This window comes from Peromyscus leucopus, chromosome 2, assembly GCF_004664715.2.
Source record: "Peromyscus leucopus breed LL Stock chromosome 2, UCI_PerLeu_2.1, whole genome shotgun sequence".
NCBI classification, from domain to species: Eukaryota; Metazoa; Chordata; class Mammalia; order Rodentia; family Cricetidae; genus Peromyscus; species Peromyscus leucopus.
In genome coordinates this window covers 123,773,665-123,842,771 of record NC_051064.1, presented here as the reverse complement: position 1 = coordinate 123,842,771, position 69,107 = coordinate 123,773,665, and the positions used below count along the sequence as shown (strand labels likewise).

At 51.6% G+C, this 69,107-nt stretch overlaps 4 protein-coding genes and 2 non-coding genes across 9 annotated transcripts in view; 3 read left to right on the top strand and 3 right to left on the bottom strand.

Annotated features, from left to right (window-relative positions):
* The window catches only part of Macf1 (microtubule actin crosslinking factor 1), a 339,831-nt gene extending 336,531 nt beyond the window's left edge, over positions 1–3,300 (top strand). The window contains exons 98-99 of the mRNA XM_037203340.1: positions 797–926; positions 1,739–3,300. Coding sequence (XP_037059235.1) covers positions 797–926; positions 1,739–1,995 — 387 coding nt within the window. The 3' untranslated portion in view covers positions 1,996–3,300. The remainder of the gene's footprint in view (positions 1–796; positions 927–1,738) is intronic.
* Positions 3,301–8,588: 5,288 nt separating this feature from the next.
* Positions 8,589–38,388, top strand: LOC114681165 (bone morphogenetic protein 8A). Its single transcript, XM_037202916.1, has 7 exons — positions 8,589–9,132; positions 26,477–26,666; positions 27,067–27,215; positions 34,041–34,235; positions 34,684–34,760; positions 35,151–35,261; positions 37,769–38,388. Exons 1-7 carry the CDS (start codon positions 8,808–8,810, stop codon positions 37,916–37,918), a joined length of 1,197 nt encoding a protein of 398 aa, XP_037058811.1. The 5' UTR covers positions 8,589–8,807; the 3' UTR covers positions 37,919–38,388.
* LOC114681164 (succinyl-CoA:3-ketoacid coenzyme A transferase 2A, mitochondrial-like) lies at positions 28,033–29,836 on the top strand. Its single transcript, XM_028854497.2, has one exon. It carries the CDS (start codon positions 28,102–28,104, stop codon positions 29,662–29,664), a length of 1,563 nt encoding a protein of 520 aa, XP_028710330.1. The 5' UTR covers positions 28,033–28,101; the 3' UTR covers positions 29,665–29,836.
* Positions 38,389–50,039: 11,651 nt separating the features above from the next.
* Positions 50,040–67,208, bottom strand: Pabpc4 (poly(A) binding protein cytoplasmic 4). 4 transcript variants are annotated; one of them, XM_028854487.2, is made up of 16 exons: positions 66,095–67,208; positions 62,998–63,191; positions 60,218–60,333; positions 58,967–59,106; positions 58,544–58,638; positions 57,622–57,759; positions 56,474–56,569; positions 54,768–55,040; positions 54,453–54,540; positions 54,222–54,341; positions 53,688–53,774; positions 53,468–53,595; positions 51,568–51,661; positions 51,341–51,471; positions 50,966–51,069; positions 50,040–50,352 (listed from the first exon to the last, which is right to left on the bottom strand). In XM_028854487.2, exons 1-15 carry the CDS (start codon positions 66,285–66,287, stop codon positions 50,977–50,979), a joined length of 1,986 nt encoding a protein of 661 aa, XP_028710320.1. In that variant the 5' UTR covers positions 66,288–67,208; the 3' UTR covers positions 50,040–50,352; positions 50,966–50,976. The 4 variants fall into 4 exon arrangements, with proteins under 4 accessions (XP_028710320.1, XP_028710321.1, XP_028710322.1 ...); XM_028854488.2 differs by having other exon boundaries at positions 54,270–54,341; XM_028854489.2 differs by lacking the exon at positions 53,688–53,774 and having other exon boundaries at positions 66,095–67,207.
* LOC114681178 lies at positions 56,134–56,266 on the bottom strand. The gene has a single exon (XR_003732873.1). It is a non-coding gene; the product is annotated as a small nucleolar RNA SNORA55 (small nucleolar RNA).
* LOC114681177 lies at positions 58,017–58,149 on the bottom strand. Its single transcript, XR_003732872.1, has one exon. It is a non-coding gene; the product is annotated as a small nucleolar RNA SNORA55 (small nucleolar RNA).
* Positions 67,209–69,107: the final 1,899 nt, after the last annotated feature.

Genomic DNA, 69,107 nt, shown 5'->3' with positions numbered 1-69,107 from the left:
GTGAGACAAAGGCAATAAGCATATCTGTATGTCAAGCAGTGAAGAATGCTATCCTTAGAAATGGAGATGCAGAAGCAGAAGGAAGCTTCCATTGGTGTTGAGAGGTGAGGCCTCTCTGATGAGATGGCCCTCTCACCATAGCCCTGAAGTTCATGGTCTAAGCGTGTGTTTGGGGAGGAAGGTCACTGTGCAGGGACAGTGTGGGCTCAGTTCAGAACAAGGGGACAAGATTTCCCTAGGCCGTAGGGCCCACAGCAAGGAGGCCCAGACATCTGAGATGGCTGAACAGGAAGGGTGTGTGATAGAAATGGAGAGACAGGATCCGTCCCTTATCTCCCGAGGGAGAAGCAGAGACATAGAGGTGCTCATGAGAGATCTTGACTACAGCCGCTGTGTGTGCCTTAGAGTGCGGCCCAGCACACCGGTGCACAGGGCTCTTGGGTTTTTCTCCTATAACCCATCATTCATTTGTAACTGTAGTGTCTTACTACTTGAAGATCTTCTCATATTCCTAGGGAAGTTTATCAGCAGGATAACAGACATCGAAAGGTTGCCATTCCTAGGGAATAACAGGCACTAGAAGACACTCAGATTTTTAATTGGACCTTGAAACCTCTTGAGAATATTTTTAAAATCCATGATTAAAGCATTTTGTAAAAAAAAAAAAAATCTTTGTTTTCCTGGACTTTTAATTTGCTTTTTCAAATGATTGTCTACAAAGAGGCTTTTAAATCGACTATATAATTACATACTTAAAGATTTTATCAAGTAAATATGATTTTTTATTATTTTTAAGGTTATTCCAGCAGCAGGCAGCAAGCTAAAACGACCAACACCAACTTTTCATTCTAGCCGAACATCCCTCGCTGGCGACACCAGCAATAGTTCTTCTCCAGCTTCCACAGGTGCCAAAACTAACCGGGCAGGTAAGGACCCACCATGCACAGGACTGGGAGTGGGGGAACTGGGCAAGCATCGGCCTCTCAGGAGTCGGTGCTGGGAAGAGCACTCGGTGTCCTGCCCAGAAAGACACTTGCACTCTAGAGGCAGCCATTGCTCTTTTCTTGTCAGTGCAGCAAACTCTGACCTCCTGCACTGCACACTGGAGCCCTTGTGTGCATCAGCAATGGTGAGCTGGGAGAGGGAAAGGAAGAAGGGCCAGCCCAGAGCTGAAGCAAACTGTTAACAACTTTCCTAATGCACTGTGTTTTTTATGGCTGCTGGTGAACTGGGAAAGGGGAAGCTGGCTAACAGCAGCTCCTCCTGGGAACCTGAAAACTGGCCTCCTGGCTTCTCCCCTCCCACCTGCACCTCCATGTGCCATCTGCTCACATTTGCTACAACCTCATCAGTTCACCTACCTGAGCTGTGGTGTCTAAGCAGCTTTGAAAGGTGATCTGGGCCGGGAAGTGGTGGCGCACACCTTTAATCCCTGCACTCAGGAGGCAGAGGCAGGCTGATCTCTGTGAGTTCGAGGCCAGCCTGGTCTATAGAGCGAGATCCAGGGAAGGCACCAAAACTACACGGAGAAACCCTGTCTCTAAAAAACCAAAAAAAAAAAATATATATATATATATATATATATATATATATATATATATATATGGATCCAGAATGGCTGTGATTTCTCCTAAGGCCACTCAGCAAATCAAGAGCAGCAACCCCTTGGCCTCCAGTCATTTATGTTCCCATACCACGCCTTCTCCATCAAATCTCCTGCTTTACTCTTAAATTCCAGATCCTAAGAAGTCCGCCAGCCGTCCTGGGAGTCGGGCCGGGAGCCGGGCGGGGAGTCGAGCCAGCAGTCGGAGAGGAAGTGATGCCTCTGACTTTGACCTCCTAGAGACTCAGTCGGCTTGTTCAGACACTTCTGAGAGCAGCGCTGCAGGGGGCCAGGGCAGCTCCAGAAGAGGGCTCACCAAACCTTCCAAAATCCCAACCATGTCTAAGAAGACCACCACTGCCTCCCCCAGGACTCCGGGTCCCAAGCGATAACACTGTACAAGCACCTCACACCACTATCCACTTTGAATCCTGCTCCATACATTGGGTGTATATTTATTCTGAACGGGAGAAGTTATATTGTTAAAATTGTAAAAGAAGAATTGTGTTATGAAGCTGCCTTATTTTTTTTTCCTTTTTGTAAGTTACTATTTTCATGTGAATATTTATGTAGATAAAATTTGCCTCCTGGTAACCCTGTAATGGATGGGGCCCAGAGATGAAATATTTGAGGAAAACAAAAGGTCAAGACACAAATGTGTATTAAAAAGAAAAGCCTCTAAATAGGGTTTCATGTGGCGCAGGGTTGTAAACCTGCTTTATCTTTTAGGATTATTCCTAAATGCATCTTCTTTATAAACTTGACTTGCTATATCAGCAAGATAAATTATATTAAAAATAAGAATTCCGCAATGTTTAAGGAACTCTTCTTTTTAAATCACAGACACCTGGATTAGCAAGAACTAAGGAGAGGGCACCTAGGATTGCATTCCCATTGTTTTACTGTCATGGAATTCTCGCTGGAGAGACAGGACCTCCTCTAGATCCGTTTGCACAGGATCCAGCAAAGAAGTTCATTGAGTACTGTCTTACACTAATGTCTCTGTCCTGGGTGTTAAAGGCACATAGCTGCTAGGATTCAGGGGTGAAAGGACATTTCAGAACATTGGGGTTTGAAACTGATTTGTAACTAACTGTCCAGCCTAGCCATTAAGAACTCCTATGCTCACCAGGCCCCCGGCCCTGGTGAGGGAGACTCCTTGGTGGCACTGTGAATTACAGATCCGTTTATCTGCTTTTTTTCTTTTCTTTCTTTTTTTTTTTTTTTTTTTTTTTGCTATTTATTTAAATCAATCAACCTCCCACAAACTGAGGAATGAATTCCATAAGCCTATTTTGAAATGTGGACCTAAGACAAACACTTGCTCATCCTTTAACGGAGTTCACCAGCACACTTGTTCACCAGTCCCGTTTGCTTCCGTCTTTTTTGTGTGTGATAAAGCCAGCTGACCAAGTGACCACAAAGGGGGGCTGTCTGGGGCTCCTGTTTTTTAGCTGCTGTTCCTCGTCAGCTCCGACCATGTTGCTGTGTGATTATCTCAATTGGTTTTAATTGAGGCAGAAATTGAAGCTCTACCAATGAACTGTTTAAAAACAAGACACACTTTTGTATTAAAATTGCTTGCAGTAACAAATGTTTTGTAATTCCTGGCTTTATTCTGAACCACTACTTTATATTTAAATGTTACCCCAAAGGCATAAAAATGTTGTAGTACTTAAATACATCATTCAACAAGAGTTTTCTTGATGGAAAAATTATAGAACTCATTACTTTTTTTTCACCCTTGTTAATTTTAACGAGCTCCAAAGAAGCGGGATGTTTTCACACAGATGTGTAGGGATACTGTCCACCTATGTGATTCAATAGATAGTATGTGAGAAGTTGACCTTGGGGTGGGCAAACGTCCACAGTATGATGAAATTTCTGTTACTTGGTTGAACTTCACAAGCCAGAGTAGTTCTGTTAACTTTGAGACCACTGTATAGGATGGAAGCAAATGGACCTGCAAGCCTGTGGTACAGAAAGACACCTATTTGGCTGAACTAGCTGATCAGATGGCACGGTAAAGAGCTAATTTCAGGATGGCTTGTATGGGAGATGGGTGACCATAGACGGCCCCACCCCCCTCACAGTGGCCGGATGATACACATCACCTGGTGCATACCTTGACAGATGTCTTACAGCTGTGTAAACTTCAAGAGCCATTATTTCCTTCACTAGTGTTGAATTTACTGGTTTGCCCACGTGCCCTCCTGTCATAGTCCACAGTGGAAAAGGTGGAGGCCCTCTGGCTAGTGTCCAGACTCATGAAGGAAAACACTACCTAGTTACTGGGGAAGAAGTTGAGTGCACTGGACATCTGCTCTCAATTCTGGAAGGCAGACCATTCTGATTCCTTTGTTTTACAGATGGAGAGGCAGGTGTATTCAGATCACAGTGTGAGGCTACTAGTGAATGTTTCTGGGGTTGAACCTGGGACTTCTGTGCTAGTCTGATGCCTCGCCTTCCTCCAGTCCTTAGCTGCCCCTGACGTGACTAGTACAACCAGATACTGACTTGAATAATGAGACCGCAAGAAAGGACTCAAACTCACATCTGTGATCTTGCTCTTCAGGCCACATGCCCCTCTTAGAACTCTAGAATTTGGCAAGATGTAAATGCTTATTTACCAAAGCTCCATAAGGCCACCTGTTCAGATTGAAGGGAATATATAGCCTGGTGTGTTCCACACTTCCTGGGTGACCTTAAAGCTATCAACTTGGGATTGGAGAGTTGGCTCAGCCGTTAAGAGCACTTGCTGCCCTTGGAGAAGACTTGTTCAGTTCCCAGCATCCATACAGTGGCATTCAGCCACCTGTAAGTCCAGCTCCAGGGAATCTTCTGGCTTCCATGGATACCTGTGCACACATGCATGTACCTACATACTACACATACTCAATTAAAAATCTTTTGGGGCTGGAGAGATGCTAAGAGCATTTGCTGCTCTTCCAAAGAACCTGGGTTTTCTCCCAGAACCCTTAGCAGACTGCCTCTATAGGCATCTGCACTCACATGTATGTACTTACATGTGACAGACACACCTACTCGTGTTTGAGACAAGGTCTCACTATGTAGCCTTGGCTGTCCTGGAACTCACTAAGTAGACCAGGCTGGCCTTGCACTGCCTCTCCCTCTCAAGTGCTGGGATTAAAGTCATGTGCCACCACAACCAGCTTTATGTACACATAATTTAAATAGATTTGTTTTTTTTATTTCAAATCTTTTCCTTATTTCTATTCAAAAGGAAGCTGTGGAAGACATAGGAAAGAGGCAAGTAAAGGGCTTAAAATGCTACAGAGGTTGACAAGGTGGATCAGTCATAAAGGTGCTGGCCACACACACCTGGAGACCTCCCTTTAATCCCAGAACCCACAAAAAGGTTGGGAATGGATTCCACAAAATCATCATCTAACCTGTACATGAGCCTTTCTCTGCCATAATAACAGTTCTGAGACATGTTTAATGGCCAGGGAGATGGTTCAGCAAATAAAGGTGCTTGCCACCAAGGCTAATGACCTGAGCTCAATCCAGAGCCAGCCCACATGGTAAGAGAAAACCAACTACTCCCAGAAGTTGTTCTCTGACCTCCACACATGACATGCACATGCGTGTGCACACACATTCCAGATAAATGATACAAATTTAGTGTCTGCTGGGGCTTTAGCTGATAAATCAACAGCTAACATTCATAGAATGCTTACCAGCATTCCATACATTATGGAGAATTTGCACTCTAGATACATCTCAATACAGGTCCCAATTCTATGATCTAGTCCCTCCAAGGATAAAGTTCAGTAACTTAGCAAAGTGACAGTCAGCAGGTGAGCCAGAAAGCTCATGTTTGGACACTCTTCTTTAAGAAACTTTAGCCAGGCAGTGGTGGCGCACGCCTTTAATCCCAGCACTCGGGAGGCAGAGCCAGGCGGATCTCCATGAGTTCGAGGCCAGCCTGGGCTACCAAGTGAGACCCAGGAAAGGCGCAAAGCTACACAGAGAAACCCTGTCTCAAAAAACCAAAACAAAAAAAAAAGAAAAGAAAAAAAGAAACTTTAGACACCTTAATCTTTCTGCTGTTTCAGAGTTCCAACTCATGGGAACTCACCTCCTCTTCCCAGCACCCCTACTCACCCTTCCAGAAACCACTGGCTCCTCTGGGGGTACAGCTTTCATTCTGCCTTTGAAATGACCAAGTTCCCAGATGGTCAACCCTGTTAGAGCAGGAACTGCTCAAAGGTAGAGTCTTGGTTCAGGGCCCAGTAGTGAGCAGCCCACCATGGCCATTGACAAACTGCATCCTGGGTGGTGGTTCTTGGGTGGCTGGCTAAACCCTGCTTCTGTTTACAAGAATGTGAAGCACTGTGGTAAGTAGGTGGCTAGCTCCTAAACTGAGATGAATGACCTCCCCACCCCACCCCCCAAAACCAGTCCCATGTGGTAGCCTAGAATGCAACCTGAGAATTCCAGGTGGGGTGGAAGGTTCCTGGTGGTATGGTGTGGAGTCTGGTGCAGAGGGTACCCAGGGTCCAGAGGGGATAGGTGTGTGTGTGCAGGAGACTAAAGAGCTCCTAAACAAAAATTATATAGAAAACATCTTACTACCTTCTTCAGTCATCAAGCCCATCACGAGAATCATTATCAGTCTCCTCCCCTATCACTATATCTGTCTCCAGCTTCAGCCCCTGACTGGTCTCCCTCCCACCACAGTCTAGCTCTAACCTCAGTGTGGCAGTTTTAAAGGCTCCTTGGCAGCATCGTCCTGAGAAGTCCAGCATTTTCCCCCTTTTTTCTTTCCATCCTTGTCCTCCTCCTCCTTGCTCTGTTTGTTTTTGTTTGAGACGAGGTCTAACTAGGTAGCTATGAAGCCAGTCCTGGCCTTCTGGAACTATGTAAACTATTCTGGCCTTGAATTTGCAGCAATCTTCCTGCTCCTCCAGTCATTCATTGTCTTTAGGGGGGCTTTGAAACAGTATGGAGATCGACCTGTTGGATGAAAGACAGACTGTGGATGATTACTTGAAGAATTTTGTTGATGATACTTGAAACTTGAAACAAGGCTAGATGGATGGTTCGTCATTTAAGAGCACTTCACTGCTCTCACAGAGGACCTGGGTTCAGTTCCCAGAGCATCGGGTGGCTCACAACAGGCTAGAACTCCAGTTCCAGGGGATCCACCGCCCTCTTCTGACCTCAGAGGAGAAGACACTTGTACACAGGAAGTGCACACATTTAAGAAAAAGCAAACTTTTGAAAGATCACCTCACCATATTTTGGTGACCATTATACATTTATTTGGATTTTTATTTTGAATCCACACTGGAGAATCCATAACGGGCCCAAATGCATGGCCCTTTATGGTCTCCCTCCTGGAAGCCCCGCCAGCAGCCACCCTTCACTTCTAGCTCTTCAGTTAACCTCTGTATGCTTCAGTTTTCCCATCTGTTAAAAGAATAATATTTTTCGGGACACAATAGCACATGCTTTAATCTCAGAGGCAAGGGTAGGCAGGCATATCTCTATGAGTTTGAGGCCAGCCTGGTCTACATGGCAAGTTCCAGGTCAGCCAAGGATACATAGTAAGAATCTGCTGAAAGAAAGAAAGAAGGGAGGGAGGAAGGGAGGAAGGAAGAGAAAGGAAGGAAGAGAGAGAAAGAGAAAGAAAGAAAGAAAGAAAGAAAGAAAGAAAGAAAGAAAGAAAGAAAGAAAGAAAGAAAGAGAGAAAGAAAGAGAGAAAGAAAGAAAGAAAAAGAAGAAAAGACTGCTGGACAGTGGTGGCCCACGCCTTTAATCCCAGCACTCGGGAGGCAGAAGCAGGCGGATGGGTCTCTGTGAGTTCGAGGTCAGCCTGGTCTACAAAGTGAGTTCCAGGACAGTCAGAGCTGTTACACAGAGGAAACCCTGTCTCAAAAAACCAAGAAGAGAAAGAAGGAAGGAAGGAGGGAGGGAGGGAGGGAGGGAAGAAGGAAGGAAGGAAGGAAGGAAGGAAGGAAGGAAGGAAGGAAGGAAGGAAAGAAGAAAAGAAGGAAAATGGAAGGAAAGGAGAGAGAGAGAGAGAGAGAGAGAGAGAGAGAGAGAGAGAGAGAGAGAGAGAGAGAGAGAGAGAGAGAGAGAGAGCTGTGTGCCCCATAATGGTGTGTGAACAAACACTAAGAATAGGCTGGAAACGCTGCTACCGCTGACACTCCCAGCCTGACACAGTCATTCCATCTGCTGGGTACTTTCCTCCCACTGACTTCCGCCTTTCTTGGTCAATTCCTTTCAGCTTGGTCTAGGTGCTACTTGAGCCGCGCCGGAACCTTTACGACCGAGAGTCAATGTTGTGGCAGCAGCCATGGGAGGCGGGAATGCAGAAAGAGGTGTAAGTCAAGGAGTTTTCCCGGGGTCCCTTTCTTGCAAGCTGCTGGAGGTTGTCACAAATGAAGAGCTAAGCAAAGGTGGCCCCTCTTTCGGGGGGCTCCCAGAGTCCATCCCGTGTTGGGTTAGCAACGGGATCCACCCGGTGGAGAAGGCGCCTGGCACCCGAGGAGTGTGCAACGGAATGTGCCCCACCCTCGCGGCACGGCTGGCATCAGCCCAGCCCAGACGGCCGAACTATGTCTGGACTCCATCTATGTCGCTGTGTCGAGGAGAAGGGCGACGCTGCGGATCCCACCGTTCCCCGGGGACTCAGGAACCCACCCAGCCTAGGGCACAGGTGCATGCTTCAGAGACCCCGAGGTCTCCGCGCGGAGCCCAGCGTGCGCCCCGCCATCTGGATGGGGACCCAGGACACCCTTGAAGGCCTTTCCCCAGTCGGCCCGTTACTTACCTCAGGGTCGCACCAGGCGCTCCCACCGCTCGGTGCAGCCGTAGCTGCCTAGACACCGGAGCGGGAGTCGGTCCGCGCTCGGGCCCGCCCCCTAGCCCCCCATTGGTTGGCCCGGGCAGGGGCGGGGCCGAGAAGGCGCTCGCCCGTCTGCGAGGCCACAGGAGGTCCGGCTCCGGACACTGGCGGGTCCGCGCCGCGGGAGCCCAAGTTGCTCTGCGGGACCTAGGGACCCACGGGCTCAGCGACCGCCCGCCGATCGCGTGGTGCGCGGCCGCTGCGGAGCTGCCCGCGACAGGTGCGAACTCAGGGGATCCTCTGGGCCGTCCGGTCCTCGCTGTCGGGGCGTCGCGCCCGGGCCCGGCCGGCTGCCGGTGGATGCGCGTCCGCTGAGCGTCCGAGATGGCCGTGCGTCCTGGGCCGCTCTGGCTGCTGGGCCTGGCTCTGTGCGCTCTGGGCGGCGGCCACGGCCCGCGTCCCCCACACACCTGTCCCCAGCGTCGCCTGGGAGCGCGCGAGCGCCGAGACATGCAGCGAGAGATCCTGGCGGTGCTCGGGCTGCCTGGGCGGCCCCGACCCCGTGTGCCACCTGCTGCCTCCCGGCAGCCAGCGTCCGCGCCGCTCTTCATGCTGGACCTGTACCACGCCATGGCCGATGACGACGACGGCGGGCCCCCTCAGCCTCACTTGGGCCGCGCCGACCTGGTCATGAGCTTCGTCAATATGGGTGAGTGCGAGGGCCCCTGGGGGCAGCAGTCTCCATGCGGAGTGGGCATAGCCGCCTATCTGTGGATAATGTCCTCAGGTAGTGCCCCCTGGGAGCCAGGGTGCAGCAGCACCACGGGGAAGAGGCGATTATAGGGGTCAGGGCTGGAAGGTCTGAGGGCTAGCGCGAGTTCCCAGGGCCTTTGCCCGCCAAGGCACCCAGGAGTGCGAATCTGGCGATGCCCAGGTCTCCTAGGCCCAGGTCGAGGTTGGTCCTCGGAAGACTGATGAGTAAACAGAGACCGTGATGCTGTCATTGTGATAAACGCAGCCCAGAAGAGAGGGACAAAGTTCATCGTGGAAACCTGTGGTCATATCATCAAAGTGACCAGAGCTGACCCATACGCCCTGACAGCAGGTTCTTTCTGGGCAGCAGGAAGCGGGTGGGTGGGGTGCACTGTCAAGAGGTGGAGTGGACGGACCCAAGCCATGACTGTAGTTCTGTGGGACTGGGCCCCAATATCTGGACCTTGGTCTGGTGTGGAGTGAGTGTTCAGGGCAGTGAATGGTCCAAGGGGCAGCTGTGAGTCCATTCTCCCAAAGTGTGGCTCTTCCTTTTCCCATGTCTCTCTAGACCTCAGGGCCACCTTCTCCTACTAGTCTTTTATTTTTTAGCTTATGTGTATGGGTGTTTTGCTTACATATATGTCTGTGTACCACATTCGTGCCTGCTGCTGGAAGAGGCTAGAAGAGGGCATCAGATCCCCTGGAACTGGAGTTACAGTTGTGAGCAGCCACGTGGGTGCTGGAAAATCAAATCCCCGTCCTCTGGAAGAGCAGCCAGTGCTCTTAACTCCTGAGCCGTCTCTCCAGCTACCTCCCCCACCTTTAAAAAATATTTTCCTTTATGTATATAAGGTTTTACCTTCATATATGTATGTGTACCAAGTGCATGCAGTGCCTCATGGGGGCAGAAGAGGGCGTCAGATCCTTCTGGGCCTGGAGTCAAAGATATAGGAAGTCATGAGCAGCCGGTGCTCTTAACTGCTGAGCCATCTCTCCAGACCCAACCTCTAATAGTCTGAAAGGTACTTTTCCAGAATACCTTTTCATCGCAGTTGGTCAGGTCCTCACCTGTTTTGCTGACGCTTGTGCTGGATCGGGGCCTGAGTGGACACTAGGCTGGGTCGGTCTAAGTACCAGGCCTTGAGCTGAGAGCAGGGAGAGGACCTTGCCATGGTCATCAGCCCCTGCACAGCATAATTTGTCCTCCTTGCAGTCGGGTAAACAGCCATGGTCTCTACGCCCATTGCCCAGGGATGGGAGGGAGACACAGAGAGGCAGTGGCTGCCCTGAAATAGCTCTGCATCCAGAGCTCAGGCTGGTGGTATTCCCTCCAAGATGCTTTTGATAGGGCATGGGCAGAGGAACTCGGGGGACTGGACAGCAGGGGGGGTGTCCTCAGCCACTTGTCTTCCTCCCAGAAGGCAGGAAGAGAGGGCAGCCAAGCCTCTGTTTCCCATCCAGAGCTGGTGGTAGCTGAGGTAGAGTAGAGCAGAACCCAGCAGGAAGGCAGCTCTTTAGCTGATAGCCCAGCTCCAAGGAGGGATCTAGATACGGCCTTTCTGCTCAGAGGGCAGGGTGGGGATTTAGGACAGACCACATGTGGGGCTGTAACTGCCTCTCAGTCCTTAGGACAAGCTGACCCAGGGCTTAGGACTAAGAACTAAGGATAGAGTTGCCCAAGAATGTCCCCAGAGGAGCTGCCGATCAGAATGAATCACCAGCCCATGTTCTGCACCCCACCCCCCATCCTCGGTCAAAACCTGAAGAGCTCTGGTGAGAGCTGGTGCTGTACACAGAGGAGGGCCTGCTGCTGCTGCTGCTGCTGCTGCTGCTGCTGCTGCTGCTGCTGCTGCTGCTGTGCAGGTTTAGGGGAGTCCCTTGTGTCTGAACCTAACATATGTCCCTTTAAATGGGACTCCCTGGCCAGCACTCCAGAGGCAGAGGCTGGTGGATCTCTATGAGTTCCAGACAAGCCAGCCAGGGCTATAAAGTGAGACTCTGTCTGAAAATAGATGAATATATGGGACCCCTAGTGACCTGTCCTCAAGGTTATATGACTGACTGACCAATGAACAGGGGCAGAAAGAAAAGCAGCTTCCCTTCCCTTTGAGTGTGAACTGGGCCTGGCCACTGCCGTCCCCCCACCCCACCCCCAGTGTGAGCAGGAGCCAGGCCACGGCCACCCTCAGCCCTGCCGGCTGCAGCCCAGCTTTGCAAGTAAAGCAATACAATCAATGTGGCTGCATGTGGTGAATCACAGCTGTAAACCTAACACTCGGGAGGCTGAAGCAGGAGGATTGCCATGGTTTCAAGGCCAGCCTGGGCTCCACCATATATTTAAAGCCATCCAGACCATCAGAGTAACAGCAGACCTTATTGAAAGAAAGACGGCGGGAGAAGGAGAGATGGAAAGAAGGGAGGGAGGGAAATTAGCCCCATGTGCCTGTGTCCCGTGCACACTGAAACCTAGAAATAGATTCTAAAAGCCAGCCAATGGCGGTGCGTCCTGTGTTTAGAAGAAATGTTAGCCTTTGACCTTTACATCCTTCCAGTTCTCGGTTGATTGGGGCAACAGTACATGGACCTGTTTTTACCATCCCGTTTCATGGTCCCAGAGAAGATAAATATCAGGACCAGGACACAGCATTAGGCCACATCCATCTAAACCCTGTTTCCCCCACACTCACTGACCCCCTCTCCCGCCCCCCAACCACCCCGTGTAGGATTTGTGGAGTTAACAACAGGTCTATGTTGAACACAGATTCACTGTGGGTGACCCATGAGAGCATCATCGTTATTTTGATACACTGGCCACAGCAGTAAGCTCACCCAGCTAGAGTGGTTTTGTTGTTTATTTATTTATTTTTTTTCAAGACAGAGTTTCATTATGTAGCTCTGGCTATCCGGGAATTCACTATGTAGACCAGGCTGGCCTTGAACTCACATAGATCTGCCTACCTCTCCCTCTCTCTCTCTCTTGAGTGCTGGGATTAAAGGCGTGCGCCACTATACCCATCTTAGAATGATTGCTTACCTGGTGATTACCAGGCCCTGTGTGTCAGGCACGTACCCGGATACCTTCTGTTGGCAAGCCCTGGCCCGAGCCTGAAGGTCAGGGCCCGGGAACCAGCATGCCACCCACAGCAGCAGCGTCCCAGGGTGTCAATGACTGTGACCCCGTGGAGCAGTGTGACAGCAGACTCCTGTCCCTGGTGTCCCTGAGCTAAGTTGGTACTCTCAGCACCAGACCCTAATCTTGTCCCCCTCCCGCCCCACCCTCAGTCCCTGCTGGTCTCTATCATCGGGTGCTCCCCTCGGTGGTCTTCTGTTTCTTGTCTGCCGTGACAGTATCGGAAAAGCAAGATGCCTCCCAGCCCTGACCCTCAGCTCTGTTTCATTGGCACCTGCTGGCCTCACTGCCCCATCCCTGGGCTGGGCAAGACCTTCCCAAGGGTGGAAGGGGGCAGGAAGGACCAGCTCTGCTCATGTCAGGGGACAGGCAGGCAGCTGTGTTCTGGATGGGGAAACTGAGGCACAAATAGCACCAACAGTCAGAGTCCAGGCAGGACCACATGGAGCCGTCTGCACGTGCATGGGCCCCTTTCCCAGCCCAGGAGCTTTTCTTCTGGGACCTCAGATGGCGAGGCAGGGCAGCAATGAACTGAGGGAATGAGAGACCAGGCCTTGGTCCCGCTCTGTCCCTGCCAGCCATGTGACTTTGAGGGTGATGCTTTCTCACCACTGACCTCAGGGTCATGTCCTTTGACCCTTTACCAGGGAATTCGGTCATTTCTTTACTCACTTGCTCATCCATTCATCCATTTCTTCCACAAGTAGTCAGGCAGTACCTACTATGTGCCAGGAGGCCTGGCTCTGGTTTAGTTGCTGGGGAAGTCACACTGAACAGGCGCTGCCTGTGTCCTTTCAGAGACGACCTTCCAGTGGGAGAGACCACATGTGTCATGAAGGTGGCTGTCAGGGGTGACATAGAGCCACCCCACCCCCAATTTGGAAACAAGAGGACCTGAGAAGGGCTGGATCAAGGGGCTCTTGACCTGGGACTCACACGGAGAGAATTCCCCTCTTGACTACTCTCACTGTGGTTGGCCTTTCCCAGCTTCCCTCTCTGAGCCTCAGTTTCCCCCTCTGTGAAATGGAGCTGTTGGTCTTTAAGGGGCTTCCAGTGCTGACTGAGATGATAGCAGCGCTGACCACATGGCCAGACCTCCACACCCGTTCCTGCACTTGCATTCAAAGTACTGCCTCAGGAGAGTGAGGCTCGGAGGAGGCTGGTGATATTCCCAAGGCCACACAGCAATTCGTCTGCATCCTGTGCTTATGCCCTCCTTACAGCTACCATTCACAGAAGTTTCACAGGCTCATTACATAAAATTCAGACCATCCACAATCAGATAATGAGTTCCCCTGGGAATCCTGCTTCTACCAGCCAGTCCCCCTGGGCAACTGCCATGATTCCTATCACCAAAGTCTCCCCAAGCCTGTTTCTAAGCTTCATAGAAATAGGATCATGCAGTATGGCCACCCCAGTGTGTGGTCTATTAACCCACTCCATGAAGTTCCAGAATCACCTGCATTCTTGTTTCCATCATTCTTAACTTCTGAGTTGCATGAATGGTCCACAGATGATCCTTGTTCATTTTATTCTGATTAATGGAGATTTGGTTCTTTTGGGAGGGTTTTGAATAAAGCTGTTCTATGTCTGTAGTTCCAGGTAGTCAGGAGCCAGAGGCTGGAGCATTTCGAGTTCAAAGCCAGATAGGGAAACTTACTGAGGCCCTGTCTCAAAGGAAGGAAGGAGAGAGGGAGGGAGGGAGGGAGGCAGAAAACCAGGACTGGAGAGGTGGCTTAGGGTCCAGAGAGCTTGCTGCTGTCCCAGAAGACCTGGTTTGGTTCTCGGCACCCACATCAGACGGCTCACAACCCCGTTACTCCAGCTCTACTGGGATCTAATTCCCTCCGGCCTCTGTGAGCACCTGCACTCAAGTGCACGTACCCACAGACAGACAGACATGCATACGCGCAGTTACAAGAATAAAAGTAAATTGTTTTGAAAAGGAAAAGAAAAAGAGATGAGGGATACAGCTCAGAGGTGGAGCCCTTGCCTAGGGTGTGTTAGGTCCCGAGTCTACTTCCCTGTACCAAAAAAAGCATAGCCCCGTTCTCATCCACTGCCTGTTTGTGTGTGTGTGTGTGTGTGTGTGTGTGTGTGTGTGTGTGTGTGTGTGTGTGTGTGTGCTCACGCGCGTGTGAGCACAGCCTGGACCTCAGATTCAGGGCCTTTCCCTTCCTAAGCAAATGCCCTCACCACTGAGCTTCACCCACACCCACCCACCTCCATTTTTAGAGATTAGATAAGAAACTCCACTCCTGTTTTAAAAGAGGTGGGCAAGATTTCCATACACCTGACCTAGCTCAGCTCTTCCGTCCTTGACAGGCAAGCTCCCCGTGATCAGGTCCCAGCCTGCAAGCACATCTCCTGGGGTGCTTGGCTTTCTTTGCCTGAGTTGGGGTCACAGATAGCCCCCTTTTGTCCTTGTCCTTGGGAAAACAACCTGGAAATGACCTGAATGGGACTCTCCATGGCTCTCACCCCACCATGTGCCACAGCCCCCGTGGACAGGTGCTCAGGGCAGACTGGCAGAGGGGAGGGAGACAGCCCAGTAGGAGTCAGGGAACACTGAGAGCTGCATGGGATGGGATAGGAGCCCGCCATCCCCATGTCTGTGATGCCAGCAGTGAGCACATCTGAGCGTCTCCTCACACCCCCAGTGCCATGGGACCCAGCAGGACAAAGGTGGTTTCAACGGGCATTCCAGGGTCCTTGTGGACAAAACCTCCACCCCAGCCTGCCACCTGTTGAACTCCAGGGCCACTCATTTCATATGGCCGAGTCGTATCGTACGACCCTGAGCTCATCTATGACATCAATGGAGCGCTGCCTCAGTTTCCCTGCCTCTGAACCCCAACCCTGAAGACCTTCTCAGTTCTGACTCAAACTGTATCTACACACCCTGCCTAATGATGGGGGTCTCTCCAAAAGTGAGTCATGGGATAGGGAAATAAGCAAGCATGTGTCATCATGACCACATCTTTCTAGAACATTCCCACAGTTCAGTTCTTCTTTGAGTTTCTTCTGGAGGAATCGCACCCTTGCTCACATCTCCTGGGAATTATTTTTTACCTCGGCAGGCTTGATGTGGTGGCCTGTGCGGGTGTTCCCTTTTAATTTGGGGTCTGGAGCCAGCTGAGGACTGGACCAGTAATTATGTGTGCAGTGCCGTTTATGGAAACGACCTGTGAAAAAAGTCAGTGCGGAGACTCAGCTGAAAATACCCCAGGATCGAGCCTGGATCTCGCCACAGCACTGAGGCTCCTGGTGGGAGACATTCCTTCAGGTGCAGAATGCACAGGTCACCAGCCCCAGGGCCCCACCCTCTTTTGAGGTCCTGCATGAGCCCAGGGTCTTATAAGTCTGTTGTGGGGCCCTCAGCCTTTGGTACCAGCAGCATAGGGCAGTCGTGCCCAGCCCCGCCTCCTCAGGGCCTGGGAACCTCTCCCCACCCTCAAAGGCCCCCGCCAGGGAAGGAGGCAAATCTCACAGCAAGTGCAGATGCCGGTGGCCTCTGATGGAGACTCGCTGTGACGTGGCTGTCGCTCAGACCAGCAGTAGCACCCCAGCCCCAGGAGCTGTGAGTGATGGACACTGAGCCAGTGTCCTGGGGAAGAACAGAAGGTCACTCTCTGTCCCTGGAACACAATGGCTTGATGAACAGGCTGCTGCCGTCCATCCATCCACCAGCCATGTTCAGTTACTGCCCTAAAGAGCTCACCATCGAGAGGGGACGCACCCCACTGACACGAGGGAACAGAAGACAGCCTGGTGTGAAAGGAGTCGAGGAAGTTGAGGAGGCTCTTTGGCTGGGCTGAGGAAAAAGAAAATGTGTCAGGCAGGAGAGAGCAACCTAGGAAAACAAGCTCGAGGAGACTGGGATGCGGGGTGGGTCTCAGCCGGAAGGCACAAGGAGGCAGCTTTCGGGGGTAGGGGGTAGGGTGGGGGCCTAAGACAGAGAGGAGGCTAACTCTCCCGTGGGCCCTGAGGGACTAGTGAGAAGGCCCCATTCCCGGGCCAGCCACTCTGAGCAGAGGAGGAGGGGGTAGCTTCTGGGGTGTTTCTTCTGGTCAGGAGCAGGACAGATTTAGGTTGTCTGAGTGAATCTAACTTTGTCTAGGAGAAACATTTTGTGGGTGTCTTGCTGATCAACGCAAGGTTTGGCATGTGGAGGTCTAAGTCTGGCTGGATGGGCACAGGGCTCCAGATGCAGACGGGCAGGATGTGGACACTGCTGTGGCCAGAGAAGCCACCTCCTGCCCACAGTGGGCCTTCTCCCAAAGCATGGCATCTGGAGCTGGTTTTATCAGGGTCTGGAGAAGGAGGCCAAGGGTTCTAGGGTTGTTTTCTCAAAGCCTCAGGCAGCTCAGTAAACTCGGCTTCCCTGTTGACAGCTTTGCAGAGGGCAGCCTGTATGTCCCCATCCTGAGGGCCCCCCATCTCTCGGCTCTGTGGAGCTACCTGTCTAGAGTCCTTGCTGGAGACTCTATTTTCCTTTCGTGTGGAGTGTGTGTGTGTGTGTGCAGGTGTGTGAATGTGTGTGTGTGTGTGAATGTGTGTGTGTGTGTGAATGTGTGTGTGTGTGGGCAGGTGTGTGAATGTGTGTGTGTGTGTGTGTGTGTGTGTGTGTGGGTGGGGGGGGGTGTGTGTGTGTGTGTGTGGGCAGGTGTGTGAATGTGTGTGTGTGTGGGCAGGTGTGTGTGTGTGCATGTGTGAGGGCAGGTGTGTGTGACATATGTAGGTCTGAGGTGAACACTGAGAACCTTCTCTGACCACTCTTCTCCTTAGGTGTTGACAGGGTCTCTCCCTGAACCCAGAGCTTGCCAATTCCAGCTCGGCTAGCTGGCCACCTTGCCCTCAGCATCGACTGCAGGCGGCCATCGAGCTGCCTGGCTTTCATGTGGATTGTGGGGATCTGCACTCCAGGCTTCCTTTTGTAGTGAGAGTGGTTTCACACTGAGCCTCCTCTTCCTCCACCCCATGGCTGGAAACTCTAGACATACATTGCTGCCCACGTAGCAAGAGGCTTGCCTCTGAGTGTCATAGACCGTCACAGCAGCAGCAACAATTGAACCGGATAGAATTCTTCCCAGGTCACAGGGTGGCTGGGATCACTGTGCTGAGTTATTTGAGGTAAGGAACAGAGTGTCTTGTGAATGGCCCGGCCTTTCCTGTTATTCTGTGGTCCTCTTGTGTACCTCAGCCCCTGCTGCTGGATTCCAGCCACGCCGGCTTCTTTAGGGTTCATACACACCGACGCTGTGTTTTTCAGGGTTTCTCTGCTAGGACAGCTCTTCCTTCACCTCTCTGAATGCTGGTTCTTTCTTTTCTGGTTTTTTGTTTGTTTGTTTTGTTTGGAATTGGGGCTGGAGAGGTGGCTCAGCAGGTAAGAGCATGTGCTTCTCTTGTAGAGGACCTGAGTTCTATTCCCAGCACTCAAGTTGGGTTGATCAAAACCGCCCAGCTCCAGGGGATCGGACACCCTCTTGTCGCATCCAAGCATGCCTGCGTTCATGTGCACATACTCCTCCCCCCAACTAAAAAGAAAAACAGATCTTTTTTAAAAATCGAAAATATTTTATTTATTGTTGTGCGCATGTGTGCAGAGAAACCCTTGCCACGGTGCACATTTGGAGGCCGGAGGACAACTTCTGGTTGTTGATTCTCTTCTTCCACTGTGGGTCCTGGGATCAAACTGTGACTGTTAGATTTGTGGAGGAAGTCAAGCCATCTCTCTGGCCTAGTTCTTTCTCTTTCTACAGTCTTGGCCCACAGGTTTCTAAAATAGAACATGGGTGGCTAGAGTCATTTGTAGACCATGGTTCTCAGCAGGAATGATTTTGCCTCCCTAAGGATCTTAGGCAATGTCTAGTCTTTGTCTGTTATTGCAGCTAGGGAGGGGAGAGGGTCCATGTGGGCATCTGACAGATCAGGAATGCCGCTTCCAAGCCTACAGTACAGAGGATGGATGCACATAACAAAGAATATCTGCCCCAATGTCGGCAGTGCCGAGCGGAGGCGCCTGTGACAGGCAAGCAACGTCTCATGCTGTTTAGTTGCTGAGTGTTAACCTATGTGGTGTTTTGGGGGGGGGTGTGTATGAATGGTATGTACATTCCTACATGTGTGTTTAGAGGTCAGGGGATGGCCTTATGTATTGTTCCTCAGGTGCTCTCCTCGTTTTTTTTTGTTTGTTTGTTTGTTTGTTTGTTTTTGTTTTTTCGAGACAGGGTTTCTCTGTGTAGCTTTGGAGCCTTTCCTGGATCTCACTCTGTAGACCAGGCTGACCTCGAACTCACAGAGATCTGCCTGCCTCTGCCTCCCCAGTGCTGGGATTAAAGGCGGGCGCCACCATTGCCCGGCCGACTTGTTTGTTTTTTAAGACAGGATCTCTCCCTGGCCTGGAACTCACCCATTAGGCCAGGCTGGCTGGCCAGGTAAAGCCGGGAGATCCGCCTGCCTCTACCTCCCCAGTGCTGAGGTTAGAATCCCTTCTCACTGTGCCTGGCTTGCTTTTGTTGTTTGTTGATGTTGTTTCGAGACAGGGTTTCTCTGTGTAGCTCTGGCTGTCCTGGAACTCACTCTGTAGACCAGGCTAGCCTCGAACTCACAGAGATCCGCCTGCCTCTGCCTCCCCAGTGCTGGGGTGTGCACCTGGCTTTGGTTTTGTTTTAATGTGGAATTCAAACTCAGGGCCTCAGGCTTTTCTCGTTGTCCCTCTGGCCATTCTGAAGCCCTTTCAATGCTGGCTTCTGAGGACTCTTTAAAAAAAAAAAAAAATATTTGGGTTTTTTTTTTCCTTTTCTTCTTTTTCCCTCCCAAGACAGGGTTTCTTTGTGTATCCCCCTGGCAGTCCCGGAACTCACTCTGTAGACCAGGCTGGCCTTGAACTTACAGAGATCCATCTGCCTCTGCCTCCCGAGTGCTGGGATCACCTGAGGAGGCCAGAAGAGAGCATCAGACCTCCTAGACCTGGAGTAACAGTTATTAGTTGCCAGCTGGGTGCTGGGAACTGAACGTAGGCTCTCTGCAAAAGCAACCAGTGCACTAACTGCTGAGCCATCTCCAGTCCCTCTATTTTGTTCTTACTCTTTCACTAGGAATGGAGATTCAAACTGCTCTGGTTTAAAGTCATACCCCAATAATTTTCCTCATTATAGCTAAGCCACCAACTTAATATACAGTTAGTTCAATTACCATGCTTTGAATTTTGCTAGATTTGCTCTTTATTTTTGTATTTGAATTGGTGTTTGTTTCATGTTTTGTGACATCTTTACAAAATGTGCAAAGCAAGGAGCCTTGCAAGTGATCTGACTCCCTTTTCCATGCCCTGCACTCTGTCTCTGTCCCCTTTCACCACTCAAAAGTAGTAATTTTTTTGTCATTTGTGGCTTAGCTCCCTATTTAAAATATACAGTTACAGAGCTGGGGCAGTAACTCAGTGGTTAGGGTCATTTGCTGTGCCCATGGGGACCTGTGTTTGAATCCCTAACACCCATGTTAAGAGCTGAGCACAGCTGTATGTGCTGTAACCTCAGCACTGGGAGGTGGAGGCAGGCAGATCCTTGCAGCCTGCTGGCCAGCCAGCCTTGCTGCACTGGGAATCTTGCTGTTCAATGAGACACCCGTTCTTGAAGACAGGACATGGAGAGTGATAGCAGAAGACACCCAGTGTCTGCTCCTGCTTCCACATGTGTGCACACAGGCACACACACCCATACATTCGCATGCATATATCACACATGTGCAACAATTACATATGTGCCTGTATGCATGGTGTGTATATACATATATATATATATATTCATAGTATTTCTATTTTTATCTTTTTTTTAGATAAAGGATTATTATCTACATTGCGCCCCATGCTCTTTCTAAAGTGATATTTCTAGAGAACATGTCTTGACAGATGACAGATTACAGACTACATACTTCAGTGATTTTCCCAGCTGCGTGGCATCCCACTGAGAAGGTGTACTCAGTTCACAGCTTGTCTCCTACTGATGTTTGGATTGTTTCTGGTCAGCTAATGCTGCAATAACCTTGTCCACAGCTCTGTATGTATTTTTGTGACTGTCTGTGGGACATTTTTTTTTTTTTGAAAGTTGAATTTGGAAGTCAAGACATTTCTAATTTTTCTTGATTATTACTAGATGACCACGTAGAGATGGCACATCCTAAGCCGGCAAGGCTGAAGAGGGAGGTCTGGCATCATTCAAAGGAAGTGCTTTTCAACCAGAGTCAGTTTTGCCTCCTGGGGGGCTTGGACAATATCTCGAGTCAATTCTGGCCATTGCTAATGGGGAGGGGAAGTTGATCCCGCCAAAGACGGTGGACATCCAACACCCTACACTGTACAGGACAGTGCCTGTGACAGACCAGCCCAAACAAGACTGACTCGGGGGAGCTATGGATGAGGAGCACACCCAAACTGAGCAACTCTTGGAGGGTTTTAATCAAGGGACCTCACCACACCTAAAGTAACTCCACTCCAGACTGGGACTGGAGGTCAGAGTCTGAGCTCAGCTGATTGCAAGAGCTCTGTCATCATGAACACGTGGACACAGAAACACAGGTGTATGCTCAGGTGTGGGCTAGCTTGTTTCTTGACTCCAGCCACTGAGTCAATGTAAAAATGACACTCCAGCAGTCATGAGCAACCTGCTTTCCAAACATCCCTCCAGCAAAGGAAGCCGAGCTCTCCAGGGAGAGACGGAGCCTATGGCATTTGATGGAGACTATGATGCCGACATATTCTCAACAGAGAAAGAAGGACTCTCGTGTGACAGTGCACACTTGGTCTCAGAATTTCGGAAGACCATGAATTTGAGGCCAGCCTGGGCTACCATAGAGAGACCCTGTGCCAGGAAGGAAGGGAATGGGGGAGGAAGGGAGCAGTGGTATTGGAGTTAGCGTATGGGATTAAATAAACATCCATTAATCCATAATGATGCTAATATAACTAAGAGAAAGGACAACTCTTAATAAATGAGTAAAGGGCCGGGCGGTGGTGGCACACGCCTTTAATCCCAGCACTCAGGAGGCAGAGGCAGGTGGATCTCTGTGAGTTCAAGGCCAGCCTGGTCTACAGAGTGAGTTCCAGGACAGGCTCCAAAGCTACACAGAGAAACCCTGTTTCAAAAAAACCAAAAATAAATAAATAAATAAATAAGGAAGGAAGGAAGGAAGGAAGGAATGAAGGAAGGAAGGAAACACAATACTTTGCAGATACTGTGGAGTGATGCAGGCAAGATTTACTTGTGGATGCTAAAGTTATCACAAATTTAAGAAGAAACAAGTTATTCACATCCTGGAGCTGGAGAGAAGGCTCAGCAGTTAAGAGTACTTGCTGCTCTTCCAGAGGACTCAGGATTGATTCCCAGCACCTACATGGCAGCTCACAACCATCTGTAAATCCAATTCCAAGGGATCTGATGCTCTCTTCTGTCCTCCACAGGCACCAGGTACACATGTGGTGCATGGACATACAAGCAAGCAAAAAACAAACAAACAAAAAACCCACATACATTTAAAATAACAAGAAAAGCCTGAAAATACCTTCCCCGTATTACAAAAGGAAAAATGGTAACATCATAGATGAGGAACTCTGGCAGCCACCAAGGAATCAGTTACGGTCAAGGACACCATGTTGTCTAATCTGATGCCCTGAGGAAGGCATGGTCACTGGTGCCATTCCCCAAAGTGCATAATCATGGTTCTCACCAGAGCACAGGCAAGCTCAGATTGAGGCATGCCTCCAGCACCCTTCAAAGGTGCCAAGGTACTGAGAAATAAGGAAAGACTAGCAATTGTGACCGATCAGAGGAGCCCACAGAAAGAAGAGAAGGAAATGCAATGTGGATCCTGGACTACAGCCTGGAACAGAAGGCAGGCATTGGAGAGATAAGCCTGGTTCAGGTGCACTGGTGTTGACCTCATCTTCCTATGATAGTCTCGATGGGGTTCAGACAACATCAGTAGCAGAACTTACAGAAGGAATAAGAGATCTTTGCTGTTCTCATAACCTAAACAGTTAAATTTTTCAGAATAAAGTCAAGAACGTGAAGTGGCCCCACAATACTCCCTGCATTCTCCCCAATCCCACTTCTCCCACACCCCCAAGGACACACTGTAGTGCAGGCTGGCCCAGCTCACCCTATAACCCAGGCTAGCTTTGAACTCAGTAGCTTCTTTCCTCTGCCTCTAGACTGCTGTGACTATAGGAAAGTATACCATGCTTGTGGGTATGTATATCTAGATAGGTAGATAGATAGATACACACACACACACACACACACACACACACACACACACACACACACTGAGTGAATGATTGTAATTTTAAAATGTGATGAATAAATTAAGTAATCTTTGTAAATACTACCAGGGAAAACCAATGCAGAAACTGAATGATTATCTTGTGTAAGTATGTGTGTGCATATATGTGCACAATGTTTGTGTTGAAGCTCTCTGGGCAGAAGATGGTATCATATCTATCGGAGCTGGAGTTACAGGCGATTGTGAGCTGACAAGTGAGTGCCAGGAACTGAACCTGGGTCCTCTGCAAGAGCAGTCAATATGCTTAACCTCTGGGCCATTTTGCCAGCAAAATTGAAGGATTTTATGAAGCTGTCAGAACTGTGAGAAGAAAACACCCTGAACCTTCTCCCACATACCCCCAAGTGACATTCTGGGGACCCCCCCCCCTCCATTTATCCATTATTAACTGCACAGGGAGAGATACTTTACTCAGAGACCTCACTCCAAACATCACCACCTCTTCTGGAGTCGCCTCCAACAATTCCTGGCAAGGCATATCTCACATGGTCAGGATGCAGGACAGTGGCCAGGAAATGGGTAGTTTGTCCCCCAGTCTATCTGAATCTTCCAGGGACCGAGTTTTACCAGCATTACAGCCAGCAACAGGATTTTACTGGAAAAACCCAAGAAACCACCATGCCCTTTCTCAAATTTGCTCAGTGGACTCTACAAGCAGGGGCTTGTATGTATTTCCTCTGGTCACATGTCTTGCTTTCACTAATTCTAACTCATTGTGCACCACGGCTTTCATGAGCACATGGTGTCAGGCTGCTGTGATGGAAGGGACCCTGCTGAGAGCTAGGATTCCTGGGTTCTGCACCCACATGTATACGAAAGTCCCAGTGCTCCACAGTGCTCTTGTCCCAGCCGGAGCATGGTTGAGGGGCTGCCTCTTGGAGTCTCGGCATCTTTGGGAGATTCCAGAGCCTAACTTATGGGAAGGTGAGGGTTGGACATACATGGAAAGGGACATCTTTTCATGGTGCTCTTTTGACACCGTGTTGAAGCTTCTTGACATAGCAAGGACACAGATCCCAGGGAACTGCCAAAGGTCAGATGGGTGCAAAGGAGGCACCTTGAAACCTTCCGTGTGCCTTCGAGCTCACATTTTCATGACATGGTTTCTTGTTCATACTTTTGTTTAGAAAAATAAAATTGAGCGGGGAGTGGTGGCACACGCCTTTAATCCCAGCACTCAGGTGGCAGAGACAGGAGGATTTTTGTGAGCTCAAGGACGGCCAGGTCTACTACATAGCTAGTTCTGGGACAGCCAGGGCTGCATAGAGACCCTGTCTCAAAAAGAGAGGAGGAGGAGGAGCAGGAGGAGGAGAAGAAAGAGAAAAAGAGAAAGAGAAAACTGAATGTGTCGTCTCCTGCTCTTCTGTACCTCTGCCTTTCAGGCACACCCTTCTGATGGGGCTCTGTGAAGGCTATCACATTGATACATGGGGAAAGTGAGAAGTTAGAGCTCAGATGGCGATTGCTCATCCCTCAGCTCCTGCACTTCTGCAGCCCTGCATGGAAAGGGTCCCTGTGTGCTCACTTCACATAGACATGTTAAACTCATACAGGGGATGACCCTGGGAGCAGCCGCAGCAAACGAGCTACACTTTACAGTGCTGTTCTGTGACTAAAGCAGAGACAGCTGTTCAAGGAGTCCCATGGGGAGAACAAGGCCCCAGCAAATGCTCTGTGGTGCCCCCCAGCTTTCCAAACCCTAGTAAGCACAGAGGAGCTGCAGATCCACCATTCTGCAAAGAAACGGGGTGCTTCCCTTGAGCCAATTCCAGCAGTGTCTCTTTGTCTAAAAACTTCCCAGATCAGCCTGGTGGTGGTGGGCACGCCTTTAATCCCAGCACTGGGGAGGCAGAGGCAGGTGGATCTCTGTGAGTTTGAGGCCAGCTTGGTCTACAGAGTGAGTTCCAGGACAGCCAGGGCTGTTACACAGAGAAACCCTGTCTCAAAAAAAAAAAAAAAAAAAAAAAAAAAAAAAAAATCAAACCAAATAAACAGAAACATTCTCAGATCCACTGCTTGACTGGTACAACCAAGGCAGAGTTTTCTGTGCTGGAATCCCTGGCTCTTGATTTCACAAACCCATAGCACAGAAGTCTGGAAGTGACAGCCAGTTCAATCCAAGAGAATTTCAAGACACCCTGTGTAGGCCACACACGTCATTAAGGGAGGGTGACCACAGAGCTCTGGGTCAGTCCCCAGAGAAAGCTCCCAGGATGCACGTGTGCCCCACTTTGTTCTGAAAAAGGTGGGGAGGAGATGTGCCTGAGGGGCCCTATCTGACCACACCCTGTTCCAGGCAACAGCCTGGACCCACTTTATCCTGTACATCAGGGCCTGAGCACGGGCATGTGGCACAGGTGCCTGCATGCAGCTCCTGAACCCAAAGAAATTGTCACCAACATTGTGGGTGTGTAAGTAGCTAGGTATGGAGGAGGACACGTGAGGATAGGTGTTCACAGCAGGAAAAAAACTAGGCCAAGGTTCAGAACCCACCCTCAGTGAGGTCTGCCTACAAAAGGAGGGGCCAATGCCCTGTCACATTCTCTCTTGACTTTTGGGTGGGCATGTGCTGTGTCCCCATCATCTTTAGATGCTGCGGGACACTGTCCATTCCTTTCTCTCCCTTTCCACCTGCTTCTCCCCAGATGTGCCTGTTCCTTGGCTCTGCCCAGCACATCTGTATTCCATCCATCACTAGACCAGGACTCTAGGGAGAGGACAGGAAGTACTCCTCACATCCACTCATCCTGGTGCTTTTTAAAACCTGGCTTGTGGTCACTGAGCCCAGAGCCACAGAGAGGATTTTTTTTTTTAAAGACTAAAACATATAATTAAAATCTCTGTTGGGTTTTGGGGACAGTGCTGGGCGGCTCCCCACCCCTTCTTTCCGGAAACACAGATTTTTGGCATTTGAAAGTGACAAGCAGCTGAAGTGAGGCTACCCTAAATATACCATCCTGAGCACATCTGTGCAGCTGGGGCACATATCTTATTCTAAACCCTTGGCCTTTACCATGGGGAGCAAGGTCAGCTTCTAGCCGGAGCTCGTCCTCAGCTGTCAGCCTAGACTGCCATCACCTTCACCTCCAGCGGGTCCTGGAGGGAACCTCTCAGACCACACGACTCCCACTGGCACAGCCTTGCTCGCAGACCTGGATTCCAGCCAAACCTACTGCAACGCCAACAGCCATGGTCCACAGACAACTCCCCGCTGTCTAGAGCATGCTTGGCCACCGCCAAGACACCTTCTTGTCCATCACTTCAGATGTCACCATCTCCTCTTGCAGTCTGCCTGTCTCCTTCCCTTGATCCCCTGCTTGATGGCACTGGGTGTCCCTCCATTTCCTAAGGTCCTTCAGCGGCCGACTTTGTAATGTGGCCTGCACTCTGCACATCCCTCTCCCAGGACACAGAGGGAAATTCAAACAGAACTGACAGCTCAGCTCAGCTGTCACATCTGAGCTCCCCCACGCCACCCTCTCATCAAGGGCAGGCTCTGGGTGTCCTCTGTCCCACTGAAATTCAGCCAATGATGTCCCTGTAGACAGGCTTTTACCCTGGAACTGTGATAGTGTTCTGCCTTGGGACCAATGTCCATCTTGCCATTGGCTCAGGAGCTCTGAGAGAAGACATTTTGATTCACTGATGGGACCTGCTGAGCTCTTGCTGAGTTTCCCACTACACTGCCTCCTGGGGCCTGGTGTGCTCCCAGAGCAGACCACAGCCTGTGTGGAGAGCAGGAGCTGACCCCACTCAGGCTGCCTGGGGTCCTACTCTGAGCACAAGCCATCCTGACTCCCGGTGATGACCTCACTCCCATTTTGTCTTCCAGTGGAGCGAGACCGTACCCTGGACTACCAGGAGCCACACTGGAAGGAATTCCTCTTTGACCTAACCCAAATCCCTGCTGGGGAGGCTGTCACAGCGGCTGAGTTCCGGATATATAAAGAACCCAGCACCCACCCACTCAACACAACTCTCCATGTCAGCATGTTCGAGGTGGTCCAGGAGCACTCCAACAGGTACCTTCGCTCTGCCCAGATGCCCACCTCGCCTCATGGTCTCATGGTCTAGGCTCTGGCGGGTCTGTCCAGAGGGGGCATTTCCAAGAAAGGAAAAGGGCGCCTCCTAGAGAGGTGCCAGGAAGTGAGAAAAGGACTTGGCCTGGAACTCCCTGCCCTGCCACTGTGACTGTGGAGCCCTCAATAGGCCACCGTACTGAGCCACTGAGCCAGTGTCCCATCAGTGGCACACGGACACAGTAAAATGCCAGGGGTTGGTTATCAGTGGACTGTGGTACCAAAGGAGGCCAGTCCAGAGCCAAGCAGGGAAGCAGCTCTGAAAGAGGACCCCAGGCAGGCACAAGACACAGGCAGCCACGCCAACCTCAGCCCTTGGTTAATTCTTCTTTCATGTCCACAGGGAGTCTGACTTGTTCTTTTTGGATCTTCAGACGCTTCGATCTGGGGACGAAGGCTGGCTGGTGCTGGACATCACAGCAGCCAGTGACCGATGGTTGCTGAACCATAACAAGGACCTGGGACTCCGCCTCTATGTGGAAACTGAGGATGGTGAGGCTCCGGGGCTTAGCAGGAAGCTGCCCCAGGGGCGGGGGGAGGAGGTTCCAGCAGAGGCTGCCAGCCTAGTACACGGAGCCCTCTCACTGGACCATGCTTGGCCAACTTGAGGACTCAGTGGGTAGAGTGGCGAGGTCCTGGACAGGGGGAGGCCCCAGGCTCCTGCCTCCAGTCTGAGAGATTCTGCAGTAGGAAGGGGGGGTGGGGGATCTGTACCCCAGGTTCTGAGTGCAGAGGTCTGGGCTGTCCCTGCTCCGCGGTGTTGGAACTCAGCACCTGAGCCTCAGTCTCGTGTCTACACAGGTTAATTTCACTGCTTCACTCGCAGGGTTTTCCCGGGACTTTCCTTCTGTCAGCAGTGAGGACAGAAAGGACAGCAGGACAGCAGGACAGGAGACTGGCCGGTCCCACGTCCAACAAAAGGCAGGAGGGAAAACTGGAAGGAGAGCGCAGAGAGGTGGCAGGGATCACTCTGAGTTAGGGAAAACTGGCAAAGTGCTTGGAGAGTTTAGAGCGGTTTAAAGCAGTGGGTGACAGATGTGACTGTGGTTTTAAAAGACCAGGCTAACTTCAGCCCCTCCAGTAGGGGATCCTAACCACGCCCCCAGGTGAGTTCTTCTGGGTACCATGGGGCCCCAGAACTCACTGCCAGTTGTCAGCAGCATTTGCAAGGGTTTCCAGTGTCTGTCCAAGATCTTGCCAGACAGGCCGGAGGCAGGGATGGCCAAGGGTGTCCTCAGCCAGTGAGACCCATGGCGATCCCAGTCGGTGTCCTCCCTGCTCTATGACGCAGCGCAGAGGCGGCGTGGGGCAGGCTCACAGGGTGCATCTGGCCTTTCCCTCTCTGTCCCGGTCCTGGGAACCGCGTGGCCCGTGGACCATGGCGGCGCTGAGGCTTCTGGCGTGGGCGCTCCCGCGCGGGGTCTCCGCCCGCCGCCTACAGCCCGCGCTGTCCCACCGCCTTGTCCTCCGCTTTGCTAGCGACCGCTGCGGGCGGGTCCGCTTCTACAAGGACCCGGTGAAGGCGTTGGAGGGCGTCAAGGACGGCTCGACCGTCATGCTCGGGGGCTTCGGGCTCTGCGGCATCCCCGAGAACCTGATCGGCGCACTCAAGACCAAGGGCGTGAAGGACCTGAAGATCATCAGCAGCAACGTGGGCGTGGATGACTTCGGCCTGGGCATCCTGCTGGCCTCCAAGCAGGTCAGGCGCGTGGTGTGCTCGTACCTGGGGGAGAACGCTCTGTGCGAGCAGCTGTACCTGTCGGGCCAGGTGGACCTGGAGATGACGCCTCAGGGCACCCTGGCCGAGCGCATCCGCGCAGGTGGCGCCGGCGTGCCCGCCTTCTACACACCTACCGGCTACGGCACGCTGGTGCAGGAAGGGGGCGCCCCCATCCGGTACTCGCCCGACGGCCACCTGGTCACCCTGAGCCAGCCGCGGGAGGTGCGCGAGTTCAAAGGCCGCCACTACCTGCTGGAGCACGCCATCCGCGCCGACTTCGCCCTGGTCAAGGGCTGGAAGGCCGACCGCTCGGGCAACGTGATCTTCCGGGGCAGCGCGCGCAACTTCAACGTGCCCATGTGCAAGGCCGCGGACGTCGCGGTGGTGGAGGTGGAGGAGATCGTGGACGTGGGCTCTTTCGCCCCGGAGGACATCCACATCCCCAACATCTACGTGGACCGAGTGATCAAGGGGCCGAAGTACGAGAAGCGCATCGAGCGCCTGACCACGTGCGACAGCCCGCCCTCGACCATGAACAAGAAACAGGCCGAAGCCAGGACACGCATCATCAAGCGCGCGGCTCTCGAGTTCGAGGACGGCATGTATGCCAATCTGGGCATCGGGATCCCTGTCCTGGCCAGCAACTTCATCAGCCCCAAGATGACGGTCTACCTGCACAGTGAAAATGGGATCCTGGGCTTGGGCCCGTTCCCCTCGAAAAAAGACGTGGATCCCGACATCATTAACGCGGGCAAGCAGACAGTGACCGTGATTCCCGGGGGCTGTTTCTTCGCCAGCGATGACTCTTTTGCCATGATCCGCGGGGGACACATCCAACTGACCATGCTCGGTGCCATGCAGGTTTCCAAATACGGCGACCTGGCCAACTGGATGGTGCCAGGCAAGAAGGTGAAGGGCATGGGCGGGGCCATGGACTTGGTGTCCAGTGACAAGACCAAAGTGGTGGTCACCATGGAGCACTGCACCAAGACAAAGCAGCCCAAAATCATGGAGAAATGCACCATGCCGCTGACCGGCAAGCGCTGCGTGGACCTCATCATCACTGAGAAGGCTGTGTTTACTGTGGACCGGAAAAAGGGGCTGACGCTGACGGAGCTGTGGGAGGGCTCGTCCGTGGACGACGTCAAGGCCACCACAGCCTGCCCCTTTAGGGTGTCCCCCAACCTCAAGCCCATGGAGCAGATCAAACCTGATGCTTGAGGAGCCCTGACCGCCCCCACCCCTCTCCAGGGCTGATTTGCGAAGGAGTTAGCGACCACAGGGGACATGCTGAGCAGCACCTGGCCAGTGTGCCACCGGCTTCTCGGGCTTCCTGATGCCAGATGGTATCTTCTCAAGAGCCGAGTGATTTTAATTAAAATTCCTAAGCTGAGCCTGTGTGTCCTGTGCCTAACTAAAGCCCTCCGCTACAACCATGGAGAAGACTGGTCCCTGTCCCTCACTTTCTGTGACCGTCACATACAAGGCTCCATCCAGAGTGTCCCCTGACAGTCTCAACACCAATGCTGCTCCTCATAACTGAATCATGAAACCTAGAGAAAAGCATAAAGGCGGGAGGAAATCCAGAGTTCACCCGGTGACACTTTACCGCTGCGGCGGAACGCAGATCTGCCGCTCTGTGAGCAGGACCAACACTCTGGCTTCTCTTCCTGGGCCTTGGTTCTGCTCCTAATCTTGTTTCCCTGAATCTGTCCGCTCCCGACTTCCTCCTGGGAGCTGCTTAGGTGTCCACAGAAGAGAGGCAAGGCCTGTTTCCCGTGGGATGAAACTGAGGGAAGACGGTTGGTGCTGGTATTTGACCTGAAAAACCACTGTACATAAACAGTCCCAGTGTGTGTCTGAAGAGGCCTGGTCTTAGCACAAGTGGAGTCTAGAATGTAATCAGTGTCACGGATGAGTTCTTACCTAGTAAACTGCAGCGTCTCCTGGTGCCCATACCACACTGACATTCTGTTCCAGAAGTCCAGCAGGCCTCCCCTCCTAACCCCAATGTGGCAGCTCTGGGGTCTCTCCTTCTGAATTTGTAATCTCACAAGGGAAGTGAAGAGAGTTATAGAGGGTGTGTGTGTGTGTGTGTGTGTGTGTGTGTGTGCGTGCGTGCGTGCGTGCGTGCGTGCGTGCGTGCGCGCACGCCCTGAGATAGCATGCCTCCAGACATGCTTTTCTGTCCAGAGCTGGGAAGCCTGGTGGCCTTCTCCCCGAGGGGTCCTAGCTGGTGATGGGGTCAAGGAGCAGAGCTGTAGGGAAGGTGCGCTCTGCTTTGGGCAGTGAGCAGCTTCTCCAGGCCTATCGGATCCAGAACTCGGAGAAGAGCAGCGTCCGTCCCTCTGGGCTTCCGCTCCAGCTCACTCGGTCTCTGCCTTGTGCTGGGCAGGGTGGGATTTGCTTGACTCTGCAGCTGCTTGCTCCAGGCCTTGAACAGCTGATGCCGTCTCTGGTCTTAGTTTGTGTGCCTGTAAAATGGGAACCTTGACTTAGCTGCATCCATGGGTTCTGGTCCAGCTCCCCGTGCCTTGAGAGCCTCCAGAGGCCTCTAGCACACTTGCAGGCTAGCTTTGAGGAGTTCAGTCAAGGCCTGCTCTGTCCAGCCGAGCCTGGAAGACCAGCGACATCAAGGGAAAACCAGTGTGCCTGAGCCTGGAACACTGACGGCCTCTGGGTTCCAAAGAAGCCGGGCACTGGGACTCCACGGTAAGTGGCAGGGACACAGGGCCTGTCCTGGTCCCAGCCCGCCCCTTGTGTCATTCATAGGGCCTGACACTGCGGCTCTCACCACCCTTCCTGCTCACAGCTGCTCCATCCTCCCGTGCATGGCCCTGGGGCCTTCCCTGTCTTTCCCTCTGTGCCTGAGGATCTGCCTCCTCACAGCGCCTGCTTCCCAACGTCTTCATTCTGGGCCCCATCCTTCCTGCCTGCCCTCATCTGAGTCTCTTCTCAGGGCCAGCCTGCAGCCCCACAGCTCTGAGCCTCGGTCCTGGGATGGGGTCTCAGGAGCCTAGCACATTTGTTAGTGGCAGGTGAAGTCAGGTCAAAGGCTGTAATGAGGAGTTTTCTTTCAAGTGCCTGGTGGACATCTGTGGGAGTCCAGCTGCTTGAAGGGCTGACCTTTGAGTGGACTGTCCACCACGGGCAGACAGTGGCCTTGACTCCATGTGTAATAAGGGCCTGGTAAGAGTGCAAGCGGAGCAAACAGACCTGAGTGTGCACGTGAGTGTGTTCTGTTTCGTTACAGTTTTGTGTGGGGATTATATCTAAGGCTCCGGCTTACTAGACAGGCGCTCTGCTACTGAGCTGTGGCCTCACCTCAGCCCTTTGGGTTCTTTTACATTTCTTTCATCAGTGGGTGGAACCTGGGACAAGGAGCCATACTAGTGTCCGAGCCACATTAGTGTCTGAGGTTTTATATATGCACATAATGCATGTACATGTGTGCACACATCGGTGCTTGTAACATGTCAGCTGAACATCAGCGCTGTGTGTAATGATCTATAACGTGAGCGTTGTTGGGCTTTGGTGTAAGGAATCTCACACAGACACAAAGGGAAAGGGTTCTGAGTCCTGTCCTGACTCCAGAAAGGAACCTGACTGCCTGGTGGGAGGTGAGCCCTCCCAAAGCCAGCTGCTGCGTGTGCCTGGTTATTGTGGAGAACTATTCTAACAATGGGGAAGGTTTGCAGTGCTAAGGACTGCTACCACTTAAACCAACAGAACGGAAGAAGCCCAGATATGAAATGGGAGCTCTGGAGCTCTGGAATTAATGGTTACTCTTCCTTCTTGAACGTTTTTTACCCCTTTGTGGTTATTATACTGTTTACCCATTTTTATTTGGTTTGATTTGGTTTGTATTTTTAATTTTTAGTTGTTTGTAAGGTTGGTTGATTTTTTTTTTCCTTTGAGATAGCCTTGGTGGGTCTGGAACTTACCTATGTAGACCAGGCTAGCCTCAAATTCATAGAAATCTGCCTGCTTCTGCTTCCCGAGTGCTGGAATCAAATGCATATACCACCCTGCTGAACCTTATTTGTTTTTTGAAACAGGCTTTTATATGACAGCCTTTGACTGACCTCCAACTCAATATGTAGAGTGGAATGACCTTGAATTCCTCATCCGCCTGATCTCTGCCTGAATGCCGGGTTGCAGGAGTGTGCCACCACACCAGCTTAACACACTACTTGTGTAGTAGAAAGGACAGGGCGGGACTGAAGAGTTGGCTCAGGGGTTAAGAGCACTTGTTGCTGTTCCAGAGGACCTGGGTTCAATTCCCAGTACCCACATGATGGCCCACAACCATCTGTAACTCAAGTCACAGGGGGATCTAATCCCCTGCATGCATGTGGTTCACAGACATACATGTAGGCAAAACAACCATACACATAAAATAAAAAAGAAAGGGCAGGGGCCACTGACGGGGCCACTGACGGGGCCACCAGCAAAGCCGGAGCTGGTGGAGGAGGCTCTGCTCTCCCGGGTTGACTGTGCTGTAGAGGAATCTGCAGTCCTTAATGGATCAGGGGATCCCCCACCCCTTATAGGGTCCTGTAGCTGGAGTTTTCTCTAGTTCTGCCTGGCCCCCAGTCAGGACAAATCTCTCTCACCTGCCAGTCCTACAGCTGCTCAGACCCAACCAAGTAAGCGCACAGAGACTTATATTGCTTACAAACTGTATGGCCGTGGCAGGCTTCTTGTTATCTAGTTCTTATATCTTAAATCAACCCATATCTATTAGTCTATATGTTGCCACGTGGCTCGTGGCTTACCGGTACCTTACAACTCGCTTTTCATGGTGGCGGCTGGCAGCATCTCTCTGTCTCATCCTTCCACTTCCCAGGATTCTCCTCTCTGCCTGTTCCGTCTATACTTCCTGCCTGGCTACTGGTCAATCAGCATTTTATTTACACAGAGTGTTATCCACAGAAGGCTCCACTCTTCCTGTGGACAAGCTCCGGGCTGTCTCCCGGAAGCCCTTCCTTTCTTTAAAGCCATAGCTGCCCTGGTGAACACACACCCGGCACTGGAATGAGCCTGATGTGAACTGAACCCTGGACTTTGTTCTGACCTCTGACCCTGCTCAGCCTGAGGCCTTGGTAGTGGGCATCAGTGGGCATCAGGGCAGTGAATGCCCTGCCCATGGATATTCAAGCTCGTCGTGCTGGGAGAGTAAGCCCCAGCGATGTCCTTGCAGAGGCTGCCATGAGCTGGTGTGGCATGAACCACACACTCGAGTCCCCAGAAAGTGCAGGATGAAGATGGGACCTGGGTGTTAGATCACCGGACTAAGGAAGTCTGGGTCCTGAGCATCCCCAGCAATGGACTCTAAGTGACTGTGACTTGGGTTATAGCGAGGACCGACTGAGGACATTAATGGGGGAAATCCTGACACCTGTCAAATGTTTCCGTCTGTCAGGTTCTCCCCAGCAGGAATGCCTGTGGCTACTGAGGTCCCTGTCCCTGTCCCCTCAGACCTGCTGGCCAGAGTGCTTGGGTTGGTCCCCAGATGAGGAAACTGAGGGTCACAGGTGCCACACCACCCCCACAAGTCAGTCAGTCTGTCTAGTGTTTCTGTCTCTGTCTCCCAGGGCACAGCATAGATCCTGGCCTGGCCGGTCTGCTGGGACAACAAGCTCCACAATCCAGACAGCCTTTCCTGGTCACCTTCTTCAGGGCCAGCCCGAGTCCTGTGCGGGCCCCGCGGGCAGCGAGGCCACTGAAGAGGAGGCAGCCAAAGAAAACGAACGAGCTTCCACATCCCAACAAACTCCCGGGGATCTTTGGTGAGGGTGGGGTTGAGCCTCCCTCATCTGAGGAAAGTGGTGGCCTGCCAATGAAGCTCATTGGTGTGCCCGTCAGGGAGGGTGGGCTGTGCCCGTCAGGGAGGGTGGGCTGTGCCTGTCAGTCAGGGAGGGTGGGCTGTGCCATCAGGGAGGGTGGGCTGTGCCTGCAGGGAGGGTGGGCTGCAATCAAGAGTCTGCAGAGGAAAGCAGAAGCCGAGTGTGCCCAGAGCACAGCCACACCCTGTGGTGACGGGGAGCCACCGAGGACTGTGGAGCTGGGTCATGGCGTGAGCAGGGATCCAGAAGTGGAACTTGTGATCCCAATGGTTCAGTTTCCTGTTGTCCTTCATTTGTAAATGTGTCTGCCATGCCCCCCCCCCACGGGAGTACCATGGCAACTCCGTAGAGCAGGACCCCTGAGGAGACCTTGCACCTTTCTGTCCTGCAGATGGTCATGGCGCCCGAGGCAGAGATGTTTGCCGCAGGCACGAGCTCTACGTCAGCTTCCGGGACCTCGGCTGGCTGGTAATTTCTGCCTCTCCTCTCTGAATGCCACCTGCAGAGCCTGGGGTCTCCAGGGTGGAGGTGGAGCTACTACTGTGCCTTTAGTTGTGCATAAAAGCCGTGAAAACGGAGGCAACCTGAGCCCTCTGCCCAGTAAACTGTCAGCACAACAGGGAAACTGAGGCAGGGCCTTTGGGCTCTTCCTGCCACAGCTGCTGCAGGAGGCATGGGGGCAGCTGTGGAGGAGACAGCAGAGGAGGGTGAGGTGTGGAGGACAGAGCTGGGGTCCAGCCCTGCCTGCTGAGGGTCACTGAGGGGATGAGGGTTCACAGGCTCAGGTCATCCTGTGACAGGACCTATGATGATGGTCAATGGAAGGACACTGATGTGACTCACCTTTCCCACCCACAGGACTGGGTCATCGCCCCCCAGGGCTACTCAGCCTATTACTGCGAGGGGGAGTGTGCCTTCCCACTGGACTCCTGTATGAATGCCACCAACCATGCCATCTTACAGTCCTTGGTGAGTACCACAGTGGCCAGCTGGGACCCAGGGGGGCAGGGGCAGGGTGGGCCAGGGCAGGTGGTGGTAAGAATGGCAGCAAAGAGGGACTTTCTACAGACTCAGCTACAGAGTTTGATTCTGGAACCTCAGTAAGAGTTGATGTTCACGTGAGCATCTGTGGGCAGACACTTGAGCATACATGCACTGCACATGCCCAAGTGGGAGCCTGTGAACCTGTGTGGGGCCCACATTGACCTACCACAGACTCTGTGGTCACGCTGGGGTAAAGCAAGAAATCCACAGGAGTCTGCTTAAGGAGTATTAGGGAATTTATTAGGATATAAATTGAGGAAATACACTCACGAATACAGAACCGAGTAGACAGCTGAAGTCATCCTCTGATCTGACCAGGAGTGAATCTACCCAGCCGTTCCATCACACCAGGAAGCAGGAAGCAGGGAGACGGGCCCTCGTGACCCCCTCTCCCTTTTCTTTTAAGAGGTCACATACAAAGGCAAGAAGCACACCTCTTCAGGCCAGATAGCCCAAGGTCATGGGCGGAGCAAATACCACTACACTGGGCACACATACAAGAGATGGGCACCCATGGCACCTGCGTCACCTCAGTGCACAGGTCCCCAGTGGACAGGGTGGTGTACCCTCTCTGGTGTGCTCATCCATCCTGCCTCACCCGTGGATCTCCCCTTGGGCTCTCTGCTCTTCTGGACCTTGGCTCATTCCTGATGCCTTTCCCTCATATATCCAGGCTGGAGTCAGGCTCAGTATGTAACCAAGGATGACTATGAACTTCTGCTGCCCCCGCCTCCAGTCCCGGGTGCCGGGATTATATGTGTGCAGTGTTATGCCTAGTTTATATGATGAGGGTCAAATCCACGGCTTCCTGCATGCTAAACAGGCACACAGCCAACTGAGATCTGTCCAGAGCCCTGCCCCTGCCCGCTGGTTGTTGACCCCATTTCTTTCCTGACTCTTCCTCCAGCGGGTGGCACTGGTAGCCTTAGATTCTGGGCCATCCTCAGCGGTGGGAGCACGTTCTAGCAGGACAACACGGCAGCCTGTATTGACAGGCGTTTGTCCTTGCTGACTCTGATGTCAAGACCTTCTTCTGGAATGGTTCCCTTGGAATCCTGGTGTCCCACGGTTTTGTGTTTATCTAGGAAGAGACTAGGCCAAGGGATGCCCTGGAGTGAGCATGGCGGATTAAAGAGAGCTGTTTGAGCTGACCCTGAGGCATCCTTTCACCATGGCCACCGCATTTGCTGGGGCCTGAGAGGAGCCGCCCAGGGTGACAGTGAGACATGCAGTCAGTAGTGCCCTGGTGGGCCGGGGAGCCCTGCTCCTCCCAGGCCTTGTTTCCTCCCCCACTTTGCTCTGGCCTCTGTTTCCCCCATTGACAATGGCTTGGCGACTAAGTGTTCATGGCCTGCCCAGTGGCAGACAGGACAATCTCTGTCCCCTGGGGAGGCTGGAGTGAGAACACAAGCAAAGCCACAGGGAGCGAGAGGGGGACCACGGGTTCCAGGTTAACGGGGCTCATTGCTGGCAGAGAGAACCTAGTGTGGGCTTCCGCATCAGGAGCATCCGGGGCAGCAACAGAAAGAGGCAAGTCAAGCCCGGCTGTGTGGTGGTGTAATCCCAGGACTCAGGAGGCAGAGGCAGGTGGATCTCTGTGAGTTCGAGGCCAATCAGGTCTACATAGCAAGTTCCAGGACAGCCAGCACTACACAGTAAGACCCTGTCTCAAAAAAGAAAAAAGAGAGAGAGAGAGAGAGAGAGAGAGAGAGAGAGAGAGAGAGAGAGAGAGAGAGATGGCTATATGGATGAATACCTGTCTCAAAGCTAGCCAGGCACCATCAGCCAGCCAATGGGAACCCCATGCAGGCTCTATGTATCACCTACAAAGACAGCCTTGCCTCAGAAGTTCTGAGGCTGGGTCACATCAAATGGGACAGAATTCTAGAACTTATGCATTGGTCCCATGAGAGTTTCTAACTCAGTTTGCAGAGTCTCTCTCTCTCTCTCTCTCTCTCTCTCTCTCTCTCTCTCTCTCTCTCTCTCACACACACACACACACACACACACACACACACACACACACACACAGCTCTACATCTGTTGGGGATGTAGTAAAGTGCAGAGAAGCTGTGAGGCAGTGAGGTTCCAGAAGAGGCACCTCAGAGGGCACACACCCCTGGGTACCCAGTGCTGGGGACAAGCCAAGTTGTCTTCTGTGTCTGGGCAGAAGCGAATGTGACCGTGGGCCAGGGGCTGAGAGTGCCGATGGGTTTGTGAATCAGTCCCTCCAAGCCAGGTGCCTGGGCTGTGCTCTGAGGTCAGTGGGCAGGGCACACGCACAGGGAAGGGGCTGCTCTAGCCGAAGGTGGAGAAGGACCTTTGCCTGGTCAGAGGGGCTGAGACCTGGAAAGGAAGCAAGGGGGAGCGGGGCTTTGCTGGGCAGGCCTTTATGCTCTTGCCTGCGTCCCCTCTCCCTCCCTCCCTGTCAGGTGCACCTGATGAAGCCAGACATCGTCCCCAAGGCGTGCTGCGCGCCCACCAAACTGAGTGCCACCTCTGTGCTCTACTACGACAGCAGCAACAACGTCATCCTGCGCAAGCACCGCAACATGGTGGTCAAGGCCTGTGGCTGCCACTGAGACCCAGCTCAGGCGCCTGCTTCTGCTACCTTACCCGGCTGGTGTGGTCAGGCCCCTTTCCAGAGGCAGGAAACTCTCTTATGCTATCATAGCTCAGACAGGGGCAGCAGGAGGCCCTTACTTCCCCTGGCCACTTCCTGCTAAAATTTTGGTCCTTTCCCAGCTCCTCTATCCCCGTCTTGGGGTTTGTGGCCTATGGCCCTCCCTCTCCCGGTCCCCCTACCCCAAGCACAGACTGAATGCACACGGCATCCCAGAGCTGTGCCGACTGAGGATCTGGGGTCAGCACTGAAGACCTACGTGAGAGGAAGACTGTTCCTCGACCATCCCCAGCCCAGAATGGCCGATTCCGGATGGTCTGAGGTGGCCCTGGAGTCTGAAACTGGCTGATCTGGGCTCCGCACCATTCCCTGTGGCAGTGGGGGCGTGTCTGGGTATAACAGAAGCACACTTAGACCAAGGCCTAGCTCTGCTTCCAGAGTTAGCTTGTTAGAAAAAGAGTAGGCAGAGGCAGGCGTGGTAACGCAGGCCATTAATGCCAGCTCTGGAGAGACAGGGAGGACCTCTGTGAGTTCAAGGCCACACAGGGAGACCCTTTCTGAAAAAGAAAAAAGGAACCATCTGGCTGGGCTTCATGGCTTTCAGTAAAAGTGAGAGGGACATTTCATGACACGTGTCCTGGGCCTGCCCTTCTGCCTAGAAGCAAAGGACCCTGGGAACTTGCAGTTCCCTCTCCTACCGCTGCCATGCTGACCAGTTTGGGGATTTGGGCACCGTGACAAAGTTTGTAAACTCTGAACACAGCTGAAGTGGCTGCCCCAGGCTGGCTCACAGTCCATGCCCCTGCTTCTTCTCCTAGCTGATGGCCTGCGTCAGTGATCTCCCTCCCAGCGTCTCGCGCTGCCCCTGGACAGCCCCCCCACATCCTCAGCACAGACCTGCAGATGGCCACCAGCAGCTCCTGAGAGGAAAGGACTTGGCTTTCCTTTTCCTCCAGGAAGACCCGTCCATTCCACCCAGGGCACAGTAACTAGACAGCCCTCCAGCCAGGCGTGGGGCAAAGGGGAGGCGTGTCAGCCTTTGCTTGTGTCTGGGAACTAAGAACAGGTTGGTCACCAAGCTGGCGTCACCCTGGGGGCCCAGCAGCCCCATCCTGTTTCTGGGACCTGTGAGTCAAAGAAAAGGCCCTGTCCCAGGGGACTGACAGGTGGTAATTAGGCAGAGTTGGGTGGGGAGGCTCAGAAACCACTGCTGCCCCTGGAGCAGCCGCTGGGAGCTGGAGTGTTTATTTGATTTCTGACTTGCTAAAGCCTGTAATTTACCTGCGGGAACAGAGGCCAGCTGCCCAAACTGTGTCATTAAGAGCAGGTCCTGGGCCCATCCCCATCTAGAGACACACCCAGCGGAGGTGGACCCACCCAGGTGCCCAGGGATGCACTCCGTGGAGTTCACACTGCACCCCTGAACGGGCCTCCCTCCCGGAGGGTGGGACCAGCGGCCAGAAGGAGGCTGGAGGGATGAGACTGGGGCCATGCTGCGGGACAGCAGCCTCTCCCTCCCCTTCGACCTGGGAGGGTGTCCTGTGTGACACCCAGGCCAGAGGAGGGGACCCTTCCATGTATACAAAGAATGAGCCCAGAAGATGTGCAAGATGGTAACTTCCCCAAGAGCTTCAACTGGCTGATCTTCCAGAGGATTCAATTCCCAGCACCCACAGGGCAGCTTACAGTGGTCTGTAACTCCAGTTTCAGAGGATCCAATGCCCTCTTCTGACTTCCAATGGCTCCTGCACACATGTGGTGCACAGACATACATGCAGGCCAAACACTCATGTACATAAGAATAAAAGTAAATAAATCTTTAAAAAACAAAACAAAAAAATAAATAAAATAAAAGCTTCGGGGCTTCGAACAAAGGCTGGCTGGGATTGCACAAGGCCTTAGCCTGAATGTCAGGACACTGACTTGCTTAGTGTCTGGACAAACGACCTTTCTTACCCAAGCTTAAATCTCCCATCTGTAACGCGAAGCTGGCTTTCTGTTATTGTAACAAAATGCCGGAGACAATCAGTTTGAAGCAGGAAAAGGTTTCTCTTGACTCACAGCTTCAGCGGTCTGTGGTTAGCTGGCCCCACCGCTTTTGGCTGGTGGGGAGGCCACAAACTGTGGCAAAGAGCAGGGCGGGACGAAGCCACTCATCTCATGGTGGACAGGAAGCTGAAGAAAGGAAAACGTAGATTGAGTCCCAGACGCTCCTACAATGACACATGCCCCGTGACCAGAAAAACCTCCTCCTTAGACACAGCTGCCTCCAGCTCCTGAGCCTGGGACTAAGCCTCGGGTCCCCAGGCTGTTGGGGATATCCCAGATCTAAATTGGAGCAGTTTTTTTTTGTTTTTGTTTTTTTCATTCCATGGGTTCTTCCCGCCAGGGGACCTGTCTGCTTCCTTGGCCATTTCCTCTCAAAGGCTTGGCCATGGGTCTCACAACCTTATCCGGCAAACCTCCCTGCACCGAGTAGGAGGTAGAGCCATCAATGTTTAGCTCGTCAGTACCAGCATTAGCCTGGCTTGGTCAGGAGCACCCGTGTTTGTGAAATGAATGGAAGATGCCACCTCTCTACTGTCACAATGCAGAGCAGGAGCATGGGGCCACTGTGTGACTTCGTCCCACAGCAAAGTAAACCGCCTGGCGATCACAGCCTCTCAGTGCCCCGACAGCTGACACCATCAGCCAACCAGGCAGTCGTGGATGGCACCAAATGGAAAGAACTTAGAGAAGAGAGAGACAAAGCACCTGGGACATCAGCATTGTCACCAAGACCATCTGGTTTAATGGTGATCTCTGACCACCCAGGTCACACGTTAGAAGCAAAATAGACCTTCACTGAAGGCCCCTAGGGGCAAAAATAAGACAACACCACAGGACACAAAAGCAGGGCCACCTGTGTGGGGGACAGACCCTCATGACATCGTCACGGCTGCAGCCCAGCACATCTGGATGCCGGCTGGGTACAGTGCTGTGCCCGTGTCCAGATGCAGAAAAGTAGGAGGTGCACTGTGGAGAAACCCCCTACAGTTTCCAGGAGAGGCAGAGGGCTCAGGTTTGGAGTGGAGCAGAACAGAGCTGCCATCAAGCCTTGGCCCTGGCTCTGTGACAATGACCCCTGCCCAGGCCTCAGTGCTAACCCAGGCCCTTTGGGTGCTGGGTTAGACCTGCCCTTGTGAGCCCCCTCACCCAAGGCTCAGATGTGCTCAGAGCCCTCAGCACCGGCCACTTGCGGAGGTGTGTGTAGTCTCTCTCTCTTTCTCTCTCTCTCTCTCTCTCTCTCTCTCTCTCTCTCTCTCTCTCTCTCTCTCTCCTCCCTCTCTCCCTCCCTCCCTCCTTACTCTCTCACTCGGTTTTTTGAGACAGGGTTTCTCTGTGTAGCCCTGGCTGTTCTGGAACTCACTCTGTAACCCAGGCTGATCTCAAACTCACAGAGATCTGCCTGCCTCTGCCTCCTGGATTAAAGGTGTGTGCCAGGGGGGGTGGCGCACGCTTCCGCACTGGGCGAGCAGGTGATCTCTGTGTTCGGCCGCTGGCACCAATGAGTCCAGAATGCGCAAAAAAGAAACCCGTCTCGAAAAACCAAAAAAAAAAAAAAAAGGTGTGTGCCTCCACTGCCGACTGATAGTATCTCATTTTAAATGGACTTGGCAGTGCGGCCCAGGCCAGCCTGCCTAGCAATGCCATCTTCTTCTCCCAGAATGTACCCCTGCTGCTGTATTGAACAACAAATACAAATACAAACTCTGTGAGTTCGAGGCCAGCCTGGGTTACAGAGTAAGTTCCAGGACAGCCAGGGCTACATGGCTTTGTTATACTTACCCCAAACCATCTCCGAGTGAGATGTGAAAAGGGCCAAGCTGTAGCACTAGGGTTCCTAGGGAGGAGACATGATAGGTGTGGCCCTAACCTGTGGCACCAACTCTGTCCTCGTGGGCGAAGTCTTTCTTCTTACTGGGGGGGGAGCTCATTTAAAAAAATTCTTCCCAGCCAGGCAGTGTGGCACACACCTTTAATCCCAGAACTTGGGAGGCAGAGGCAGGAGGATCTCTGTGTTGGAGGCCAGCCTGGTCTACAGAGCGAGTTCTAGTACAGTCAAGGCCTTTACACAGAGAAACCCTGTCTCAAAAAAAAAAAAAAAAACTTCTTTATGTAGGAAACTTACATATATACTGGGGAATGTTTTTTAAATTAATTTTAAATTTAAAACTTAAAGAATAGACTATAAGTCCCGCAATTCCACCGTCTAGCTAACCAGGTTAATAGTCCTCTGGTTTCTTCTTGGAGCCTGGGTATACATGTCCTCACGGGCTATGTGGGTAACTTAGAAAGTTAGAGTTGTACTGTACACTGCTGGTGAACCAATTCAGTATATAATGGACTTTAAAATTTTGTGATAGTAAATATTTTTAAAACAAATTTGAACAGTAGTCTGTCTATGCCTTGATTTCTGCCTCCTCTCCACAGGACAGGCTCCCCAGCAGGCAGCGGGTGCCTCATTGAGCATGGTCTCAAGATTGGCCCACAGCCAGGCAGTGGTGGCGCATGCCTTTAATCCCAGCACTCTGGAGGCAGAGGCAGGAGGACCTCTGTGAGTTTGAGGCGATCTGGTCTACAGAGTGAGTTCCAGGACAGGCAAGGCTACATACACAGAGAAGAGAAACCCTGTCTCAAAAAAAAAAAAGACCAAACAAAACAAAACCAAAAGCCAGGTCCTGCTGGGCTCTAAATCAATGAACACGGCCCAAGTCAACCTAATGTGTGAAAGCCCAGTGTACCAACCTGGGCTGCTCCAGAGCCACCAAGGCCAGGGCAGCAGGCTTCTCTCCTCCCCTCCAGGTTTACCCTGGGACCCTAGATGAGAACACATCCTGAGAGCAACAGCCCCACCCGCAGGCTCTTGATTTCAAAACAGACACTGGATCAGGTGGCCGCGGGTGGGGACGAGGTTCCCTGGTGACTGGGGGGGCTCAGCCCGTCCACACGAGATACCACAGGGCATGGCGAGAAGGGAGCAAGGCCAGCCTCCTGCAGGCTGCCGTTTCCGGGCAGGACTCGGGAGGGGTGGCGGAGAAACAACTCTGGCTTGTGTGTGTTTGACGGTTCCGAAGGGGACGTGTATATCCCATGGGAGAAACATTCTGTCGTGGCGTCAGGGGGTGAATGAGGAGAGGACATGTTGTGAGACTGACCAGAGACAGCCGTTAGCTACAGCACCAGTATGTGCGAGCAGAAACCGGCCTGGCCAACCTGGTTCCCTGTCTGGCCAGTAGGAAACAGAGAGCATTTCTCCCAGTTTTGATTTCAACCTTCCAGCACTGAGCACGTAGGGGAGGGGTCTCCCCAAAGTCTCAGCCTCAGGAAGGTTAGGTCTGTCCCAGCTGCCACCTCGGGGACCTAGCTGGAGGTCACTACAAAACCCAGGGTTATCAAAAACAAATGACAAACACTGCTCAGGAGCCACAGATGGCCAAGACAGGTTGTGACAGGCCACGCCTGGGAAAGCCGATGGCTAGGCACAGCGGCCCGTGGCAAGGAGGGGGACTCTTGTATTGGCTCCAGGCCCCAGCTACCCCTGGGAAAGTGCCCAGAGCGTGACAGGCCAGGCTGTACTTTGCAGGAACTGTTCCCAAGGAAGCCAAAGGGTTCAGGCCCACGCCAGCTTGCTTCACAGGACACCCCCAGCACCAGCGCTCACGAGGCTACCTCCTCCTTCCCGAACTCAGGGTCAAAAGCAGAGACTAGAGAGCACCTGTGCCAGGCAGCTGTGACCACCTGCTTTGGCTTCTTATGTTTGTGGCTCTGGGCCTTGACGGCAGAGCAGAAAAATCAGGAATCAAAGAGAAGGAAAGCGTGAGGGCCTGAAAACCTCAGGGATCCTCATCCGCACTCGGAATCTGACTACAGAGAACCCTCTCTAGACCTTGCACAAGGCTTCTAGCCAGAGCAGGGGCAGGGTGACCTACTTCAACCTGCTTCAAGATAGTGGGGCCTTTGGGCCTCCCCAGACACGCAGAGCTCACTACCCAGTCGGTCTGCTTTGCGTAAGTCAGGAAGAACTGGAAGCCACTGGCGTTTGGGCCCAGCTGGCCTCGGAGAGGCTTGGGAGGAATAAGCACGGTCTCCCTGCACTCTGCTCCCGGTCCTTAAAGCGTGTCTGCACAGCCCTCTGGCGGCTGGCTCAGGCTCTGGGGGTGCGTTAGCCTCACCTGGTCCTTCCTTCACTCAGCGGTGAGGCAGGCTAAAGAGGGTGGTTCTGATCGTTTAACACTGGTTTCTCTTCTTATTTATTCAGCAAATACTAGCTATGTGGACCTCCTTGTGGAGGTCCCCACCATGGGGAAACGTAACCTAGTGGGGAAGGGTCACCCCAAAGATGACTGTAGAGAGCCTGGGGTACAGGGCCCTCACTGCAAGCAGGGGGTGTGGAGTCTGAATCTCCAGTGCCTGTGTACGAAGTCGGACACATGTCTGCAACCTCAGCCCTGGGGTAGGGGTGGAGATGGGCAGCCCGAGAGCTAGATGAAATGGAGAGCTGTGGATTCAGTGAGAGGCACTGCCTAGAGGGACACCAAACACCGTTCTCTGGCCTTGGGAAGCTAAAGGATCGGCTGTTACAAGACCATTCTCAGCTACAAGGCGAGTTTGAAGCCAGTCCAGGGTTCACGAAACTTCCTCCAAACAAAATGCCGAGGTCTGACAGGACAGCTCAAAGGCTGAAACACTCTCTGAGTCTGATGACGAGTTCTCTCCCCGGCACCCACATGAAGGTGCCAGGAACGAACCGACTCCAGAGTTATCGGCTGACATCCACACGGACATCATGACATGTGTGCCCCACATCACACACACAATAGTTAACAAGTGAAAATATTTTTATTTTTTGTTTTTTCAAGGCAGGGTTTCTCTGTGTAGCTCTGGCTGTCCTAGAACTCACTCTGTAGACCAGGCTGGCCTCGATGCACCTGCTTCTGCCTCCTGAGTGCTGGGATTAAAGGTGTGCGCCACCACCACCTGACTGTAAATATGTTATTTTTTTATTATTAAAATTAAAATTGAGGGGAAAAATTATCTGTCCAGGCATGATAGCACTTGCCTTTAATCCCAGGACTTGGGAAGTAGAGGCAGGTTGGCAAACTCATGGCCAGCCTGGGCTATGGAGTAAGTCTCAGGCTATCCAGGGCTACCTAGTAGGAGCCTGTCTAAGCCACAACAAAAAGAAGGCTCCGACCAAACTAGCAGGAGACAGAGGCCATCCTGGAGACAAAAGAGCACCTTGGGGAACTGTGTGGTAGGGGTGGAGGGTAGGGGGGCAGCTGGGCCCAGATGAATGCCAAGAATGAGCCCCAAGACAATGAGCCCCAAGCAAGCTGGGTGGTAGTGTCTGCTAAAACGGGAAGTGTGGAGAAGGGGAACAGGTGGCTTTCATCTGAGAAGTCTAAGGGGTCCATGTCGAAGTCTAGGGGAGCCACTGAAGACCACAGGCAGACAGCAGCCAAGAGCAGGAAGCCATAAAGCCATGAGGTGGGGAAGACTCACATAGAGGCAGAAGTCAACATTGCAAAGTCCTGGGGCAGGATGTGCTTGCCCAGGACCAGACTCTCAGTGGGGTGGTACTGCCCTCTAGAGGCTACTTGGAAACTGCAAGGTACATCAGTAATCTTTGGCCTAACTACAAAGTCAGACCCTGTCTTACAAACAGCAGCCCAGCGGTGGCACCCGCCTTTTTATCTCAGCCGAGGCAGGTGGATCTCTGTGAGTTCGAGGCCAGAACGGTCAATGGAGTGAGTTCCAGGATAGCTAGGGCTACACAGAGAAACCCTGCCTCAAAAAACCATACAGAGATAAAGCCGGCCTCAAAAAATAAACAACAAAACAACAAAAAAGAAAACAGGCATGGAGGCACCTACTTGTAACTCCAGCAGTTAGGAGATGGAGGTGAGAGAATCAGCAGTTCAAGGTCATTCTCCACTACATAGTGAGTTTCAGACCAGCCTGGGTTAGATGAGGTCCTGTCTTAAAAAGAAAAGAAAACAAAACAAAACCCAAACCAGCTAGTGATGGTGTTACACACCTTTAATTCCAGGACTTTGGAGACAGAGGCAGGCGGACTTCTGTGAATCCCAGGTCAGCCTGGTCTACATAGATAAAAGTTTAATTACGTAAAAGCAAGTTTTCACACAGCAAAAATGCATTATAAACAAAGTAAAATAATAAAAACAACAGCCTGATAAACCAAGAGAAACGTTTGTGTGCCTCGGATATCACACAATGTCTAATACCCAAAGACACGCAGGATCTTGGATTAAGTCTTCGGCTCAGCTAGTGGCGAATCTGTGTACGCAGCATGCCTGGGGCTCCCATGCCCAGCTCCGACAAGGGGACGACGAATGTGACATTGGAAAGGTGAAGGGCTGGAGAGATGGTTCAGCCCTAAGAGCACATAATGCTCTTCCAGAGGGCCGAGTTCAGAACCACCTGTCACCCCAGCTCCAGTGGGATTAGACACTAGTGGCTTCCACATTCATGTGTTTGCACAAACACACAATTAAAAATAAAGTTTAAAAAAGTTTGAAAGGATGCCGGGCGGTTGTGGCGCACGCCTTTAATCCCAGCACTCGGGAGGCAGAGCCAGGTGGATCTCTGTGAGTTCGAGGCCAGCCTGGGCTACCAAGTGAGTTCCAGGAAAGGTGCAAAGCTACACAGAGAAACCCTGTCTCAAAAAAAAAAAAAAAAGTTTGAAAGGTGGTAGTGGCACACCTGTATACTTGAAAGGCTAAGGCAGGAGAATTTCAGCTAGCTTGAGGCTACACAATAAAACCGTCTCAAAGGTAAAATAAGACAGTTGCTTGGAACTCCAGCTCCAGAGGATCCAACACCCTCTTCTGGCCTGCTCAGGCACCCATACTTGGTGTGCACACACAGCACATAAAATTTAAAACAAATCTTTTTTTGAGACAGATTCTGTGTAGCCCTGGCCATCCTGGAACTCACTCTGTAGACCAGGTTGGTCTCAAAATCAGAGATCCACCTGCCTCTGCCTCCAAAGTGGTGGGATTAAAATCACGTGCTACCACAGCCTGCTTCTTTCCAGTAATTTGACCCTTTGACCCAGTAATTCTAATTCTAGGAATTTACCCTGTAGACTTTGTAGAACACATTTCCTCTGAGCGAAACAGCCGCCTTCTTCATCCGATCAGCTGTAAGACTTAATCACCTTCAATCTGGAGGGGACCTGGAAAATCACATACACACACACACACACACACACACACACACACACACACACACACACACAAATGCCATCTGTATGCAATTCTGCAATTGCATGTGACCTTGTGGGCTCAGATTCTCAGGAGGTACTAGATAGACAGATTGGGGAAGGTTGAAGGGAGGGTGTCCATCTCTGTGACTGTAGGGAAGCCATCCATGCTTGGTAAACTCTCCATTGCAGCTGTTTGGAGACGCCCACCCTCCTGTCAATAATCCCTCACCCAGGCTCTGTAAGGAAGCCCGGGGTGAATTGGTAGAATCCTACTTCCACTTGATAATGGGGACCTCATAAGGAGAGAACAGACATTGTTTACACCTCAGGGGAGGAACTCTGGCTAAATCCTCACACCGAGCTCTCAATGTGCATATTGTGTATTATTCTAACAGAAACTGCCCACAAAAACCATGCACAGGGCCCCGGCCGAACCAATGACGGCCAGTCTACCTGTGGACTAGGAAAAGGGAAGACACCTAGTGTGGTGGTAATCTAATTGTACTGAAATATTATTTTGATTGTATGTTAATAAATAAAGTTGTCTGGGGGTCAGAGCTATTAGAGCCATAGCAAGAGTGTGGCGGTGGTGGCACACGCCTTTAATCCCATAAGATCTCTGTGTGTTCAGGGATACAGTCAGCATTGGAGACATATGCCTTTAAGACCTAGGGGGCTGTACATTCAGACAGTGACGAGGCAGTCATGTGTTGGGTTTACAACCAATGAGAAGGCAGAACAACATACTTTAAAAAAACGAACCGACAGGAGGTAGGTCTCTTTTCGCGAAGCTGGGACAGCAGAAGGAAGGGTGAGATTTAGCTCTGAGCTCTGACCTCTCGGCTTTCTCTTTTACATTGTTTTGTGTTTCTTATTTAATAAGACGGTTGTTACATCAACAACTAGACCTGCTGTGGACTGAATTCCAGAGGCTGCTACACAGATAAGGCAAGTGAGAAAAGAATATTTTTCATAATGTTTTAGGTTTTAAGCAAGAATAGAGGAGAAATAAGGACATGTTTCTATTTGTATCTGGGGAAAAAAAAATAAAAGCAGAAAACCCCAAGGATTTTCCAGAATTGGTTGTTATGGTTTGGACTGGAAGTTTTCCCAGTTCTGAAAGTGTGTTCCTCAGCTAAGGGCACTGTTCTGGGAAGGGGGGGGGGGTCTTTGTGGTACAGGGACTCAGCCACACCTGAGTCACTAGAGTGGGCTTTGAAGGTGATGTCTGCCCCAGTGCTGGCTCAGGGCTCTGACCGTCGGCTGCTGCTCCGCCATGTCCTCCCTGGAGATGCTCCTGTTGGGCATTTTGTCCCGGTGATGGGAAAATCAACCAGTTTTAACACAAGCGAGAGGGAGAAGGGGCAGCAGTTTCATGTACGATTCTTAGCATGGCTTTCATCTTTAAAGTATGTGTACCCGTGTTCCGCCTGCACGGATGTCTGCCTGTCACGTGTGTTCCTGGTGTCCTGAGGCCAGATGATGGATCTCCAGAACCAGAATTACACAAGGTTGTGAGGCCCCATGTGGGTGCTGGGACTCAAATCCAGGTCCTCAAGTGCAACAAGTGATCTTAACCACCCAGGCAACTCTCTACCCTGGTTTTCACCAGCAGATGCATTTTTTTTTTTTTTTTTTTTTTTTTTAAAGACAGGCATGGCGGCTCACACCTCTGATCCCAGCATTCAAGGACAGTGAATTCCAGTCCAGGCTGTTCTATAGATAGTTTAGTTCCATGTCAACCAGGGCTACCCAATGAGACCCTGTCTCAAAATTATTAATAACAAAAAGCCAAGCATGGCATAGGCCTTGTGATCTCAGTATTCAGACAAGCCGAGACTAGAATTCAAGTATTACAACATGAATTTGAGAAAAAAAAAAAAAAACCCTCAAAAATGAAAGCTGACTTTGCCTTCCCCGAGTGATGGCAGGTGTCTGAGTCCACTCCCTGTGCTTCCTCACAGGCCACACTGTCCGCAGTGTTCCTGCCAGAACGGGGACTTGGCTGTCATCAGGAGGGAGCACCTGTCTGCAGCGCTCAGGACAGCTTAAGCCCCGGCCCGTTTCCTTCAAAAGGACAACAGAAACCTGGGAACTGGCTTCAAATGAAGGGGACTCCGACCATTATCAGCTGGAACCCTCAGCCCAGCAGGAAAACCACCCAAGTCACTGTCCCAGGAGTCTCAACATGGCCAGAGACAGTGTGGTTCCTGAGTTTTGTACTGTTTTCTAGAAAACAGTAAAGCTGGGCATCATTACCCACACCTTTCATCCTATCATTCAGAAGAAAGAGGCAGTGAGTTGAGGTCAGCCAGGCCGACAAAAGGAAAACTAAAACTTTAAAATTAAAATTAAGTAGCTGGGTGGTGGTGCACACCTTTGATCCCAGCACTAAGGAGGCAGAACCAGGAGGATCTCTGTGAGTTCGAGGCCAGCCTGGGCTACAGAGGGAGATCCAGGACAGGTACCAAAACTACACAGAGAAAAATAAATTAAGTATTGAGGAATAAGTGGGGCATAATGTTGTTTCCTCAACTAGTGCAAAGAAACATCTGTGTTTACCTCCTTTATGTACATATATACATAAAACCTGATTATATTCATGTACAGAAAAAAAGACTGAGTCCAGAGATTGGTACGTGTCAGGAAAGCTCCATCCCAGCCAACATTTAACTTACTCTATCCTTGCTATAACCCTAAACTATTATCCTAAAAAATAATGAAAAGTAAATGCACTTGCTCCATTCAGAACCTAATAGTACTTCCAGCAAAAGCCCCAAATTATGGAATAAAGCACACAAATATAACAGCCAGTTTTATATTTTCCTTTCTTTATTGAGAAACTTAAGTCTTGGGTACATCAAAACCAATTTCTGGGAGGGGAAAAATAATCAGAACCCCCCAATAGAAAAAAAAAAAAAAGTTACCACCTGGGCCATAGCAGAACCCAGAGAATATATTTTTATAATTGAAAAATTCTAGGTGCCTCATAATTGACCTTTTGATACAAAATGACCTATTGAATTTGCAACTTGTAGTTCTTGTTGTGGAGGTCCACAGACAAACTAGGAAGTCTTCAGACCTTAGCTGAATGCCAGGAGGGGTTATTTGGCTTTTGACTCCTAAAAGAGAAGCACCAACAGAAATAAGCAAGCATGTGAAAGACCCAGTTCCGCAGTTAGCATCAGCTGCCCCCCCACAGCCCTGACCTCCACCCTCTGCCTTTGCCCATCGCTCCTTTCTGTGTAAGGAGCCCACTAGTCCTGGCCACTCTTATAAACTCTTGCAGGCCAAGGCTGCAGCTCTCAGAAGTCAGGGGTGCCCCTTCTCCCCTAGACCCGATGCACTCCCAGAGAAGAGAACACACCCCAACCTCAGGTCAGGCTACAAGATGTGACCAGACAGCAGGCAGCTCTAATGATGTAATTATGAGCATGAGAACTGTTTCTTTCTGTCACTATTTCAGGCCAGTAAGGTTATTCATCTTTATGAGGTGGGAGGCCTGATCAGCCACGTGTGATCAGGAGCTCTTAAAGGAGACTACTTATTACGGGTGCATAGCCAAGGACCTTCTGTGTTGCTAACATGAGCACTGGGACTACAGGCAGATGCTAAGTTCTGCCTCGAACGTCAACTAGCATTCTGGAGGCGGAGTGAATTTAGGGGCATCCTGGGGCATATGGTGAGACCCTATCTGGAAAACCAAACCAACAAAAAAACGACTGTCCAACATACTTTTTCCTTGTCTAAGAGGTAGCAGCAGCAGCAACAGTGCCCACCTTCTGGGCGGCTTCTTTCTTGGCATGATGAGCCTGCAGAACTGCCACAGCTTCATCCACCTGTCAAAGACCCCAGTGCCCAGTGACGGGGGAGAGCGCCTGTCTCTCCCCGGCACCCAGACCCAGTGGATGAATGAGTAGAGGGTCCCTGGCTTCCCCTGGTGCTGGACAGCTGACGCCTTCGGCAGGAGCCCACATCCCACAAGAGGCACTGAGAGGGGCAGCAGACCTTTGCCTCAACAGACAGAAGGCAGCATTCTCTCTAAGGGCCCACCCACCCCCATTCCCTGAAGCTGAGCCCTGATGCCACAGGGCCTGAAAAGCAGCTCACCTTGGACCGGAGAGACTCGGGTGACTCCAGCATGTGGAGCAGCTCCGAGTTGTCGATTTCCAGCAGCATCCCTGTGATCTTTCCAGCCAGATTTGAATGCATTGTTTGGATGAGTGGGAACAAACGCTCCCCTGTGGGCAGAACGGTCATCATCACCACCAACCCCAGTGAACACAGCTGGCACCAACCAGGCTCACCGCCCTCTTCTACAAGCCCGGGACACTCACCCAGCATCTGCTTCTGTTCCTGGGGGGGTGCTGCAGCCAGCATCGAGGCAGTCAGCGGCTCCTGCCCCTGGACATGAACTGCAGGCTGTGGCGCCTGTGAACCAGGACAAGCAGCGGGGTCAGCACTCCGGAAGACAAGCAAGCTAAACAGCTCAACATGTCCCCGAGTAGAAAAAGGAGGAATGAACGGAGATGGCTGTCTTGTGCTTAGAGAACCCTGTCCTTGGGGGAACTGAAGGACAGACAGCAAGGGACAGAACATGGAGCATAGAAACTAGCCTGGAATGGCAAGCTATCAGAAGTCGGCCCTCTGACCAAATAAACCTGCCATATACGCTGGGTGAACATTCGCTGGGCTCCACTTGCCTTTCAGTACAAGTCAGGCCACAGGGAACATAATTTTATGTCTTTCATGTGGTCCTGGATGGTCCTGAATTCTTCATCTCCCACCCCCAACTCCCAAGGGCCGGAATTATAAGCATATGCCAGTTTCACAGTGGTGTTCACGGCTTCTTCTCCTCTAAGTTCCCTCCACGTTAGTTAATTCCAGTACAAATGGAGACAGGAGAGAGAGTCAAAACATCCCTCAATACACCTCACTCTCCTTACTGGAGTTTTGGTTTTCCATTTAGTCCCTAACCTAGGCTGGCCTTGAACTCATGTATGTAGCTAAGTGCTGACCTTCAACTCCTTCCTCTTGCCTCTCTCTACCGCCCCAGCACCAGGAATACAGGCCATGCCAACATCCTGGCTAGGTTTTTTTCCCCCCTACAGCACTGTGGCCTGGACCAGATTTTATTCTCTCTCTCTCTCTCTCTCTCTCTCTCTCTCTCTCTCTCTCTCTCACACACACACACACGCACACGCACACAAGAATCCACAAAGCAGATCACACTCCTGAAGCTGTCTGTGCAAGCAAGGCCCAGGCCCAGCAAACCACTGCCAAGCACGGAAACAAACTGGCTGTACCTGGCTTACACTCAGTGCAAATAAACAGCTTAGGCAGCAGAAGTTCCCAACACTCTGAAGCCTTTTATTTTGTGTGTGTGTGTGTGTATGTGTGTGTGTGTGTGTGTGCGCGTGTGTGTATAGAGGCCAAGGTCAACCTAGGGCCTTGTTCCTCAGGCACCACTCACCCCACTAAGCTTTCTGAGATGGTCTGGAATCTTTTTCTACCCAGTAGGCTGGCTGGCCTCATGGACCCTGCTTTTGCCTCCCCGATACCAACAAAGATGAATGACCCGGCCAGCCTTCTCTCTGTATACATGGCATGTGCCAGGGGTGAAAGTAGGAGGTCTCCTAACGCTTGCTACCTTATTTTAAGACACGGTCTTTCTCATGGCCTAGCTCACTACTACGTTATACCAGCTAGCCTACAAGTCCAACGGTTTGTCTGTCACCTGTCCCCCAGCACTGGGGACACCATAGTGCCCAGCCTTTACACATGTGCTTGGGATCTGAACTCAGCAAAGTCTGGTCTTGTAAAGCCTTGTAAAGACTGCTAACTGAGCCATGTCCCTAGGCCCTGAAGCTGAGTTTTACTTCTAAGTTAGAGGTTACTAACTGCCTTTATATTCCGCATTAACTTGCAAAACAGCAAGGACCCATTAGGTCACTGGGCGTGAAAGGGACGCCAGGGCTCACAGAGCTGAGACAGGCAGGAGAATAAACATCAAGGGACTGGAAGCACCAGCTGCTGCTTGGTATTTCTGGACTGTTACTAATCAGAAGGCTTAAGCCTGTTGCCCTCAGGGCCAGTGCCTGAGAGCCATCACCACGCGGGAGAGACAGAGCAGGCGTGCCACACCTGGTGAGGAAGGAATCAAGTCACAGCACCGTTAAAACTGAGCACAGACAGGACGCAGGCGGCCGCCACCGCCCCGGCTGTGCCGGGCCTCACCTGCAGAGGCTGAATGGCCGGGTGAGGGCTGCGGACACCCGAGGCGTATTTGTAGGGAGCCACAGCCCTGGGAGCAGCAGCAACCGCAGCGGCGCGGGGTGCAAGGCTTGGCACAGCGGCGGGAACACCTTGTGGGAAGAACACGCAGAAGTGAAGCGTCAGCCTGGGCAGAGGCCCGTCAAATCCCAGCTTTCCCCCTTCTGTGTGCAGCCAATACCACCTCCAGACTGGCAGCTGTCAGTCAGCCCTTGCTGGGCGGCACCAGCCCCACCAAAGTCCATAGCCAAGCGGTCCGGGCACTCAGACCCTACAACAGACCAGCAAACGCACATCAGTGTTGGCAGCAGATGCCCAGCTGGCCACGCCCCACGGAAGAAGGATTCCAACACACGTCTCTCACAGGGCCAAAGGGCCATTCAAGTCTTCGCACATTCAGAACATGACATACTCTATCTAAACGGCTCCTTCTCCCCCACCCCTCAACAGCAGGTTGTCTGTACAGTGATCCAAATGGAATCTCTGGTTAACCCTTCACATGCCACCGATGAGGAAAGGATGTTCAAAGGAACCAACACACCCAGGACTCACTCCGTCGCTGCTCCTGTATGAAGAATCTGCCTAAGCACACAGCCTGAGACAGAACCGGAACTTAGGAAAACGAGCCCCAGACTGACCAAGCCAGGGCAGAGCTAGTCCAGAGCTAGTCATCCTGACCCTCCTCCCCAGCCACGCTCCTACAGGCTAGTTTGCTCACCGACTCTCTGAGTGGAAGTAGGAAGGCCACGAGAGGCCGGAGCATTACCAGTTGGAGCCAGGTGGCGAAGAGCTGGACGAGGCCCAGACTGCCGTATAGCACTTGGCATTCCTTGGAAGCCTGGCGAAGAGAGAGCAAGTCGCTGACACCCAGAGGTTGGGCCCTGAGGCAGGAACTGGACAGGCGGACCCCGGAGAGCGAAGCCCTGCTCCCTTCCTTCCCGCTACCTACCTTGAGGTCTCCCGCCCTGCTGCCAGCGTGGATTAGGCCTCATCTGTGCTAGCTGGTTAGGTGTGTAATATGGAGGTCTGCCCTGAGCCTGGAGAGGAGAAGAGCACCCAAATCCTGAGAACCTGAGCCCGCACCGGTCCTGACTCCCTGGCCTTACTAAGCCCCAGGCCGATGATTTGACTGAAAGCCCGAGGATCGGTTAGCGGGCAGTTTTACTCTCTGAGGTCATGTATGGAGTGACCACAGGTTAATCCTTGTACCCGAACACCAGCATCCCCCCTCCCCCCACAGCCGTGGGTCTCCCAGCAGACACACCTGCGGAACCGCTGGCACGAAGTAGCCGCCGGCCGCAGGCTGGAACTGATTTAAGATGGCACTGGCAGGGAGTGCCCTCATGCCAGCCACCCGCTGCATGTACTGGTTGGTCAGGTGAGCCTTCCGCTCCTCCTTCCTCTGGGCCAGGGCAACGTACAGCGGCTTGGAGCCCACAATCCGCCCGTTCATCTCCGTGACTGCTTTGGTGGCCTCTTCAGGAGAGGAGAAGCAGACGAAGCCAAATCCTTTGCTCCTCCCATCTTCTAGCATCACCTACGAAGAGAGCAGCCGACGTTGGGGGCAGCACAGCCAGGAGCCAACCCCTCCCCGCCCTGGGCCCTGCGGACGTCCACACTCAGGAGAGGCAGGAAGCTGGGAAACCCTTTCCCAACTCCAGCGGCCGTTTTCAGTTTTCCCAGGTCACCAATGGCTGCCACCATGGTTCAGTGGGAGGCAGCCACCCGGGAAGAGGGAGCCTAGTCTGACATGCCCTCAGCCTGGCTCTCCACAAGTAAGACACACATCTCTGAGCACAGACAGCATGCAGCGCTGCTCCGTGCAGTCTGTCTGTCTGTCTGAGCCACCACTCTGGTGGTCTCTCCCTTTCCTGAGAGGATGCTCAGCGCTTGCTTTAGAGTCTCGTGTATCAGCACCACCAGGCCAAAGGCAACCATGTTCTACTCAGGGAATAGGGCCCTGCCATCATCTTGAAAATGGCACCAGGGACACCAAAGTCTAGAGCTTTGCCTGCTGCAGGAGAACTCTCCCACAGGCCAGTCAAGTGAACGACACCAAGAGGAAATAGAAAAACCAGAGCTGGCCAGGACCAAAGCTGTCACATGTCACCTCCACAGCTGCTGTGGCTCATCACTCACACCCTCCAAGGTTCCTTTTGCCAGCACCCTGAAAGGGCTACTGTCACTTAAATACAACATCCCCAGCTGGGTGTGGCAGTGCTCACCTTAATCCCAGCACTCAGGAAGACAGGCAGGTGGATGTCTGTGAGTTCAAGGCCAGCCTGGTCTACAGAGTAAGATCCTATCTCAAAACAAAATATTAAAACCACCCCAATACAAATGCTAACATCCTTTGTACAATGTCCCTACCCTTCGAGCAACTTACACTAAGGGCCAGGGCAGGGCCACAGAATCCTGCTTAGCCACCCAGCCTCCTTTCTCACTATCAGTGGTAACTGCTGCCCCTCTACCGAGCAGCATCTTGTGTCAGTCAGGCGATGCACATTCCCTAAGTGCCAAGGACATGCTACAGATCATGTCCACGTAACCATGGCTACCCAGCCACTCTTGTCCAAAGTTCACATGGAGCCTGCTAACTGTCAAGACCCCCTCACTGCCCAGGAGGAAGGAAGTGTGGCAGAGCTGTAGAGACAGGCCCCAGGACAAATGGAAACGACCCGTCTGGATATCCTCTGCTCTGCTGTGGCACTGCCTTGTCCCCAGACCGGCACCGAGCAGCAGGACTGGGAAAGATCTGAGTGCAGAGGCCTGCAGGGAGGACCAGGGGGCAGACTGCAAGCCCCAGTGCGAGGAGCAGAACACACCACACACCTGCTGCTCCAGAGCAGGACTCTCGGGAGGAATATGCTGGCGTCACAACATTGTACTCAGGACCACCAACACAACATTAATTAACATCAAGAGCCCAACAACAGCGTGTCCTGTTTCCAAACCCACACACTCAGTTACCTTAGCGCTGGTGATGGAGCCGAAAGGAGAAAACTCTTTCCTCAATTTCTCATCGTCAATGGTGTCATCCAAGTTCTTAATGTAGAGATTCACTCCCTGGGGAGGGATCACTGTTAATTACACCTGTACACACACACACACACAGCCACTTCCCAAGTGTGGGGCCCACAATATGCTTGGGAACCTGGCAATTAAAACTCTTGCCTGTTTTTTTTTTTTTTAAAAAAAAAAAAGTGGTGATGCACGCACGCCTTTAATCCCAGCGCTGGGGAGGCAGAGGCAGGAGCAAGCATCTCTGTGAGTTGGAAGCCAGCCTGTTTCCAGGACAGCCAGGACTACACAGAAAACCTGTCTCAAAAACAAAACAAAACGCCCCCAAAACCCTTGCCTGTAACCCCAGCACTCGGGGGAGGAGGCAGGTGGGCTAGTTCGTGTTTGAGGCCAGCCTAGGCTACAAAGCAAGCTCAAAAACACAAAACCCAGAACACAAGTTGGGGCCTAGCATGTATTAAGGAGAGAATTTCTGGGAGTTCAAGGTCAGCCTAGGCTACACTGTGATCTCCTCCAGGCCCCACTGCCTCAAAAGAAAAAAGACGGGCTGGAGAGATGGCTCAGAGGTTATGAGCACTGACTGCTCTTCCAGAGGTCCTGAGTTCAATTCCCAGCAACCACATGGTGGCTCACAACCATCTGTAATGAGATCTGGTGCCCTCTTCTGGCCTGCAGGCATATGTGCAGGCAGAACACTGTATACATAATAAATAAATTTAAAAAAAAGAAAAAAGACAGCAGCAGCAGCAGGGGATTCTGATACAAGGCCAGGCTGAGCAACTCCTTCCCTAAAACCGCCAGGGCCACATCACCTTCTCCACAGCTGCTCTGGCCACTCACTCACCCTCCAGGGTTTTCAGCTACCTGTCACTCCAACGGGGGCATCAGTTTAAGAAAAATGAACCCACCCAGCAAAGAGCAGTAAGCAGACACTTTCAGAACACAGGCTGGAATCACTGTTCCTGCTCATCAATGACTGTCACACCTGGGAGGTCACAACCTTTAAACCTGATCTTTGCAGGGAGTCAAGTACAGATGCTGCGTCCCCCAAAGAGAAGTCTAAAGCACTGCAGACGGGCGCGTTGCAAACACCTCACCTGGTACCGACTAATTCGCTCCTGCTTCAGCTGCTCAAACTTCCGTTTTAGTTCAGCCTGACGTTCTACTTTTTTCTGTGCACGGCCTACAAATATGGCTTTCCCACTCATTTCTTTTCCATTCATTTCTTCCACAGCCTAGAAAGCAAACGGATGTCTTTACTGCAGGTACAGAGACATGGTCTTCTTCAATCTAGAGCAGAGACCAGAAGCCTTCCCCATGGGACTGCCAATCTGCTTCATCCCGCCTCTAAAGCCTGCTCCACTAATCTCCGACTCACCTGGAGAGTGGAGTTAGCATCTAACTGTTAGTGGTTCAGAGATCCCATACCGTTTGTTCCTAATTCCCAGCCCCAGCTCCAACTTCAAAACCCCCTCCCTGCCCAGGAGGAAGTAAGTGTGGCAGAGCTGTAGAGACAGGCCCCAGGACAAATGGAAACGACCCGTCTGGATATCCTCTGCTCTGCTGTGGCACTGCCTTGTCCCCAGACCGGCACCGAGCAGCAGGACTGGGAAAGATTTGAGTGCGGAGGGCAAGAGAGAAAACTCCACACCCAGGATTTGTAGAAACACAGGCAGATGGCCTGAGTCGACTGATGATCTTGCTATAGGCTTTTCAGGCCCCTTCGCAGTTCAGAGTCCAGCACACTGCTCTGCCCACGAGTGGAGACTCAACTCAAGACTTCAGCTTCTCTCCCCGAGAATGGGAACAACTACCTGTCCAAATCTTTCTACAGTAGGAGGTGACAGGTAAGAGCAAATGCTGGGTGACGTAACAGATACACTAACTGTGGATCTGCACCGGTGTTGATGTGTGGGGCACAGAGGTGCACATCCACCACCGGGCAGCCAGCTCTAGCTCAGCTCGCCCATGCACTAGGTACAGCCTACAGGTTCTTCCCGACCCTCCCAGTCCTCTCACCTTATTGGCGTCCTCGTGTTTCTCGTAACTTACAAAGCCGAAGCCTTTGGATTTCCCACTGGGGTCTCTCATCACCTTGACACTTAAGGTTTTACCTATTACCAAAGGACAGAACTGTTAGTGACACGGGTCTCTAACACAGCTCAAGAAGACTTCTTGCTAGTAACTCAGCTGAAGGAAATAAATGTCTGACTGAGCCCAGATGGGTCGAAGGCAGAAAGAGGTACCATGCCTGGTCTAAAATTCAACCAAGCATCTAGGATAACTTACAAAGGAAGGAGCTAGGATGAAACCAGGAGAAAAAGGCCTGAACCCTATTCACCCTGACCCTGAGATAAGTGCCCTGTTTCTTAAGTAAACACAGGTTATTTCTTGCCAGTACAAGAGGACAGACAGACATGTGGGCTACAGACCTCAACTTACCAAACTGGCTGAATAGCTCTTTCAGATTATCATCATCCACTTCTTCCCCAAAGTTTTTGATATAAACATTGGTGAATTCCTTGGCCTTGGCTCCAAGCTCAGCTTCACGCTCTTTGCGAGACTTGAATCTGCCCACAAACCTACAAAGAAATCATGAAGAGTGATTACCCAGAAGGAACAAAACATGACTTCCAGAGGCCCAAAGGAATGCAGATTAAAGGCTGACAGGAGAGGTTAAAACACATGAGGACCCATCCGCCATGAGAACAAGCTCAGATGCCCCAAGTCCCCAGCAGAAAAAAGAAAGAGGCAGGACTATCCTGCAAGGACCAGTCCCAGGGCTCCTGGTTCAGACCAGGGCCACGCCTACCACATCACACTGCCTTCGTGAAGAAACCTGACGACCATGTTTTTAAAACGTTCATTTCTGTGCATCTATGTAAATGCATAGAAAATGTCTGGAAGGATACAAACCAAACTGTTAACAGTGGTTAGTCTTAGCAGCGAACACTGCCGCCATCAGAGGTAACCTTTGCTTTCCTGTTGCATCACATGGTATCCCTAACAGGAAAACATCTCCACACCCCACACACAGAGGCAAACACAGCCTTGTCTATTCCTCACCACCAAGGACAGAAATGAGTGTTGCTTGTAATAGCCACAATGTAACAATAATTTCCCTTGCCCCATAGGGGTCAGCTAAATTCTGTCCCCAACCCACAGTAATGACAAGATGTTATGCAAAGGGATGGATTTTTTTTTTTAAAGCATACAGTGAAATGGAATTGCAGCTCAGAGGAAGGAAGAACTAGATAGGACAATTTGGTGCCAAAAACTAGCAAGAGACCCATGGGCAGACCTGAGTGAAAGGAAAGCCAAGGTCACAGCTAGTAGCTAGCTCCTGGTCAGCCCAGGGCCTCTCCACTCTGCTGCTGGCCAAGACCCCTGCTCAGACGGGCCCAGAGCTGTCTTCCAGCCAGCCCCAGTTGCTGATGCTCAAAACCCACAGATGAAGGCCTTTAAGGGAGAGGCAGCAGGCGGGCCGTGGCTCGGGCAGGGAGCCGATCGTGGCGAGTCAAAAGGGCTGCCATGGCTCGGGCAGGGAGACTCACCAGCCCTGGAGTGGAGAGGTGGGAGCAGGCCACTCTTGGGCCGAGAGAACCAGTAGCCGCCTTGTGTGTGCCAGTTAATACCGAGGTGGGGCCATGGCTGGCTCATGCGATGGTTGTCGCTCCAGACTGGGACACTCACACTTTGCGGTCATTGAGGAGCATGCCATTCATCTTCTCGATGGCCTTGTCGGCAGCCTCTTGGGTCTCGAAGTGGACAAAAGCATAACCCTTAGAACCGTTCTCATCACAGACCACCTGAGGAAGAAAAGGCAGACCACCTGAGCATCCCTGCCACACGCATCAGTCTGGACCTAATGTGACATAACTCGGCACAGCACCAAACACCCACCGAGTCCTCCCCTTACACATGGTTAGCCTGCTTCCATCCCAAGTCATGTTTGTGGAGGCTAGGTCATCCTCAGGTGGGTCTTATGGATACAGGGTCTCTCATCGGCCTGGAACCCACTGGTCAGGTCAGGTCGGCTGACATGCAGGCCCAGAACTGTTTCAGCCTCCTCAGTACTGGCTTATATTATTATACACACAATGCACCCATGTCTACTTTTTGTTGTTTGGTTTTTCGAGACAGGGTTTCTCTGTGTAGTTTTGGTGCCTGACCTGGATCTCTCTGTAGACCAGGCTGGCCTTGAACTCAGAGATCCGCCTGCCTCTGCCTCCCAAGTGCTGGGATTAAAGGCGTGCACACTGCCGTCCGGTCCCCATGTCCATTTATGTATGTATGTTTTTTGAGACAGGGTTTCTCTGTAGCTTTGGAACTCACTCTGTAGACCAGGCCAGCCTCAAACTCAGAGATCCGCCTGCCTCTGCTTCCCCGAGTGCTGGGGCTAAAGGTGTGATCCACCACTACCTGGCTGCCCATGTCCACTTTTTATGTGGACAAACTCACATCCCTTCTTTTTGTTTTTTTGTTTGTTTTTGTTTTTTGTTTTTCGAGACAGGGTTTCTCTGTGTAGCTTTACGCCTTTTCCTGGAACTCACTTGGTAACTCAGGCTGGCCTTGAACTCAGAGATCCGCCTGCCTCTGCCTCCCGAGTGCTGGGATTAAAGGCGTGCGCCACCACCGCCTGGCTACACATCCCTTCTTATATAGCAAGCATTTACTAAATGAGTTTCCTGCTGAGCCCAGGCTTTTTTTTTTCAAGTTCACTTTTATTAATTATTACTATTATTATTTTTAACTTTGGCTGAGTGGTGACATGCTTGTAATACCAGCACTTGGAAGGATAGGCCACAGCTCAGATGAAGTTCAAAGTCATTCATAGTACTTTGCAGTCCAGCCTAGATTGAGACCCTGCCTCAAAACAAAAAAAAAAATTAAAAAGGGGTGTGTGTGTGTATACGCCGCACGTGCATGCAGGTCAATGAGTAAAGATGTTTACCACCAAGCCTCCAGCCAAGTTCATTCACCAGGATCCACAAAGTGGATCAAACTGACTCTTGCTAATCATCCTCTGACCTCCATGAGCACATGGTGAGACAATTAGTTCATAAATAAAAATGTAACTTAGAGAGAAGGCTGGAGACTAGCTCAGTAGAGCACCTACATAGAACTGGCCTGGCCCTGGCTTCAGTGATCAGCACAACAAAATAAGAGAAAAACAAAACAACAAAAAACCCAAGAGATCTGGGGTACAAACCAATGTGCTCAGAAAGACAAACTGTTTCCCAAGCCCACAAAAGAATTCAAGTCTCATGTTGAATATGTAAACAGCCACCATGTGAAGGATACTACAGAATACAGTTAACTAATGCCCCTAAGATGGTTAAGTAAGAGATCCTGGGAACAAAGGGCTTCTGTCCTCTCCTCTCCCTTCTCCAAAATGAAAACTGTTCAAGCTTCCAAAGGAGGTAACATAAGGGGAAGGGACGTGAAGACTAGGCACACAAAAGTACCTGTCAGGGGCAGGAGCTCATCTGGCAGAGTGCTGGCCTGGAATGCCAGCCCTGGGCTCACCCCCCAGTACCATATAAACTAGGTGTGGTAGCACACACTTGTAATCATAGCATTTGGGAGCTGGAGACATGGAGATCAGAAGTTCAAAAGCCAAGCTGAGCTATATGGATCCCTGTCTCAAAACAAAAAAATCTTCAGGTTACATGGGGCTGTGGCTGGGATTACACAAGTATTTTGTGAAGATTCCATTCCCATAGTGGGACACAGCTTGATGAATGGCAGACGTAATTAACGGCAGACCTCTAGTAACAGCTATTCAGGATGCCAAGACTCAGGACCATCATGGGCTCAAGGCCTGACTAGGCAACTTGGTGAGATGTCTCAAATAAAAAGTAAAGAGGGCTAGGGATAAAGTGGGCTTTATGTGGTAATGAGGGAAGTGTGAACAACCCTAATGAGATGCCTTGGGGTGTATACACACACACACACACAGACAGCATTGGGCTGCAGAAGTAGGAATGGGATTATGGAGAGCAAGCTAAAAGAAAAGCAAAGTGTATTATATGATCAAGATTATTATGTATATGCATAAAAATTCCATAATGAAACCATTACCTGTCATTAAAATGTGCTAATAAAAAAAAAAAATACCTTTGCCGGCGTTGTGGCACACGCCTTTAATCCCAGCACTTGGGAGGCAGAGCCCAGCGGATCTCTGTGAGTTCAAGGTCAGCCTGGTCTACAGCGCAAGATCCAGGACAGGCACCAAAACCAGAGAAACCCTGTCTCAAAAACAAACCTTTAACAAACAACAAAACAATTCAGTGGTAGAACACTTGCTTTGCATGCATGAGGCGCTGAGTTCAATCCCCAGGACTAAAGGAAGAGGACGATGTTCCATTTTCAGCATTTAAAAAATTATCATACCCCATTGTCTCCATTCTAAGCATTTATCTTGTTTTCAAGATCCAGTAATTACTCAGCTAAAATAATTCAACGTTTACCTTACAGGACAGGATGTTTCCAAAGGCTGAAAAAGTATCATAAAGTGCCTTGTTGTCTATAGATTTGTCCAGGTTCTTGATGAAGACATTTCCTACACCAGACTTTCTCAGAGAGGGATCCCTCTGAGACCACATGATCCGGATTGGTTTTCCTTTAATCACATCAAAATTCATGGTGTCCAAGGCTCGCTCAGCTGTAGAAGAGGAACACATTTTAATTAAGAATGCTAATCAACTAAGATGACTGACCATTCAAAAAAAAAAAAAAATCACTGGACTATTAATACCTGATAAAAAAATAAATAAATAAAAAGGCATCAAAACCGCCTTAGGGCAGGCACCAAGGTCCTCACCATGGACTAAGTTCCTGTTCAAAGGACTTTGCTGCCCACCAACCTTGACTCAGGTGAGGAGCCAAGTCATGTTCAGTACCTGTCCAAGTCAAGTGGCTGGTTAGTTAGTAAATAGAAACTTAGAGACCCAGTTTTTTATATTTTCTGTTTATTTTTAAGGCAGGGTCTCTCTATCCAGCCCTGGCTGTCCTGGAACCCACATATAGACCATGGAACTCAGAGAGCCCCCTGGCACCGTTTGAGCTCTGGGATTTAGAGAGTATGCCACCACGCTATGCCTACTTTTGTACAAAAAATTCACCACACACACACACACACACACACACACACACACACACACACACGTTTAACTAAGTGTTCTCAGCATTACCGTTGTGGGGTAAACTGTCACACCTTTATCTGAAGGCACAGACAGTAGATAGGCCCCTGCTGCCTTGAGGTGCTTAGACCTTTCAAAGGTTTAATCAGAATTCTACAGAATCCTAGGGCCCTTTCCTTCTAGTAGGTTAGGGAGCTGCTCAACCTAGCCCACCAGGCACCACAGAGGCACTGCGAAGGACCAAAGGTAAACCTCAGCACAGGAAGGTAACAAGTTAAAGGTCAGCCTGGGTTACATGAGATTCCCCGCTCCAGTCACAAAACAGTCAAAGTGGGCAGCAGCTGGATGCTGCGCTCTTATTCCTGGCAGTGTTGTGTAAATTTCCTCCCAAATTAAAACATTCCACCCTAGCCAGGTGGTGGTGGCGGCGGCAGTGCAAAGGTAGGCAGATCTGTGAGTTCGAGGCCAGTCCGCTCTACAGAGCAAGATTCAGGACAGGTTCCAAAACTACACAGAGAAACCCTGTCTTACAGAAACAGAAACCAGCCAAGTGGTCTGGAAAATCTTCAGACAACTGAGGCACCTAGAAAGGACACTCCAACCTGTTGGGCTGTCACATCCATATTCCTGCAAGTAACCCCAGTAAAACTCACGGCTCATGTTGGACTTCACTGGTATCTACACTTTGTCTGTCATGGGCTCTTATCTAGGGTGAGCAGATGTGTGTGTTGTCTCCCTAGAAGTTTTGCCAAACAAAGGCAGGTGGATCTCCCAGTTCAAGGCCAGCCTGGTCTACATTAAGTAGGGAGTTCCAGGCCACACAGACACCCTGCCTCAAAATCAAACACAAAAGTAGGCAGGCCCATTACTTCTCACCTTACCCTTCTTACTTCAAAGGAGCACAAGGACTAGCAACGTGCTTAGGGCACTTGCCCAGTACACCTGAGAACCTGGGTTTAATCCCTAGCACCGCCAAGGAAGGGGAAAAACTCCCTAAAACTGCAACAAATTCAACTATCCAATCAGCCAAGAGGACTGACTCCCAACCTTTCCCATAGCATGTGGGTTAAATCTAGGGGTGGGTGGGTGAGGAGGGACTGCATCTGGGCCTAGTCCTGCAAACTCAAACTACTGCATTATATTAGCAGTAAAGGAGCCCACTCCAACACAATTCCTGATCTATTTCAGACACCACCAGGAGTCAGTAAGCCAGCAAATGGGGCCGCGCTTATTTATAGCAGAGAAGTCGGACAGAGGTATGTGCTGGCAGACACACTGACCAACGGTTCTGCTTTCTCCAAGAGACACAACTTCTGTTCCGAAAGCAGGCAAGGCTAAGGGACCCCATTACTCCCCCACCAAAGCAAAACCAAGCCTCCTCTTTACACCCTCCCAGCCAAACACTAGTACTAGCCTCTAAGTACCAACAGTAGAAATACCCATCGTCAACTAGACCAGTTTCCTGGTCTTGGCTACAATTCGGGAGAAAAGTTTCTGACTCGTGGACAGTGAAGAAAATGGAACACAGATAGGGACCTGGAGGTCCTTTGCCACAGCATGGCTTCTGTCCCGCCCCCCTCCCCCATCAGTGGTCTCTGCAGTTGCTCCTTTTAATCTGGAGTGATGTGCAGCCCTGATTGGGTTTCTTCTGGGTTTATCTGTGGCTTGCCTGGGGTATCCACTGCTCCATCTGGGATAGCAGAACACCACACTGGGAGCCACAACTCCATGTAATTCTTGTCCTTCACACAAGGGTCCTATCTCCTTCAAAAAAGGGTGCCAGGACTAACTACCTGGGCATACCATTCTCCACAGCCTAGAGCTTCACGCAGCGCTGAGAAAAGTCCCCCGAAAAGTGTGGCAAACGACAGGTGCTGGGGGATGGGGGCTGAGCTGGTCGGAGCTGCTGGTTGTGGGTCGGTACCAGCACAGCTCTCAAGGCTGCTTCCTTCCCACCGCCCTCAGCCATCCCTGATCAACACAAGAGTCAAGACTCAGTCCAGGTTAAGGGGCGGGGAGGGCCGGCAGCTCTGCCACCTACACCTTTGGAGGGTGCTGTTCCAACCCACTAAGGAGTGCCAGTCCACGCCAGGGTCTACATCAGACCCACTTCTGCTCGAGCGGAATGGAGCTAGACACACGAGAACGGCCAAGTCACTTTATTCAGATCCCAATTTACAATCTCCTCTAGTCCCCACCCCCACCCAGTAGCCCAAGGTCACCAGGTTAGCAAGCGGAGGAAGCAAGACTGGAAGCCGGGGTCATGACCACATGCCCGGCTCCCAACATCTTGCTCCCCGCTACGGCTTCTCCGGCAACACGCTGTCATGTTCCTCCCCAGCCCTTGCCAGTTCGGCCTCCGCCCACAGGACCCCTAAGGTTCCCCCGGGATCTCCCGAACGTGTGGACCCCGGCTTCTACTCACCGTCAGCTGGCTGCTGGAAGTTGACGTAGGCATAACCCAGAGAGCGGCGGGTGATCATATCGCGGCAGACCCGGATGGACAGCACAGGCCCCGCAGGACTGAACTTTTCATATAGCATGGCTTCGGTGACATCTGAGTGCAGGTCACCCACGTACAAGGAGGCCATGGGGTAGCTGCTGGCCGCAGCATTCATCTCCCCACCCCCCACCACCCCGAGCCCCGCCAGGAGGACTTCTTACAGGACCCACCGCAGGACAAAAGGGGCTCCGAGGAGCCGTGGCCCGCGCCGCAGCGCACAGGTGGCACCAGCGACGCCGGGGAGGCTGGAGCACGCGGGACGCGAGTGCGGGGACGACTTGCACGGAACCGCAAAAGCCCCAAGACAAAAGGCTTTCAAAAAAAAAAAAACAACAATATGGCCCTCTCCTGGAGTTTGTACTCTCCAGCTGTCTTGGGCCGGAGCTTAAAAATAAAAAATTAAAGTTGGGAATTCCCCTTGCAAAGGGGGGGCGGAAAAAATTTTTTTTTGCAGGAGGCAGACAGATGCTGCGCTCACGGCGGCCTCGGGGACACGCGTTTCTCGATAAATATAGGCCCCGGGCTCCCGGCGGTTTACAATTACAGCGGCCCGGGAAGGGGGAAACTAAATCTTTGCCGGGTGCCGGCGAAGGGCAGCCGGACACGTGGTGCGGCCGGCGGGGCGCGGGGCTGCCACGCGGCGCGGAGGCGTGCGGAGGAGGGCCGGGCGGGCCGGGCCGGGGGTGGCTCACCGCCGGACGGACGGACTGACGCGGACAGACGGGCAGGCCGGAAACGTGCGAAAGTCACTTCCCCGCGGGCTCCCAGCACGACTCGCTGGCTCGTTCTTTTTCTTTTTTCTTCTTTTGCTCTTTTTTTTTTCTTTTTTTCTTTTTCTTTTTTTTTTTAAAAGGTTCTCAGGCTTTTTTTGTCTTTTTTTTTTTTTTTTTTAAGCTTTTTCTCTTTTTTGCTTCAGGCTTGCTGAGCCCAAACGCAGCACAGGCTGCTGCGACCCGGGGCGGAGAGAGGCGGCCGGGGCAGCCACCGCTCCATTTATACCGGCCCGCCCCGGGCGCTGCTGGTCGAAGGGCGCCTCGCGACCTGGGCGCAGTCGTGCCCGCCCACTCGGCCCGGGGGCCCGAGGCGGGGCGGCCACACCAGAGTGACCTGGAGCGGCGGCGAGGCGTCACAGCGACCCCTGGCGGTCGGAGGACCCCGGCCGCTCGCACCTGCGGAAGACTCTCCGCACTAGATGGGTTGAGAAGTGTTCTCCCCAACACCCACCATCATCAGATGTGGAACCCCCCCCCTCCAAACACACACACATCCGTAATGTTAAAAACAGCCCCGAAAATGCCTGCTTCTACACAAAGGGACGCTAAATTACGCTCTACATGTTTGAGCTGAGTACATAAGGCATACTGAAGTTTTGAGAGAATATAACCTTGAGGTTGGATGGTGGAGGTCATTAGAAATAGTGGTGTGGGCGGTGGTGGCCCACACCTTTAACCCCAGCACTCAGGAGGCAGAGGCAGGTGGATCTCTGTGAGTTCGGGAACAGTCTGGTCTACAGAGTGAGATCCAGGACAGGCACCAAAACTACACGGAGAAACCCTGTATCAAAAAACCAAAAATTAATTAATGAATGAATTAATAGTGGTGGGGGCGATGGTGAAGCAGACCTTTAATCCCAGCACCCCAGAGGCAGAGGTGTGTGGATCTCTGTGAGTTCGAGGACACCCTGGTCTAGAGTGAGTTCTAGGAGAGCCAGGACTGTTTCACAGAGAAACCCTGTCTCTAAAAAACAAAAAACAACAACAACAGAAAAAAAAGACTTAGCCCTTATCCCTAACTTATATTTATCTGCAAATATTCTAAAATCTTTGGGCTGATGATTCTGGTTTAAGGGCAAGGAACTAACTACATCTAGTGATGTCCTTCTTGCAGGGCATCCCAGGGCAACTCGTGGCAAAACACAGAAAGTGCATCTACACACGTGTATGTGCAATGTGATACAATGTTCTTTTGTTTCTATGTGAAATCTTTTAGTTAAGAGTTTAGGCTTGGACTGGGAGGTGGTGGTACACTTGGGAGGCAGAAGCAGGCAGATCACTGAGTTCAAGGCCAGTCTGGTCTACAGAGTTCCAGGACTGCCAAGGCTACACAGAGAAACCCTGTCTCAAAAAAAAGTTTAGAGGCCAGGGCGGTGGTGACACACGCCTTTAATCCCAGCACTCTCAGAGGCAGAGCCAGGCGGATCTCTGTGAGTTCGAGGCCAGCCTAGGCTACCAAGTGAGTTCCAGGAAAGGTACAAAGCTACACAGAGAAACCCTGTCTGTGGTGGGTGGGTGGGTGGGGGGAAGTTTAGGTTTGGTAATGAATGGTAATCATTGGCTTTTCACCTACATGAAGGCAGATCATTTGAAAAGTCATGTTATCTCATGGGACTATAAGGTGTAGAATTGTACCAGTATCCTTAATCCATAAATGCCGGGAACCATTATTTCTATTCGTACGTCCACCCAAACCAGAAATTACCAAAAAGTAAACAGGCATTCCTTTGACACCCTCTGGTTTAAGTAAACAAAAGAGAAAATATGTGTATTTATAGATCAATTCATTCCAATAAGTGGCCAATCAGAGCAGATGCCAAATGCCATGGTTACCGTGGTATACAAGACAGAGCTCCTCCCTACTTCAGGGAGCAGTATCTGGTGAATGTTAAATCAAGAAGCATTGCTGGACCTGGTGGCTCACGCCTTTAATCTCAGCACTCCGGTGGCAGAGGCAAGCCTGGTCTACAGAGCGAGTTCAAGGACAGCCAAGGCGACATAGAGAAACCCTGTCTCAAAAACCCAAAGCAACAAACAAACCAGAAAAAAAAAATGTGGTAGTGGTACACAGCTTTAATCCCAATGCTTAGGAGGCAAAGGTAGATGGATCTCTGAGTTCAAGGTCAGCCTGGTCTACAGAGCAAATTCCAGGACAATAAGGG

What these genes read in the sequence shown, in the direction of transcription:
- LOC114681165 (XM_037202916.1), top strand. Translation starts at nt 8,808, where the DNA reads ATGGCCGTGCGTCCTGGGCCGCTCTGGCTGCTGGGCCTGGCTCTGTGC. An exon ending in CAAACTCCCGGGGATCTTTG is followed by an intron (nt 34,236 to 34,683) that starts GTGAGGGTGGGG and finishes TCTGTCCTGCAG; the next exon opens with ATGGTCATGGCGCCCGAGGC. An exon ending in ATGCCATCTTACAGTCCTTG is followed by an intron (nt 35,262 to 37,768) that starts GTGAGTACCACA and finishes CCTCCCTGTCAG; the next exon opens with GTGCACCTGATGAAGCCAGA.
- LOC114681164 (XM_028854497.2), top strand. Translation starts at nt 28,102, where the DNA reads ATGGCGGCGCTGAGGCTTCTGGCGTGGGCGCTCCCGCGCGGGGTCTCC.
- Pabpc4 (XM_028854487.2), bottom strand. Translation starts at nt 66,287, where the DNA reads ATGAATGCTGCGGCCAGCAGCTACCCCATGGCCTCCTTGTACGTGGGT. An exon ending in AACACGAGGACGCCAATAAG is followed by an intron (nt 57,760 to 58,543) that starts GTGAGAGGACTG and finishes TTTGCTTTCTAG; the next exon opens with GCTGTGGAAGAAATGAATGG. An exon ending in AGCGAATTAGTCGGTACCAG is followed by an intron (nt 56,570 to 57,621) that starts GTGAGGTGTTTG and finishes ATCCCTCCCCAG; the next exon opens with GGAGTGAATCTCTACATTAA.